This window comes from Camelus bactrianus, unplaced genomic scaffold (genome assembly GCF_048773025.1).
Source record: "Camelus bactrianus isolate YW-2024 breed Bactrian camel unplaced genomic scaffold, ASM4877302v1 HiC_scaffold_39, whole genome shotgun sequence".
Lineage (NCBI taxonomy): Eukaryota > Metazoa > Chordata > Mammalia > Artiodactyla > Camelidae > Camelus > Camelus bactrianus.
In genome coordinates this window covers 618,028-690,116 of record NW_027413954.1, presented here as the reverse complement: position 1 = coordinate 690,116, position 72,089 = coordinate 618,028, and positions in this window count along the sequence as shown.

The following is a 72,089-nucleotide window of genomic DNA, read 5'->3' as shown; positions in this document are numbered from 1 at the left end:
GAGCCTTTTTACTCACATTGGTCCACCACAGCCACAATTGCTGTTCCTTGCATGGTGGGCTGCCACGCTGCGATGTCCTGGGCTTTTTCTGGCACCATGCATCTATACTGGGTAGTCAAGTTTCCACGTACCCACTCTGATTTCCAATAAACTGTTCTCCAGAGCCAACAGAGGGGCCACTGGAAAGAGGCCACAAATAAGGTGGTGAACCTAAACTGAATACCTGTTGAAGGAATGGACACACATCATGGAGTGGTGGATGGATGGAAGGACAACATCAATTCCTTTACTCCTGTAAAGAGAGAGGGGCAAATGGTGAACTAATCCCAAAGAGAAAAGACATTCATGGTAATAATAATGTTCAACAGTGAAAGAATCCAAACAAAAGGCAAATATAAAATCTCTGGGAAGAAGACTAATTACAACCTGTTTCTTTCACATATATAACCTTAGTAGGAATAACATACTTAAAAATCTTTAACCAACCATAGTTATTTGCTGGTAATAAACTTGGGAATCTTGAAGCATATTATTCACTCTCAGTGTTGCAATAATACAATCTTGGAAGATGATTTGTAATTGAGGATTAAAAAAAGAATATTGTGGATGTATCTAACAAGTTAATAGAAATAAGAAATGTACCTTTGGGAAAGCTATGCATAGAGAACGTTGGAGGAAATACACTGAAAATAGGCAAGTGAGCAAGCTCCCTTGAGTCTGGGAAGTTGAGTGCAGCACATTCAGAGAGTCTATGAAGTTACTACAAGCCACAGAAAGTTATGCAATTAAAGTGTCTTCATAAGCAAAATATCCTTCAGGAATTTTTACCTTGATATTTCTATGGTCTGTGTGGTCACAGGAAGTCAAAATTATGGTGGTGGCTTAGAAGTTTTTTTCTCTCTGTCTGTAATTTACAGGGCATTGCTACAGATGGGGCAGCAGAGATTTGTGGTAAGCGGTCCCATGGGGTGGGGGAACGGTTAGAAATGATAAGGCCAGAGATCTAAAAGACTTTTAGACCCTCCCCTCCTAACTGGCAGACCTTTAAATTAAACTAGCACAGGTATGTAACTAAGACAGTGGATGAGAGGCAAATTTATAGTCCCTTTAGTGTTACTGCTCAGTCAAGGGTTAGGGACCACTCTGGCCAGGAACGGCAAGACTGTGGATGGGGTAGATGGGTAGGAGGAGCTGACATTTGCTTCTGACCTGAGAGGCAGGGGTGTGTTGCAGAAAAGCCGACAGTGCTAGAAAGATGCAGCAGGTCCACAGCCCATAAGGAGCTGTCATATTCAGGGAGGTCAGACAGCAAGAACCAGAGTTAGTGACACCACAGGTTCAGCAGCGTGGCAGCAGTGATGTCAGTATCTGTGTCCATAACCCACCTAACCCTACATGAACCCACCTGCCTACAAGGGGCAGGTAAGAAGCAGAAATGTGTGGAGTGTGTGAAGCCACTGGCAAATTGGCAACTGGAAATCCTAATGAAATGCACTGCTCACAGTCACCATATTGGAAATAGGGCCTCACACTGTCAGATCTCCTTCTTATTCAAGAGAAGCCAGAAATTAAGACTTTATTAGCAATCAACTCAGTTCAAAACCCAGAAAATTTATCATTTTTAAGGACAACAAAGTCCCAGATTATTCAGAAATAAATTAATGAAAAATGTTAAGATGATTCTGATAAATGACTTAAAAAAAGAAAGAAAAATGATGATTGAATGAACAGTACAATGCACCATCCTCTTCAGTAGGCAGACTCAAGTTTGGGGGACATAGACCTTTTTTTCTCCAAAATAAATTTAGAATCTGAATGCAAATTTAGTTAATAATCCCAAATGGATTTAAGAAAAAAATCTGAAAGGTGATCCTAAAGTTCTTCCAGAAATATACACAAATATACAAATAAAATAATGAGGAGGGATGTTTGAATTTGTAGTATTAGGGACATTCTGGAAAAGGATAAATTATGACCAACTCTAGGAGGTATTAATCTATGGTCATGGAAACGGTATAGAAATAGTGCACTGGGAGTATGAATGAAATAGTATACATTTCAAGAATAGACGTGGATATTTATGAGATTTTAGTAATATTGTAAAACTGACACTTCAAATCAGTGGATTCAAGTACTGGAGTAATTAGCTAAATCATTGGAAGACCTGGTACAGTGTCCTCACTTTTGACATTAAAATAAATTCCAGATACTTTTTTAATTAAAAAATAAAACACCAGAAATAACCCAACATGATTTAATCTGTTCAGATATTCAAGCAAGAAGAACTTTCTAAAAAGCTTTTGGAACAAAGACCAACAACAGCAAAGGCCTAGGAACTCAGCAAGGCCAGAAACGCCCACTGTAAATCAAAACTAACCCTCGCCCAACCCTCTCTCACAGCCCTGTATTGCTCTCTGATACTTTCTACACTTTCTTCTTCCCTTTAAAGTCCAGTTTCTTGGAGAAGTACCTGTGCTGAAGACTCCTCCAGGGCTCAGAGCCCTGCATCCCCCAAGGCCCTCACTGCGGCACTGAGACAGGAGTTGCACTGCCGGTGGCTGCGTGTTTCAAACCAGTCGGCATTTTCAGCTCCTGTTTATTTGATTACCAGGTAGCTTTTGCCGTGGACAAATATGTTCCTCTCAGTGGAATGATTTCCCCCCTTAATTTTTGTTTTACTTAAATAAATTTAAAAAGCCCAGGCAGAAAATCTGTGTGCACATATGCACACACAGATACACACATATCTGTTTTTTAAAATCTACCTAAGTATAGCCCTCCTCCTTCTTTTCCCCAGGCTTGGCAATTGAAGGTGGGCTTTAGCTCTTGCTTTTTTGCCCCACACACCCCCCATTCTCACTATGCTCCTTTTAGTGAGTGCTCAAATCCCTCTTAAGCCAGGTTACAGCCTTCTCTGTGTTGCCTCAACTAGTTTCTCCCAACTGCTCTGCTACTCTTCTTTCTCTTGGTGGATTTCTCTTCTCCCATTTGCCATGTACATGGCCCTTTTCCCCAGGGCCTCGTCTTCAATCCTCCGCTTGGCAGGACTGAATCACCCCCATGGCCTCACCCACAGCTCCTCTGAACTCCTGACTGGTGAATCCAGCTTAACAATGGACATCACCCCTCAGATGTCCCATAGACACTTCGCACTCAAAATGCCACACACAGAACCATCTGCTCCAAACCAGCTCCTCCCCTTACACTCCCCCAGCAGATCCGCTCTCCGGATGGGTCACTGGAAAGTCACCTCAGCCGCTCTGCGGCCCGCCGCCCCGGCCCTGCAGCCCCCTCTGCAGCAGTCACCTCTTCTGCCACCCGTGTCTCTCTCCCTCTGCCCAGGGCCTCTCTGCAGGCGTGGGCCATTTGTTGTCTGGGTTACCTGGGGTGGTCCCTGAAATATCCTTTCCCCCCAAAATATGGGCCTCCCCACAAAAATAGTATCTTCCATTCTGCTGCCAGAATAACCAGAATTTCTTCAACATAAACATTATGCAATTCTCTTGCTTACAAATATTCCAATATATCCCTGTTTCTTTAAGGATACATTCAAGTCTAAGCACACAAGGCCCATGGTGACAAAGCCCTTGTGCACCTGATATTCCCACCTATGGATCCTTTGTTCTAGCCCTACTTGTTCTTCAGTCTGGCCAAGCTGCTGCATGCCATGTGCTCTTATATGTCTCTACCTCTCTGCATGAAGTTTCCACTCCCTCTACCACACATTAGAGAGCTAACTTCCTTTCTCCTTTCAAGATTCAGTTCAAATATTTCCAGCTCTAGGAAGTCTAATATGTGTTCACCTGCTTAGCAATCCATCAACTACTCGCCATGCCTTGCCTGGCCTGGGGAGTGCGGACACCAAGTCTTACCTGTCTTGGTCTCCCCAGCACTTGATACAGTGTTTGGCATAGCAGGTGCTCAGTGTTTGTTGGATGGATAAACGAATGAATCAGTAAAGAGATAAAAGGTCTACAATCCCCCCCAGTTACTCAGCTGCCATTTTGGGAAGTTCATTCTGCGGAGTTAAGGAAATGTGCAGGTGGTGGGCAGACGGAGCAGAGGTGAGGGCGTAGGGCAGACAGGCCTGGTCCTGGAGAGCGCAGGAGCGGCATGGGTGGGAGAGCACTGGAGAGAGAGGGAATGGAGGGGGCGGGTGCTAGATGTTGAAGAACAACTGATATTAAATGCAGTAAATTAAATGGAGAACATAATAAATGAAGGTAAGATCAAGTTAACACAGCAAGGGTGGAAAAGGCAGTACCAGAGACAAAGAGCTCTCACTTCATCACTCACTGCATTTCACTCACGGCACCCGCCCTCTGGGAAGGCAGCGCCAAATTCTTGAGAGACTGGTGTTCATACTGTGGGTGCTCTAAGTACAAAACACTATCTTATGGCTTCCAGATTTTAAGACTGATAGATCATTTCTCTTATGTCCCATGTCTGAGTTCTCAGACAGCAGGATCACTCGCTGGTGGGGGGAGAGCTATTGTGGTTAACCACTCAGGGTTACTCTAATAATCTCAAAGGACAGTGGGGAATTCACTAAAACAAATAAAAGAGAAACTTCACTCAGAAAAAAACATAGGACATATAGAACCTTGTGGCGTCCTTGGGGGCAATGTTACTGCCAACTCATCTAACAGTTGTATGTGAGTGTGTTGAAACTCCAAGCTCAAGTCACTTAAACACGTATGAGAACCAGGGTCCAGGCTGTTGTGCTCCAGACATGGACGGGAAGGTGAAAAGCCTGACTACTGCCTCCGACAGGATCAGTCCAGCTGGGGAGCACAATGGACACGGACACGATCACGCACCATCAAGACAAGAATCAACTGCAATTCATGCCTAGAGAGGAGAGCAGAAAATCTCTAAAAATTGGAGGGGTTCCTGCCAAGGCTTGGCAAGAGTCCTTCCAGGCAGAAAAGCAGAGAAAGTTACTTCAGGAGGAGACTAGGGTTGGTGGCTGGGCACGAGGCCTAACGAAGCACTGGTGGAGGGCTCCAGGGTCATCTGTCAGAAGCTGTTCCCCTTCAGCAGCTAAGAGGCATAACTAAAAAGGCAGGTGGGGTGTCATTAATGATCATAGGGAAAACTAGGAGGAGGAAACTGAGGTCAGGGGATCACCACCAAAGGCACTTTATTTTAGAGGAACAAAAAGAATTCAAAAAGCACTTGGAAATTCTATCTCCCATGAACGAAAAAACACAAAATAATGTTCACTCCAGCATTGAATACAGAATAACAGACTGCCTACTCAGAAATGGATTGAATTTTCTAATTCGTTAGGGATTATTTAGATAACAGGAAAATGAATAAATCTGAAAAATCTCTGTAGAATAGCTGTTATTCCATCCTGTTTTGCAGGGTAGGGGGAGGCTGAATTATTTAATTGGTACTTTAATGAGACTATAAAGTTCTAAAAGTCCTATCAATTTCTCCCAAAATTGTACAACTTTTCCTTTCAATGACCTTTATTTGACTTAACTAGAACAGTAACTTTTTTCCAAGGTTTTTTCCATGTGTGTTAAAATACCAAATGATATGCTGCACCCAGAATGTTGTTGTTATTATTAATGTTGATAATAGCCCCAATAAGACATATTTGCAATTATGACTCATTTTGGAATAGTAGGTCATTAGCTTATAGTCCTTTTGAAAATAAGCAGAATAAACGAACATAACTTCTACACCAGGGACTGCAGCTGCACCCGTTAAGGAAACCGGTCATGAAACACAACAAAAGCAAAGATGAAACTCAAATCAGACACCAAGCCTCAAAGCATAGCTGACTGAAGATGCCACAAGATGACCTTTCACTCACCGAGGGAACCAGATGCGTTTCCATGTATAATGTATATTCTTAAAAGCAATTATTTTATATATAGAATGTAATTTAGGAAAAAAAAAAACCTCCCTCTATCTGTAGACTTATAAACAGGAAGCACAAAGGGGTGCCTTTGCAGACATGAACTCACATGCGTAAATGCAAAGCCTATTGACCAAAATCTTTTCCTGTCTCCTAAGCTTAAAAAAAAAAAAAATTAATTCAAGGCAGTGGTGAGCTGAAAGGGCTCAGATACAAAACTTGCACGTTATCAGCCTTCTAGTAGATAAAAGTGCACCATGCACAATAGAAAAGATGACGTTTCCTATGGAAATCTATTTTGAGATGCAACCATTTAAAGGCAACCGAGAGCTCAAAAACAAGTTCAACCAAAGAGAAACAGAGCCCAAGCAAATGTACAAAAATGGACAAAGATATTGGAGAAGGAGGGGTCCTGTGCTCAACCAATACCCCAGATTAACAAATTCATCCTGGATTCAAGCCAGTGATGTGCCATGAGGTCACTCAAGGAACCAGGCAGAAACCATCGGCCAGAAAAAGTAGGAACAATGTCAAAGGCAGGTGTGAGATGTGGAAGGGGTGACCCTGTGACCCTTGCTGCCATGAGGCAGGATGCTCTTGCGGGTTTCTGCACAGGCTGGCGGGCACATATGACTCTGTTTAGAAGGATATCAGCCAACATCTGTGCCACACGGGCTACAGCCCGAGCTGAGTCACATCTAGTAACGGTTCTGAGTTCATCCTTAGACGACACGACCAGAAGGATCTGAGAATCAATGGTGGAGACGTACCTGAATGAGTATTCCATTTCATTCCTTGGCAGTAAATCTTCAGCTTTGTACAACATAAAGAGTGACAAAGATACACACAGGCACCCTATTTGAAAGACTGACTGCATAATTGCTTCTAATTGAGAAAAGCGGGCTCCGTTTCGGTATGCTAGGTCTTTGTTTGGCTCGGTAACTGATGCTTCTGAGACCCAAAGCATATTCTAGTATAACCGACAGCACAGAAATCTCCACTGATGACTTACTCATTACAAGGTATTCATAAAATCATCCCAGTTTGCCCATGGGATACAGATGGTTGTCCCGTTCCCATCGTGGGGTGCTCTGTCCTGCTCCCTAAACTGTGGCACCATTAGATTCATGACCCAGCTGCCAAACAGATCAAATTATAAGGCAGGATATTATCAGACCAAGGTCATAAAAGTATTACTGACATTTCAAGCTGAACACATCATCTTCCCAAGAATTTAATTTCTTGTTTTCAGGATAAATTTCCTTTTATTGCTGCCTCCCTACCCCCAAATATTGTGAAAACTAGTCCTGACTACGTACCTTGGGTTTACCAAAATTGTAATGACTACTACTACTTTATCTCCAAACCTCCTTTTCAGGTGGGCATTTTAGCTTTTAGAAGATAACTTCCCTCATTTGTTTTTTCCCCCTATTTCTCTGCTATTATCCACCATGGCCTTTCCAGTCTGTAAATTGTCAGAGAAAATAAGTAAAAGAAAGAAATACAGGGTCTATGAGCTGGTGATAAGTGCTGCAGAGGAAAATAAAGGAGGGCGAGTAATGTGTGGTATGGAGGAGTGTGGATGGGGCAGTGACCTTTGAATAAGGCAAAGATGGAGGCAAAGGGGTGGGCAGAGGAGGGGCAGAGGGAACGGTGATCACAGGCCTGGAGGTCCCTCACGCTGGACAGACAGCATGGAGGCTGGTGTGGGCCAGAGTTAATAGGAAATAAGTGGTGGTTTTGGGGGTGGAGCCTTAGAGGCTGCCGTGAGGATGTGGGCATTTTTCCCTCTGAAGGAATTGCAGAGCCATGGAGGGTCACTGAGCAGAAAAGTGATACTCTAACGTTGGATCGAACAGGTCCAAGACCCTAATTTAAGCTGAACAAATCAAGGGCCAAAGAAGTGACTTGCCACCTCAAATTCAGTGCAGAGCTTGAAAGAAACACAGCCTCGACTCGCAGCCCAGTGCTCTGCCCCCTCCTGGATGCTGTCCCACAGAGCTGTCTCTAAGGTTATGTTTTCTCCTCACTCAGAGGCTTGTGGACAACTGAATGCTTCCCCTTTTTTCAATTGGCAATTTGTCCTGAAAGGAATTCGGAGTTGGCAGTGAAACAAGGCATGGACCTGTAGCCTACAGGGCTGTTGTCCCTGAAAGCAACAGCTGGCGCGTGGTTTACTCGTGGAGTCCAGCAGAATAGAGAGAGCAACAACAGACAACTTAGCATCTGGCGGAGCTTCAGCTGACTGCACTGCACGTTTGGATGGATTTCAAATTTGGACAGTGAGGCGGCTTCACACGAAAGGCAGGTGTATACATCATACATGCCCACACGTCTGTATGCACACACACGTGGACACACACAGAGTATATGATGTGACTTGTAAAGAGCTGCCCCTGCGAGGTTTCCCACTGCCTCTGATCTCAGCGTTAACCTTTCCCTGGCCACGCTCCCAGGTTTGCTACGAGATTTCTTCGCAATGGAACATGGCCTTCGCTTCACAAACTTTCCCCACTTCTTTCAATGACATTAAGGGAAGAGTAGGGAGCTCCGCGAAGGGGTGGGGATATGGACTCGAGATACCCCTGAATCTGAATCCACACTTCATGGCTTATTTGTTATTTAACTTTATTTACATTCAAAATGCAATTGTTGCAGATCTCAGAAGTTGATTTACACTCACTGCTGTGGCAGAACGTTGCGGTTAGTAGACCCACCACTGGGTCCTCTTATTCAACATGTTCTTCCAATAATTCAGATATTACTGTATCACAAATGCCCATTTCTATATTTTGATATCTGGTTTTCAGTATAATTATCTTCCTTCTTTATTCTCTAAATCTTATGATTTTTAAACATTTTTCTGAGAAGTGTTCCACAGGCATTTTACATATGATAAGTTGATAAAGAGATCTTGGAAATCAAAACCACATTTATATCCTGAGATAAACTCAACTGTGCCATATACATGGCTAGGTTTAGTCTGCTTCCTTTGTTACTTTGTTTAGTAATTTTTGCATCAAACAACAAGGTCCTACTGTATAGCACCGGGAACTACATTCAATAACTTTTAATAGCCTATAGTGAAAAAGAATATGAAAAGGAATATATATATATATGTATAAGTGAATCACTATGCTGTATACCAAGAATTAACACAATATTGTACACCAACTATACTTTCAACAAAAAAAGTTGAAATAAAATTGGGAGATGAAACTTCCACTGCCCAGGCTGCTGTCAGGATGAAACGATTCAAAGCAGGCCAGGTATTAGCAACCCCCCTAACACATCAAAACCCCATATGGGATCTTCTTTTAGAGCAGCACAGGCTAACCAGCTGTGGTCACCTGTAAATAAGGTTGAAGTCACTTAGACCCTTGGCTTGGGAAATCTGTGGCCACAGGGGTGGGTCACTGCAGCACTTAAGAGAATGATGGGGACAGCCTGCTCCTGACACCGCTCCCCAGGCTGCAGCCCAGAGCTCTGCAGTCAGGTCTGAGGTCCGGCCGGGAGCGTGCAGCTCCACAGCCCCTCGGAGCCCTGCGGTGCGGGTGGAGCTGGGACCGCGCTCGTCCATCACCCTTCCTGGCACCCAGATTCGGAATTCTCCTGGGGGAATTTTTCTCTGCCTCATAATTCCTTTCTCAGCCTCTTGTGGAATCCAGTCCATGCCGCACGGAAGCAGGGCTTTAACCCTCCGGGACCCAAATCCATTACGGTTTGGATCCAGGATGTAACTTCCATGTTAACTCACCTGGTACTCCCTTCTTGTGCTGAACTGCCCTCCCCCGTCAATGACATTAGGTCGTATTAGAAGTCCCGACTGGCTTGTCCTTAGCTAAGGCTCTGAGCCTCTTGCTCAGTCTTCCTGAGTGGAACCACTCTTCTGTGGCAGAAAAGCTTGGGCTGTCGTCTACCCATCATTGTCCTCGGTCTTTTGGGTTTTCTGTTGGTTTATGGTTCTTGTGCAGGGATACCAATTTGCACATGAGAAGCACCTGTAGACATTTTAAAAAATACAGACACTGGATCCTCCCCACTCTCCAGCCAAGGCTGGAAGATTTCTCCCTCTAGCAGGGGTTACACAATCATTTGCTTGGGAATTGACCACACATATTGGCATAATCATAGTAAATTGCCCTTTACTCAGTGCTTGCCACGTGGCATTTTCTACTTCATGTTGTCTTTGTACGTTCATTATCACATTTAATCCCTGAATTATAGATAATCACCATTTCTGTTGAGGACACTCCTACTTGCTAATCTTGAATACAAGTATCTTTGATTCTCTTAATCTATTTCATTCCTGAGTTTCCTGTTCCTGGATTTAAAGAGTGAATTATGGACACACGTATTTAAGATTCTCTTATTATATTATCTGACTCATCCTCTAACCAAATCATATCTGGAGAAGAGAGATTTTCTCTTTTAAACATTTGTTTTTTCTTATTATATAGAAGTGCATACACACGGTGGAAAATGTAGAAAGCATATAAAGTAAGAAAATTACAGCCATACATTATCTAAACACCAAAGGACAATACTATGTCATGTTGGGCATTTAACCATTTTTCTTAATATTTTATCATAAAATTTCCCTAGAGCAAGTTACTTAACTCTGGAATTGTACTAGGCTTTTGTCAAGTACAGAATAACATTCCCAGAAATGACCCCAACATCAAAATATTATGTGAGGCTGGGAAGGCCATAGGGCACTCAGCTTAAACTCTGAGTCCTACAAAGTATCCTGTTAATTCACTGATGTTATGCATTCGATGCCTGTGAGTCACTCACTCACTCAGCTGGCTCGGACTGAAACCTACTTTATACCAGGTACCGATCCAAGTGCTGGGGAGACCCCAGAGGGAGCCTGGATCATGGCATCACTGTCCTTCTTCATTTGCTCCCAGAATCCTACTCAAGAAACCCACATGGGATTGGGGGGTGGAGGCAGGTGAGATATGGTAAAATTTATTTCATTATGTTCCTTTAGACATATTTAAATAGCATGAAAATAGTCACTAACTTTGATAAGTTTTCTTTTCCTTTCCTATGTATTTTTGAGGATGGGTATAGTTTTGGTGCAGCAAGAGTAATTGATAGATCTTTGGTATGTTAGGGTTTTATATGAAAAATTAAGAAGGAAACTGGCACCTTATACAAAGAGAAGAGGCAGTGAGGAAAACACAAGCCACCCTCGAACTTGGCTACCATTCAGAATTTCTGGTATTCAAAAAAGTGAAACATAATTCAAAATATATTCCCTAAATATTTTAGCCCAGAGTAGAAATACATGTAGGCAAAGTTCAGCTCACTGGAACCTACAACAATGTGCTTACTTAAGCAAAGGTATAAACAGACCACAGATACTATAATGCATCCTTTACTTTAAACTAGTTCATGTGAGCAAGTTTCATTTCACATGAATTGCTCAGTACCAATTTAGGAAATATATCCTTCTTGATTGGTAAAAATAGCTCACTGATAACCAGATTCAACAAAATTTATTGTTAATTAATTTACCTATTTCCTTCAGGAAATGCTTTTGAGTAATCTGAGTTAAGTATTTCCTCTATCTGATCTATTTCTTTTCACAGAGAAAAGTAGTATTATTTGCACATGAGCTACTTTTACTCCTCTGGAAAAATCTGACTGTGAGCTCAGGGTAAGTATTGTCTACTGCACAGTAGGGAAAAAAAGATTCATTTCACAGAGAAGATCAGAATCTTTTTTTTGAGGGGCGTGGTGAGCTGGGGGACAAGGGAAATGCCTTTGTTTAGAGTCAGACCACAGTAATCCATCCTGAAACTGAAAGATGAAGACCTTGTGAAGAAATGTGGAAGGACACACTGACACCCAAATGTGTTCACTCTGCAAAAACAGAAAGAAGGAAAGAAAAAATAATTTAACTGCCCTATAAAGAGAATGGACAGAAACTTGGTAATAAGGGAGAGTGAAAGAAGTTTAGGGAAGGGAGGAGAAACAATGAAAGGGAACTTGGATGCGGTGGGCAGAATAGCAGATTTCTGGAGCCTACAATGAAGGATGATAAGAAAAAAGAGTAAAGTTTAAAAAAGTTACAAAGTTTAAAATAGTTTAAAAGTTAAAAAATGAAGTTAAAAAAATAATTTTTTTTTTATAGTGGCATGGAAGATTTTAAAATGATGGAGGTTTTTTTATTTCAAAATTCAAGTTGTTTGAGTTTCTCCTCCATGCTCCAAACAACAGTAAGAGCTGCTTGTGTAATTGGTTTTGGGGGACACCACAGCGAGGGGTGAGCAATGCAGTTAGGTTGGCCAGGAGCAGAATGCTTTTGTGGAAGGCAAGTCAGAAGAGAGATCAACAGTTTCATGAAGACAGAAACTCAAAGCCAGAAATTATCTTAAAAAGCTTAGTGTGGTGGGCAGAAAAATGTTCCCCCCAATATGTCTATGTCCTTACCCCCAGAAAATAGGAAGAGGTCAGAATCCCTGGCAAAGGGGGCCTATGGTTGCAGATGCGGTTAACATTGCTAACCAGCCTACTCTAAGAGAGACGAGCTGGATTATAGAGGTGGGCCCATTGTAATCACCAGGGTCATTAAAGGAGGAAGAGGGAGACAGAAGAGGGGAGAGAGGAGAGGAGATTTGACCACAGGATCAGAGTCAGAGGCACACAACCATGCTGACCTTGAGAGAAGGAAAAGAGGTCACAGGCCAAAAGACGTAGGTGGCCTCTGGAAGCCAGAAAAGTCAAAGATACAGTTTCCCAGAGGCCTTCAGAAACAGCCGTGCCAATATTTTGACTTCAGCAGGCTCCTGCGTTCAAGAACCGTACAAGGTTAAATTTGTGTTGTTTAGCGGAGACTATTTCTTTTTTCTTCCTACAACCATGTCATTTGGGGATACTTGTTACAACAGCAACAGAAAGCGAATAAACTAAGCTCCTTGAAATGTTCAGAAATTGCAGATAACACTGGACTGTCCACTTTGATATGGGATTGGGCTTATGTGAAAATCCAAAGGACAGTGTGACCTTTGCTAACATCTGCTTTTCTCATTTTTAGGAAGATAAAAGTAAGTCAAAACCTCTGTAGTTATTATTTTAGACAAGTGTCTCTTAAAACATTATGTAACCCTGTGCCTTAGGACCCCAAGAGGGTCTCTGTTCTTAGAAGAACATGGATTCCGTGAGATAGGGTCTTACATCTGAGTCCCACAGTGGTCTCTTATTGGCAATGAGAACTTGGGCAAATCATTTACCCACTTTAAGCCACAGGATCTTCATTTGAAAAAGAAGATAAGAATAAGGATTGTTTGGGTGATTAAATTGTACACACACACACACGCACACACACATATATGTACAACATTTAATACAGTGACTAACACATACTAGGCACTCAACAAATTCCTGTTATGGATTTTTAAATGCATGTATAAAAGGAGGAGAAAGTTGCGGGAAGTTGTGGGAAAACTTAGTTCACGGGCCCAAAAAGGGCCATCTCTCAAAGGGCTCTGATCAGTCAGTCCCCAGTGATGGGCTAATAAGCAGAAACTATAGCACTTGAGGATTTAATTTAAACATAAAAAGGAAGGTATTTAAACATAATTATTAAACAGGAGGTATGTTTACACTGTTGGCTGGATCATCTTATCTGGAGAGCTTTAATAAGCAGAGAGTCTCCCCTGTTTTAGAGATGAGCATGCAGGAAAATGACTTGAATTGGTGGGCCGTTCTCACCCCAAGATCACATGACTTAGTACTCACGGAAGTAACACCTCTTGTATGTTATTCCAGATGGACTGTCCTCCCATGATTATTGTCAGCTGCGTCATCAGTTCAAGGAGACAGCCACCTGGGTCACACTGGAATATTAGAAAGAAAATCTCATTTAAATTTTAGATAGCTCTAACATGAAATAAAGTCATTATTTTATGCCTAAAAATAATCTAAGGAACAGAGAGTAAAGACACTCTTCATTGGGCAACTAAGAGAAAACCTGAAACAGGTTAGACTGTCAGAACACAAAGCTGTATTCACACGTCTTCATTTCTGTATTTTCACAGCCAATATACCAGATCTCCAGGATAATTCACAAATCTGCCCTTAAAGAATGTGATGTAGAAACACGAGGAGTAGTAGTTGACAACCTGGAAGAAGAACACCTTCATGGCTAGGTTGTTCCCACAGTCAGTCTGGTCCTTGGGATCTCTGCAGCTAGAATAAAGAAAAGTTAAGTCTGTAAATCTGTGAACGTCTTTGAGACCCTAATCAAAGCCACGGACACATGAGTTAACACGCTAAATATGTATATATATATATATATACACAATTTACACTTTTTTCATATAAGCTGTCTTGAATTCCTTAACATAGCTACTATGTTAATTCCAACTGTACACACTGTTGTAAGAGTTTCTCCCACTATGAATGCAATATCACACAAGGCAAAAAAAAAAAAAAGTCACCCGTTCCTTAAAATTTATAAGCACAACAGTATCCAATGGGCAAGAACTGTCCTCTGTCAGGTCTAAGTTGAAAGAAAGCTACTTCTAAACATCCTGCTAAATGAAATTCTCTTGTCTCCCTGAACGGCAGGAAGGTAGGACTATTGAAGAAAACAAACAAAACACGGGGCAACTTGCTAGAAGCATTTGGGGAACATAAAACATCCTCCTAGTTCAGAATTTGAATTGGTCTTTGTGTTTTCAGAAGATGACCACTGAGCAGACAACTGGGAGAATGACCCAGCCACATGCAGCGTGTGGGAAGAACTTAACTTGGGCCGCTAAGCCGCTGGCTGGGATACAAGCCAGAGAGAAGAAACATTTGTTATAGAAGCCACAGCTGATGAGAATGGAGCTACACTAACTGGAACAGCATGGGGGGAGGACACATAACAGTGTGATTACTTGTCCTCTCAGTAACACACAAGCAAATCTGCCACTGGAACCACGACCCTCTTCCACTTATTTGCAATAGAGAGACTATTTACTTTCAACAATAGGGTACATGATCTAATGTAATTGAAATTATTATTAAGCACTGACATATTTACACAGAACTTGGACATTCTAAAGCTTTCTTTGTCCCTTTTACTAATGCAAAGCTGCAGCTAATTCACTTCTCATATAGGATAGAGAAAATACGTTTACACTTGAAGTTTTCTAAAGACTGTAATGTACTGGAATTGAAGTGCCTAAAAGATACAGTCTCTGTTTTGACCTGGTTCTAAAACTGGTGTAGAAACTACCTCAGCTGCAGAAGGAGCTTAACAGACTCAGTCATCTGGATTGCCACTTTCTCATATATGGCGTTCAGGGTCACGATGATGATAAAACTGATGAGGGAAGCAGTGATGGGCGTGGCCCACCTGCACAGTCAGGTACTTCTGGATTGGGTCTCTTCCATTCAGGTTCTTGGGAAGTTCTGCTGATAATACAATGAACACTGAAAGTCCATAGACAATGATCCCAATAACTGAAGCAATGGTCAACAGGACCTGACAACCCAAAAACCCAGGAGCATAAGGCTCACTAATGATCGTATTTTTACACAGAAAACTTGCCCCCAATCCACGCTTAAACAGACAACATGCACGTGCTGTAAACCTCACATAAACGTGAGAAGTGATGTAAATAGCATGTAAATGCCACAAGAGACGTGAATATCAGGCATGTTAAATTTTAGGGGAGGAGGAATGAAGGATGTCAAAAAGAATGAGTGCATCCACTAATGTAACATGCTGACAGCAGGAGCAGCTGTGTGCAGGGCATAGGGAATATATGGGAACTCCACTTTCTGTGAATTTTTCTGTAAACCTAAAACTGCACTAAAGAAGGAAGCCTGTTAAGTATATCTTTAAATGGCTGAAAATGGAGTAACTGGTGGCATGTTCTTTTGGAGACAAGTCTGTGATAGCAGAACCAATGAAAGTATCCCTTCTACATCTATAGAATTACTTAGGTTATGAACTAGTTGTAACCCATGAAGGGGATATGCTTCCTTTCAAGGGAGAACCTATCACTGATTCAGAGGTCAGCAGGTGCTAGCTGTCATCTTCATTCTGAATAGGACCAGTGAAGATGTGGACATGCCCTGAGGGAAATAGTGGAAGTGACAGCAGGTCCCTGCTGATGAAAGCTTCACATGCTTTTCATACTCCTTGAGATTTTAAAGTGGCAGGTATTCCTACTCCCTGCATTTGCACAAGATTCATGTCCCTGATCCATTGTAGTTCTGACTGTGTGGACCCAAGGGCAACGGGAGTGTCTGAAGCATAATTTGCACGTGGCTGGTAGGGCTTCAGTTCCTCACTAGGCAGGTATTTTTCTACCCACTGAAGAATGCACATTAAAGGTCCCATTTTTAAACTGTTTTCCTTCCATCTACCTTCTTGGTCATAGACCAGAAGCATGTACTCAGCGTCCCTGGCCGCTCTTGATGGCTGCCCCAGAGAGAAAGCTACAAAGAATGTGAATTTCAAGACTAAGTGAACCACATCATGTTATTTACAGTAACAGCGGGAGGCTGGCTTGCACCTGCAGGGGAGAGCAGAGGGAGTGTTTACAAGCCCCTCCTGGAGCCACACTCCTGCATCTGTATCCCAGCTCCGATGCTAGCTGTGGGGCCTTGTGCAAATTTCTTAACTTCTAAGGGCTTCAATCTCCTCACCCATATAATGGGGGGATAATAATAGCAATTTATAGGACTATTGTGATGAGTCAATTATTTACTAATTGTGAAAACAATTAGAACATTAACCACAGGCATGTGAAAAACTCTACCTAAGTATTAGCTATGAATATGGTGACCAAAGTGTTAAAAAGGTGTTTTTCTTAGTTTTTAAGCCATCAGTTTGTAGAGAAAGCATTTTATTTCCTCCTCTACTCTCTTTCATCATCCTTTTCTTCACAGTAAGTCTTCATGATTGTGAAAGGAATAACTTTTTGGTGTGTGTGTGATTAAATGTGAAAATTACTTAAGGCTGAGAAAAATGTATTATAGAAGTTATATTAAGCCTTCCTCTCTTGTACAGCACATATAGGCCATTTAAATACTATGCATTTTTAAAAAGTCTGCATAATAATTTTTAATTATTTATTAAGTAATCAAAATAGTTAAGATTCTTTAAATGCTTACTATTGCTTCAGCACACATCTATTTTTTTAAATCCTCACAATCACCCTGTTGGGAAGGTAATATTATATCTCTGTTACAGATGAGGAAATAGAGCCACATGGAGATGATGCAATTTGCCCCAAATGAAGCAACTATTAAGTGAAAGAACTGAAATACTCAAAGAGCCCAAAGACACACTAACTGTAGAGCACTGTCTCCTACATGGTCTGTGAAATCAATTGTAATTCATTTCAGAACTTTTACAAACTTGACACATTTCCATTTTTCTTCCAAGCACTTAATGGGTTCAATATTTCTTATGAAACAGGAAAGCTTTCCATTCTCCTTCCTCAAGTTTCTTCTTATTTATCATCTTTTCTGATCATAACTTTAACATTTGCTCATTAAAGAAAATTTGAAAGTACTCAGTAGTGGACAGAACTGTTGTCCTGGATCTGTCCCCAGTCTTAGAAGAGTACCCAGAATTTGCTTTAGGATAAATAACCTCACTTTTCTTTTTAGTCCTGTGATTTAAGCTCGATTAACCCACTCTTTCTGAAGCACCAGAGGTAGATCTCAGTTGGTTTAAGACAAATAATACCCCTCATTGTATTGGCCTCGCACATGATTGGAGAATTGGCAAATAACCCAGTAAGAGCCACTATTATGTGAGGAGATATGTGCTTGTGCCCATGTGAATGATAAGCTTCCTCTATCAAGAGAGGAAGCTGCCAAAAGAGACCTCTCTTGGTTTGGATGGATGATCTGGGATGCTGAGTGCCTAGAAGTAGCATGCTGAGACATCATTGGACACAGAATGAAGACAGGACAAGACCAGCCCTTGACATCATCTGGGCTACAGTATCTCTCCTTGACTGTAGCCAGACCTCAGATCTGAGGTTTTCATTTACAGAAACCAATAAATCCGATGCATCCCCATTTTTGGGGTGTTGTTTAAACACATTGGAAATTGATTTTGTCACCTACAATGAAAAGACTCCAACTCTGAAAATGAATAAAAAATAAAATAAGAAAAATGCTTCTACCTATAGACATAATTCCTTCAGAAGGGTACATTGTTTGTATATTACAAATCATTTTACATATTAATTTTATTCTCAAGCCTATTGTAAGCATAACACTCTGACATGTCATAAAATATTTTCATGGGCACACTTTTTCATGGCTGAGTACTATTCTACTTTGTGAAGGGTTGGAAGAATATTTTGGCTGAGATTTTATATATATATATATACATATAAAAGTATGTCTGTGACTTTCATCCATACTGAATTTTCCCTGCCATTTTGAAATACTTCCTGATTAAAAGTTTTTCAAAGCTGAATTAGTGGATTAAAGCATATGAATATTTTTGACTCTTGATATCAACTGCCAGACTGCTTTCTAAGAAGGCTTGAGGAGTACACCAGAAATTAACACAGCATTGTAAATCAACCATACTTCACAAAAAATATCCAGTAACCTAGGCATGGGATTGGTGATCACTGGCATTTCATCCTCATAAACAGAGCTGTGTCACTTGAGAGGTGGAAAACTACTTCATTTTGATGTGCACTGAGTGAATTACCATTGGAGTGTGACATCTATTTTTCCTTTGTGAATGTGTGTTCATTTTCTCTGCCTTCTACGCTCCTGAGATTTTTTGATGTTACCTTTGAAGTGATCTGAACTCTCTATGTATTGAAGGAATTAGCCCCTTGTCAGATTTATAAACAAATAACATCCTCTGGTGTTTTGTTTAAAATTAGGATGCTTCTGATGCATGGAAATCTTTGTATACTTTCCTCAGAAACTTACTGTTCATCTAGAGGTTGTGTAAACATCCATATTTATTTCTAGTTTTTTTCTAATTGTCTTACTTTTTAAATGTTTCTGGAATTTATCACAATATATGGTTCACTGTATGATTTCAATCTTTTCTTTTCCCCCCAAGTAGCTAACAAGTGTTCCATTCACTGAATAACCTTTATTTATCTCCCTGATTTGTAATGCATTCCATCTCTTATATTAAATTATTATTGATATCAGAGCCCATATCTGGACTTCCTGTCCTATTTTCTAATCTGGCTATTCTTGAACTAGTAAAAGTCTCATTATCTTATTAATTATTATATTACTAATATGATTATATTCACAATAAACCCCAAATCAATTTTATAACTTCTGATATTTTGGAGATATGATCTTTTAATCTAGAATCATGTGATTAAAGCATCTTTTATATCTTTCAGTAGTTTTTACTTTTATTTTTTGATAGTTCCTACTATCCTTTTCTTAGGTTATTCTTAGACATTTTAACTTGGTTGTTACTCTTGGAAAATTTTAGAAATCTTAGTGCCTCCATCTGGTCTCTTAATCAGACCCTGGAGAATCCTAAACCACTGATCTGATTTGAACAAATGAGGTGAAAAGAATTGGGGGAGGCACTGTGAGCAGAAGAGACTGTGGAACCTCCAGAGTGGTGCCCTGCATTGGCTCAGGTGTTCTCTGGAAAAAGTTTTCTCTATGAGACTTCATAGTTCCCAGCTTGACTTTCAGTTTTCTCAGGATTTCACATTAGATTTTAAAAAGTCTGTGGCAGTTTCTTACCCAGAAAAAGAGCACTTGCACAAAGGGTTATATTTATACACTTTCCCCAGTTGGTAAATGGAAAACGCTCTTCTTCCTAATTAAAAAAACAAGTTAAGTCAATCAAGGGATTACACCAATGAAATGACTTTTCTCTTAACTGGTCAATAAATCCTAAACATAATTTAAAAAAAATAATTTTCAGACATAGCCTCATTATTTGTAATTGCATGGGTTTTTTTCCTGTTTTCTTTTTCTTTTCTTTTCTGTTAATGATGTCAAACAAACAACAAAATACGTAGTGTTTATTTTAATACTATTTTTTGAAAATGCACATGTGAACAGTAAACTGTTTCCCTGCCATTGTCTGAGCTTGGGGGTCTTGGTACCTGACGAGGCCAAGCTGTAAAGCTCTATTCCTGAGCTTGCCTTAGATTTCAGAAGGGACGGTAATGACAGCTTAGAGTCTGTGCAGGACAGAAATTATCAGAGGTGTCTGCAGCTAACTGGTCTCCACTGTGTGTTTCTTGTTTGAGCTTTATGTGTTAATTAGCTACAACTATGAGGTTTTAGAGTTTCCATTTTAGAGGTCATATTTAGATATTTTTTACAGATGAAAGCAGTAAGACTCAAGATTTACCTGGATTATAAAAGCAGATATAGTATAATAATAGCTGTCACTAAGTACATGGCCCTTCCTCTGTGCCAGGAAGTCTTCCAAGTAGATTCTGTACATTAATTCAACCTGTCCTTACCACAGTCATGAGGAAGCAACTCTTTTATTCTTGTTTTATAGGAAACTATGGCACAGAGAAGTTAAGTTGTCCAAGATCACTCAGGAAGCAAGCTGCTGTGTTCAAATATGTATTTAGGCAACTTCATTCCCAGGCTCTCACTACCACAACGCTGACCTCTCTAAACAATGGAGCACGTTTCGCAAGTAAAGTAAAACGCTTCAATTAAATAACTAAAAAAAAAATTAAACATTTTTTTTAAATAAGGAAGAGTGATAAAGTGAAATGAGTCTTCATCTTCGATTTTTCAACAAGCATGTTCCATTGAAAATTTAAACTTATTAGTTGGCAAATTTAAATTTAAAATTGGCACTTTAAATGACCAAAAATCTTTTCTTCAGTATTTTTTGTATGTATGCCAAGTTTTTGTTTTTCAGGACTCAAAAGCATTATGAACATCTAATTTTGTCTAAGTTTCAGCTTTCATCTCTGAATGTACAGTCTTTCACCAACATATGCTTTTACCCCCATCTTCAGTTGTAAACAATGAGAACTATTCATAATGGGGATTATTAGAAGCTTATTACATTGTAAAAGACAAATGTCACTTTCTATTTGTAGCTGAACCTCATTTTTTTCCATTTATAAAAAGAGGAGTTTTACCTGCTCCCTCCAGAACTTTTCAGTGCCAACATTCTGTAGATCTGTGATTCAATTTATTAAATCTATAGTTGGAGACATTTTCAGATGCTCCTAGTAAAAGCGTTTTCTTTCCAAGTGTTATTTATGCTCACAATCTTCTGTCCTGCTGCTTCTGACTGCAAGTACCATCAGCTCTAAATTATCTCAGCTGATGGAAAGAAGCAATAATACAGATGACTCAAAAAATCATCTTTTCATAGCTCTGGAATGTTGATACAAAGATATATAGTTTTATTTTTTTTTAATTTTGCAACAGGAGTGGCAGCAATAACTTTACATTTCCAATGATATAAAATGCCTAGATCAAACACTGCTCAAACACTGATGCCACCTCAACAAAAGTTTCCCTGCTTCTTCTACCCTTTCTCTGACTTTAGGATGAGAGCCACGCTGCTTTGTGCACATCCCAAAAGGAAGGGGGACCAGTGACCAGGACTTAGTTCAAGACAAAGGGGCACCTAGACTATGATGAAAAGGAGACTGCAATAATGAAGGTACATGTGAAAAAATGGGAGTCAACTATAAAAACCAATGTGTCTTTCCTTCTACATCCAAGTCATAGTGGCTAATTTTTATTTTGCATTTTTTTATTGGTGTTTTGTAAGGATAAAAATCAATGCCTCTTTTCTTATACATTTATACCAGTCTTTTTCATTTCCCCCTTTTTACTGTTATTATGAATGAAGGACCACACTTCTCTTCTTTGTCCACCATTCCAGGCAGTGCTCCTTCACCTTGGCTGCACATTAGAATAACCAGAGGAGCTTTAAAAACTTCCCTATGCCAGAATGCACCCCAGGACACTAAGTACCATCAGAGTTTGCAGTGATAGAATCCAGGCACCAACATTTTTTGAGGTCCCCTGGTGATTCCAACATGCAGCCAAGGCTGAGAAGTCCAGAAGTAAACAGACTAAAGTGCATCTAAACAGGGCCCGCTTTTCCTGGGTAATCTCATCTGTCTCCACGTGGGGACACTGTGCCTCCTATTCTGGCTGGACTTGTTCTTCCTGCTCAACCGTGTCCCATTCTTACCCAAGTTCTTCCTGGCGCCGCTTCCTGAACTCCAGAAGTAAGGTGACTAACAGAGAGAGAGAACAGCAGAATGTGGATCTTCACTGATGACTGATGCTTCAGAAATCTGTACTTAATATTTATTACCCTTAACACTTTGGTAAATGGTTCATAAAATCACATTTTATTTATAGGCGATACTAAAGAGAAACATGAGTTAATGCCTTTTTTTAAGAAAAAAGAAAATGTAGATAATTTATTGAACTTGGGAAAACAGACTAACTAGCTCTCTAGCTCAGGGGAAAGGTATTAACGTGATGGTCAGAGGCAGGTTACTGTGTCTGATGCTAAAGTACCTGCTACCAGCACATTATGCCTACTAAAAACACAAATATCTGGGGGAAGGGTGGGTATAGTTCAGTGGTAGAGCACGTGTTTAGCATATACAAGGTCCTGGGTTCAAGCCCCAGTACCTCCATTAAAAAAGAAAGTTAAAAAAGCACAAGTAACTGTCATAATTTAAAAGAAGTGCACGGTCCACCCTCCAAGCCTTCTCCTCACATCCCTGTCTCTTCTGTCAGAAGGACTTGAGTGTGGGGAACGGGATGAGAATGCTTTAGTAGCCCCTGCATTTCTATTTTCCACCACCCGAGTCACACAAAATTAAAATATTCTTAAATATGGAAAACTGCCATTTTCCTCAGTCTTCAGTAAACTAACTTTTAGAAATCGTCATTCTGTTTTAAGACTCTGAACCTCAAATAGTAGACATAAAAACATGAAATGTTAATTTAAAATGTGGCTTCAGGGTAAATCCCCTAAGCCTTTCTTCCAAACAGGCTGTTAACCCTAGGCCCCAACTCTAGAGAAATTCCAGAATAACCACTGTTCCCTCCACCATTATACCTGAGTCTCTACCATACTCTGAGAATAAAGAGAAAAAAGACACAGTCCCTGCTTCCGGGAGCTCCTAGGTGCACAGGACTCATCATGAAATGATGGCTGAGGAGGCGTGTTAATAGGGCTTGGATAACAGTCAGCAGATGGTGCTCGGGGCAGAGAGCCAGAACTGTAGCCAAGGCTCTCCCTGAGGAGGGAACCACTGTGGTGAGTTCTGAGATGCCCTAGAAGTGATCAGGTGAAGGTATAATTTTAAGGCCATTTCTCCCTGGGGAGCTGCACATGCAAAGGAGGGAGGCCAAATAGAGCCAGGTCCCTTCCAGGAACTGCAAATAGTCTAGAAGTGAGCACAGTGTGTGGGAGGCAGGTGAGGCAACCAGGTGGAGAGATCACTGGTGCACATCACAAAGGACTCTGTGTGCCTCCAAGGTAGAGGAGACATGCAAAGTGATCTAGAAGGAGACAAGCTAGAGGCAGGGAGACCTATTGGCCGGTTCATGTGAAGGCCTGCTGAGGCCCCGCCATGAGGAGAGAGAAGAAAACATTTCAGTAGGTGGACGGATTGGCCACATGTGTGATGGAAGGGCAGGAAGAGGTCAAAGATGTGGGCCAGCTTTCTGGCTTTGGCAGGGTCCTAAATTATAGTGCCATTCCCTGAAATAAGAAGGGCAGGAAGAGGAGCAAGTCGTGAAAGGAGACAACTGATTCAGTTCTGGCTGGGTGACTGTGGGCTCCAGGAGAGATATCCAGTAGGCAAATAAAAGTCTAGAAATCAGGAGAAAGTTCTAGGCTGAGCGAAGTAGTTTTCCTGCTTCAAGAGGCTAATGGGTGTGAGTGGACAAGCTCACGAGAAGAGTTGTAGAGTGGTAGCTTTCACCCTCCTGCACATAGGAAGCATCTGGGAGCATTTAAGACATAGTGCACCCCAGCCTGGAGTGGGGCCTTTGTACTGTTTATTGTTTTTTAAATACTTCTTTCCTTTTTTGGGGGGGTAGTTAGCTTTATTTATTTTAATGGAGGTACTGGGAATTGAATCCAGGACCTCTTGCATGCTAAGCACGTGCTCTACCACTGAGCCGTACCCTCCCCACCTTTTTTTGTTTTTAGACATTAGCTCTACTGAGCAGTCAGGTTTGAGAATCAACCTGTAGAGAGCAGAGAGCCTTGGGGTAGAGATCAAGGAGAAGCTGCCCAGAGTGCTGCAGACCCCACCAGGGGCAGCCAGAGACGCAGGGAGCCTCGGACGGGCTGTGAGGAACGTGAACTCAACACTCCCCAATGACAAACATGTTTCAAGCACCCACTTCCCAGCAGTGTTTCTTCTGAGTTTACGAGTTTTCCTGTAATACTGGGTTAGAATAGAAATAATCTGGACACAGGAATCAAATTCAAATGCTGGTTCTGACCATTCTTAGCTACGTGATTACTGATTAAGAGGTTACCCGTCTGCCACGTGTAAACTGGGGGACCTAGAACCGTGCTCATTGGCTGCTGTGAGCTAATGAAATGACATCTATAAAGGCCCTCCTGACTCTCAGAGGTAATTGCTACTATTTTCCCCATTTGGGACACCAAGAAACAGAGGCACAGAAAGCTTCAAACATTTGCCCAAAATGAGGGTTGGGGTCAGGAATCAAGCCAATGACTTCTTGGATCCAGAGCCCAGGATCTTCTTACGAACAACACGGCACTGACCAAGCTCCCTGCTCCAAAACCCACCTCCATTTGGCTGGGTTCCATGACGTCTGCTCTGCACAGATGTCATCACTGCCTGGCTGCCCGCCCGGTGTCTGACCACAGCACTCCTCCCTTCGTCCCACACATCACTTCCTTGGGCACACCAACCCTCACGAGGCCATTGCTGTGGCTACTCGGATGTTTACACAGAAACGCAGGTGGCAGCCCAGCTTTTTGCTATAGATGCTGCTGTCAATGGAGGCAAAGAGCTCACAGCTGGCAGGGTAGGCCACTTCTGGTCTCCTCCTTGGCTGGAGAGCTGGATGGAATCCAGTTTCCCTCTGCAACTTAGACATCCAGCATGAGAGATATGTAATGCCATCTGGCCTCTCAACATAGAAATGAAGCCCCCGCAGTCGTACTTAACATTGTAATCTCCTGGCTCCACCAGGGAGCAGAGGCCGTGGCCTGTTGTCCACCAAGTTTTATTTCCTTGCACGACAGCTACAATGGGGTGAGTTAACACCAGACCAGAAAATCTACAAAGCCCTCATGTACTATTTCCTGAAACTTACAGGTCACCCAAATACCCCAGATCCTCCAAGTAAACAACTAGTAAGAGGAACTGAGCTGGCTCATCATTCAGGCCCCTGATGGCAGGACTGATTTGGCCTCTCCTGCTCTCGGGATGATCCGTTCCCCTTCTGTGTGCCCTTCCCCGAGTGAGAGAGACGGTTCTTTGTTTATGGGCTAGGGAGTATTTGTGGCTGTCTGACCAGAACCTTCAAAAGTAGAGCTCTTGGTGAGAATGGAAGCATGGCACCCATGTCTCATGAGCTCAGCTACCCAACAGCCTCATCCAGCCAAGACTGTGGCCAAAACCAGGGGTCCATGCTGTTAAGTGTTGGTCTGGAGAACAATGCCTCCACCACTGAGAAGCTGCCCCACCACTTGTGCCCTTGTCCCCATCCAGGGGGAGGTGACGCATCCATGGGATGAAAGCCTTGAGGGCACTAGGTGACTGTGGACCAAGCTGTGACTGGCTGTTCCTGCCCCCCATGTGACCCATGTTAGCCTCACATGCAGAGAATCCCCAAAGAGACCCCTGCTTGAGTGAATGGGTCACCTATAAGCCAACTGTCCTCGGGACACCTAAGAAGCAACACAGTATACATAGTGAGCCACCCACTCACTGAAGTACCCAAGGCTCACAGCTCCCTAATGTGACACCATGTACCCCCATCAAAAAGAAGACCCTTACTTTGTAATTGACTTGAGAATTCTACTGCCAACACTGCCTTCCACCTTCCACTTATGAATTTCTTTCCACTCTGTCCCCTGCTCTGCAATTGTGCAATCAGTCCAGAGCTCCTTCATGAGACAGGAAGGAAGGGGGTCAGGCACAGCCATTAAAAGAATGGCACAGCCATTAGCACCAAGACGGTGGAGAAGTCAACTCCCAGTAGATCTTGAGCTTCAATACACACTCACCAAAATACAGCAGGATGCTAAATGGCACTCCCACAGGTGCCAGGACAGGTTCAAGGCTGACCATAAAAGGTCAAAGGGTGAATGGTTGCCCAATTTCTGGGAACCCCAACACCTTCTGCAAAGCAGTTGGAATATTCCTCCCACTTATTAGCATATGAAGATACTGAGTGCATAAAAACTAACAACCCCACACCTCGTGACTGCTCTCTCTGCTGAGGGAGACAGCCCACACTCTGTCTGTGGAGTGTGTATCTACTTTTACTTTAAACTGGAGCACCCAACCCCCACACCTCATGGCCTTTCTCTTGCCTTCTGAAACAGCCCACTCTGTCTATGGAGTATATATCTCTCTGAATAAATCTACCTTTACTGAAATGTGGCTCTCTCTTGAATTCGTTCCTGTGCAAACCAAGGACCCACACTTGGCGAGGTGCATCTCAGGGACCCAAATAAGACATGGGATACGGCCATCCTCTCCCCCACATTTTCCTGTATCATACATTCCTTCCCAAAGGATCTCACCTTGTGCACTCCAAAGTAGACAGCACTCATGTGTCCTGACCTGGATCTGCTTCTGCGTGTATCATTTCTCATGTCCACTAGAATGTCACCTTCATGAGGACAGGGACTTGGTTCTGTTCACAATGGAAGCACCAGCACATCACAGGGGCTGGAGAAGTATTAGCTGAATGAATGAGCTGTGGGAAGTCCTGGGAATTCCACCTGCAACTCCTAGCCACTTGGGCCCAGGCTGACTCCAGGTGCTCCCTGCTATTCATGGCTGACCTCTTGCCACCACTCTCTGCTCTGCCATCACCTGAGCTGGGATGAGCTGAGAAGAGCACACACCTCAGAGAGCATGGCGGCTGGTTCGTGAGGTTGCAATTCCCTTGCCCCTTGACTGCCGGGGATTACTCAGGACAGACAGACTGAAGGCAGCACCATGTGGACCGCCCTACCCCACAACTCACTTGAAGCACCAGGACTGCACACAGGGGAAATGCTGGCCCATTCCAACCTAAGGAGAGGGACTATGGGTGAGAACAGGGTCTCTGTCAACTAACAGTCTCTTTACAAGCCCAGTCTTAGAAAAGCTCTTTAAAGACACTTCAGGTATCTTCCTTGTGTTTCTGTAATCCCTCTAAAATTTGTCATTTTAATCTATGCATCAGAAATACAGATGATCTTGAAATCTCTATTGATTTTCAATGAAGAAAATCCTCAATTTCCTTCTCTGCTAAGAAAACTGCTGCACTTTATATAAAAAAAGCAGCTTCCTTTCATGAGTTTCTATCTTCAAACACCTAATTTCACAAGAATCAGTGAAGCAGGATATGAAAATCATGCTGTGCTTTATCACCTACAGGTGGGCAGGGACGAAATGAATGAGTACTGATCTCATGAGATGGGAAGCCTGGGGCTAATTCCTACTACAGATGGAAGGGTCCATATCTGTGAGGGTGAGGAAGGGCCAAGGATGAGAAACCAACATTTTCTAACCCACTTCTCTTTTTCAGAGTCCCAGACAAAACAGTGTGATCGTATCAACAAAAACAAGAATATCTGCACCCTTCTAAAAGCACGCTACAACTTTACTACTACACACAGCACTCTATCGGTGACCTAAAGGCTGATGACAGCCAAGAAATTTGCAGGGATCTTATTCTGTGCTCATCCCTTTTTGTCTTTGGAACCTCAGGAAATTTGCCTACTCTCCCTGAGTGTCATTTTCCTCATCCTTCAAATGGGAGTGTTACAGTCATTCATTTGCTCAGTGTCTATTCAACAACAGGAGAGACTTATGAAAACAACAACAACAAAAAAAAGCAAAACAGCAATTCTGATCTGTGCTGTCTTCCTCCTCCTCCCTGAATATGAACTTACAGGATAAAATGGCATCTTTCACTAAATCCTGAACTTAAGGAGCAGTTCTGATAAGGAAGTCACAGGACTGCCATGTAACCGAGAAATGACCTGGTGAAAAAGAATGAGTTGCCTGCAAATCCTCAAAACCCGTAAGGGTACAAAACCTGGGAGCTACAGGCATGGGTGTAAGTTCCTTAGTTCCCCATTTCACAAAGCCGAGAACTTTGCAGGGTCCATGAAAGACACAGATAGCTCAGGACAACCACACCATGTTTTGGAGTACACCGGGGCCACATCGCTGCTGACCTGTACTTCTTTGTGTCCCAGAGCAAGAGCCCTGGGCGGGGGTGACTGTGTTTGAGGCTGGACAAGAACTTCCTGTTCTGTCTCTTTTGCTCTCTCTCTTCCTGCAATAAAACAACTGGTAGGACTCTGGTGGGGAGCACTGCACCCACATTCTCTGGCAAACCACACACCAGGCAGCTCTAGCTGATCTGAGAGAGGACTCTTCAATGAACGTATATACACCAAAGTCAGGCAGAAGCCTGCCTGCGACCTTGGCAATTCAAACCAGCTTGTCCTCTTAATCAGGATATTCGACATCTAAAGAAAGTGTGCACCAGATGAAGACGATGCCTTTGACAGCGTTGGTGGTTCTGTCCAGCAGTGTCTAAGGACAAGTCATGCTCTGGTAAATGGGAGCATTTTGGTTGCTTTCAGAGTTTGCTACTGAAGGGCTGGGACATTTCATTGGGCCTTGAATCTCCAGACCTCTTTACTCACAAAGGCAGACAAGTTAGGTGAGCCAGCTCAGCCTTCATTCCAACTTCCTAATCAAAAGGCTATGAAGTTGAAAATATATTTCTCAGACTCTTCTGCAGCAAGGGTTCCAGATGTGGCTTTAAAAATGCCCATCAGAGATTGAGATTTGTAAATATTAACTACTATATATAAAAATAGCTAAAAAAATTAAATTTCTTCTGTATAGCACAGGGAACTATATTTAATATCTTGTAATAACCTTTAATGAAAATGAATATGAAAAGGAATTCATACATATATATGTGTATATGAATGACTGGAACATTGTGCTGTACATTAGAAATTGACACATTGTAACTGACTATACTTTAATTAAAAATATATATATATATATAATGACCATCAGCAGCATCAGAGTGTCACTGAAAGCAGAAACCCAGATGAATGGAGGCAGAGGTGGGTGGAGGAGCTACGTTATTTTGCTGGGGTGGATGCAGCCGGCATGGCAGAGATCTAGAAGGAATGCTCACAACAGCCACTCACTGATCTGCAAATAAGTTAGGGTAACAGCTTCCTGAAATCATTCCACCCCTCCTGATGAGCCAGGTGCCTGGCGTTTCTCTGGAAATCCCTAGGAGCAGCCTGGAACTCAAAGGTAAAAATTAAAAACTGCAGTCAGGCAGGGAAGAGGCAGGCAGGACACGTTGGACAAAAGTAGGTCAGAATCAAAAAGGAATGGGGAGGGGATAGAACGTGTGCTGAGTACCCTGACTACAGTGGTGGATTGTCTGTGTTGAGGACTCTGAGTCAGTATGAGTAGATGGATTGGTGTGGAATAAAATGGTGGCCATTGTTCAGATAAGTGTGTGATTTCAACTATATTTCCTAAAGGAGGGTTGTTTCTTTCCCCTTCAACATTGATCATTTCTAGGGAGCAGAAAAATACTCTGCCACAGAACATCTAAGTGCAAAAGAGATGCTACGGGATGATGGTGGTATGAAAAATTTCAGTTCTGCAGTTCCAAGGTTTCCTTAATGAGATTCACAGCAGTAGGTACTTAAAGTAAAATAAGGTACTTATAATAAAGACATCATCATTTGTACATATCCTGACAGATACACCTATGGTGCTATAAGTGGGCCTGAAATGTGTTCTGCATTCTAGAATCCAATGAAATAAAATCAGTAGCTCAATATGCCTGTCAGCTCTATAAACATGATGTAGCTAATGATCACACAAAGCAAGATCAGCTAGGAAATTTGAGATTTGTCTTTTCCAGTGTCAAAGTTATTATTTTTTGCTTTACTTAAAAAGCATTTTTTTAATTAGGGCTGTCAGCATCCATTGGTATACGGGGTTCAGTAGATGTGTTCAGATGTTCTAGACAGTGAATCAGAGCAAAGACTGAGGTTTAGACAGTAGTTAAATGCCTCGCCCGTGTGATCAGCATCCACATATTGCTATACTGAAAATCCTTAAAAGTGAGAACTTCATTAAAGCAACGAAAAGAGAGGGGAAAAAAAAGCCACAGACTAGTGGAAGTTTTGTAACGTGTAAAAATGACAAAGGGCTACTCATGAGCATATTTTTAAAAACCCCTACACTTTAATAAGAAAAACAACAAACTGACAACAGGTTGCACACTACTCCCTGTAGCAGAAGCCATGCAGATGGACTCTTATTTGAATGGGGCTGGAGCTGTAGAATTAGTTAGTCTTGCAAGTAACTCAGTTAAAACAAATGCAAATGGGATACACTTCTACAATATCTAAGTAAAAATCTTGGAAAACTTACGGCTCTATGAAGCAATAACGATGGCAAAATTTGTCAAAATTAACCTCTGCAGAACTCTGGAAATAAAACCAAGGCTTCCAGCAATCCAGGGAGTGTTTATTTGAGAAAAAAACAGCTAAATCTCCATAATTATAGTGAGTTTTGTGGCATTGTAACTTGATCTAACCCCATCCCCGTATCCTCACCTAAATGGTGGCCTTTAAAAGCAACAGTCTCACAATCAAGGTAGGGGCAGAAGTGATTTGAAGTTACCCAAAAAATCCGCCCCCAGAGAGCTGTCACTGTTTGACTTATCTCAAACTCATCCTGTGCAAACAGTCTGTCCCCAGAGTGTTTGTGGAAAACAATCAGCAGTGAGTATTTAACATTACAACTGCCTGAGGCAGTGGTACAAGTAGACGCTAACTAGATGCTGACTAGGAAACTTAGAAGGCAAAATTGAGTAATGAGACGTTCTGGGGTGAAGGTAGGGTTAAAAAGCTCTAAAAAATTCTGAGAATTGTAGAAGGCCATACACATGTGTGGCACATGGCAAGGAAAGATCTGAGAAAATCTTAAGCCTTCAACTCTGGCTGAACTTGAGGTTCTGCATAAGCAAGAACTAAAGGCTACGGAAGAGCTGCAGACTGCCTGCCGGTGCTGAGGGCATCCCTCAGCATGCACACACATAGCCACCTGGTAACGGCTCAAACGATTAACTCCAGGCATTGAAAGAAATCACTGTCCAATCAATATTACAGTGATGGCAACTAGGCTTTCTGCACACACACTGATCTCATGGCCATGCATGATAAAGAATACAGACTTTACAGAATTTGTTCAGGAAAGTAACTAAATTAATAGCTGCAGCAGCAATGACAATGGAAGCAACAATAAACCCTGGAGATGAGGAAAATCTGGCTTTCAGATCTGCCACATTTTAATATTTTATATGTCCAGTTTTCAACAGAAAATTACAAGATGTACAAAGAAACAGAAAAGTTTGGCCATAACAGAGGGGAAAATGTAGTCAATAGAAACTCCCTGAGGAAGCCCAGATACTGAACTTACTAGACAAAGACATAAATAAGCAATTACACATATGTTCAAAAAGCTAACAGAAACCATGCCTAAAGAATTAAATTATGTAAACATCTCATTGTACAGAGAATATCAATAGATAAAATTTATATTAAAAACCAACTAGAAATTCTAGAGATAAATATAATGACTAAAATGAAAACTTCAATAAGAGGTTTCTCTGTAGATATGAACATGTTCAAGAAAAAGTCAGTTAACTTAAAACTAATGAGATTATCCAGTCTGTGGGACAGAAAGAAAAAGGCATAAAAAAAAAATGAACACTGTGTCAGAGATAGGTGGGACACCATCAACAATACCAATACACACATAATGTGAGCGCCAGAAGGAAGGAGAGAAAAAAAGGGGTAGAAAGAATATATAAAGAAATAATGGCTGAAAAGTTCCCAAATTTTATGAAAACATTAATTTGTACATCCCAGCAGCTCAACAAACTCCACGTGGTATAAACTTAGAGACATCTAAAATAGGCACATCAGAGTCAGTGTGTCAAAAGACAAGAACAAAGAATCTTGACAGCAGAAAGAGAAAAGTGGCTCAACATATACAAAGGCTCCTCATTAAGACAGTTGATTTCTCATCAAAAACCATGGAGACCAGAAGGCATTGGGATGGTATCGTCAAAGTGATAAAAGGAAAAATCTGTCACCAAGTATTTTATAGCCAGCAAAATGATTCTTTAAAAAAATTAAAGGAGAAATTAAGACACTCCTACAAAAAAAAATCTAAAAGAATCCATTGCTAGCAGGCCTGCCCTACAATAAATACTAAGGATAGTCCAGCAGGTGTAAATGAAAGGACACTCACCTGAAAAAAAAAGAGCACTACTACATGAGTAAAAAAATAAAACATTATAAATAGAGTATTACATGTAAATGATTTGTTCTATTTGATGTAAAGGACAACTGCATAAAACAACACTTATGAAACTGTGTAGATGCACTTATAAATGCATAAAGGTGTAATTTGTATTACAGTGACAGCATGAGGAGGGGAAGGGAAAAGATTGATGCCAAAGCAAAGTTTTGTGTACTATTGAAATTAAGTTGGTATTCATGTGAAAAAGATTGCTTTAAAACAAGTTCTAAATTATAATCTCCAGGGCAATGGAGGGGAAGGAGGAGGAGGAAGAGGAGGAGGAGGAGGAGAAAAAAGATAAAATAAACAACAAATTAAAATGGCACACTTGAAAATGCCTACTTTGTACAAAAATGTGAAGTAATAGAGGAATGGGGAAAAAAAGACATATAGAAAGCAGATAGCAGATGTAAATTCAACCTGATAAGAAATTACATTAATGTAAATGAATTAAACATTCTAATCAAAATACTAAAGGCAGAAATAAATGGAATAGAGAATAGATGAACAACAGAGAAAAATCAACAAAAAGAAAAGTTGGTTCTTTGAAAAGATCAACAAAATTGACAAATTTTTGGCTAGTACTGAAAAAAAAAGAGAGAAAATTCAAATTACTAAAATGAGAAATGAAAGGAAGGATGTCACTACTGCCCTTACAAAAATAACAAGGAATATAAGGGAATACCATGAACACTTATATATCCAATAAATGAGATAATCTAGATGAAATGGATAAATCCCTAGAAGGACATAAATGACTGAAGCTAATTCAAGGAGAGATAGAAAACTCAAATAATCCTACAATAAGTAGTGACGGAAATAGTAATCCAAAACATTCCCACAAGGAAATGCTAGGCCTGTATGGTTTTGCTGGTGAATTCCATCAACTACTTAAAGAAAAAACCAAAACCAAAACAAACAAACAAAAAAAAAACAATGCTTCACAACTCTAAATATAAAGAGGTGGGCACACTTCCCAATTCATTCAATGAGACTAGTATCACACTGATACCAAAACCAGACAAAGGCATCACAAGAAAACTAAAGACTATCTCTTATGAATATAAATGCAAAAATCCTCAACAGAATACAAGCAAATCCAATCCAGTAACATATAAAATAGACCACAATTGAGATGTATCCAGGTATGCAAAGGCAGTTCAACATACAAAAGTCAATTCATGTAATATGCCATATTAATAGAAAAATGGATAAAAACTAGGAATAGAAGAGAACTTCCTCAACTTGACAGACAACATCTATGAAAAACCTGGAACAAAGATCATACATAATGGTGAAAGACTGAATTTTATCCTCCCCAAATCAACATTGTACTACAGATTCTAGTCAAAGCAACCAGACAAAGAAAATAAAGCCTCTAGATTACAAAGAAAAAATAAACTCTTTCCATTCCAGATGACATGATATTATATTTTGAAATCACAAGGAATCCACAAAGAAAATAGAGAGAGAGAAAGGAAAAAATAAAACCTATTAGAATTAATAACCCAGTCTGACCAAAATTATAAGACACAAATCAATATATAAAAATGTAATTTCTATACAACAGCAGTGAATAATCTAAAAATAAAATGAAGGAAACATTTTCATTTACAATAGCATCAAAAAGAATAAAATACTTAGGAATATTAACAAAAATATGTGGAATACTGAGAAAAATGTCTGAAACTTGTATATTGAAAACTAAAATACCACTGATAGAAGTTGAAAATGACCTAAAATAAATGGAAAGCTCTTCTGGGTTCATGGATCTGAAGCCTTATTATTGTTAGGATGGCAATTGTCCTCAAAATGACCTATAGATTCAATGCAACTCTGCCTTTTTGGCAGAAATGAACAAGCTGATCCTAAAACTAATATGGAAATGCAAGATACCCAGAATAGTCAAAACAACCTTGAAAAAGAACAAAGTTTTGAAGTTTCCAAATTCAAAACTCACTAACAAAACTGTAATCCATACAGTGTTGTACTTGCATAAAGGACAGACAAATAGATTGAGAGAAAAGAACTGAGAGTCCATAAACAAACTCATACACGTAGCCAGTTAATTTTTGACAAAGGTGCCATGACAACCCAATGGGAAATAAATAATCTTTACAAAAATGATGCTGGGACACCTGCACATACACCTGGAAAGAAAGAAAACTGAACTTTTATCTTTAGACCATTTATGAAAATTAACTCAAAATAAATCACAGACCTGAAAGCATAAAACTTTTAGAAAATGAACAATGAGAAAATCTTCAGGACTTTGGATTACAAATACTTCTAAGATATGACACCAAGAGCACAAACAGTAAAAGAAAAAAAAAAATCAAGTAAACTGGACTTCAGTAAAATTAAATACTTCTGTGCTTCAAAGGACTTCATCAAGAAAGTAAAAAGACACTCCACAGGATGGGTGAAAATATTTCCAATATTTTCCCTGATAAGGGACTTTTATCCAGTATAGACAAAGAAGACTTAAAACATGAAAATACAAAGACAAATACAATTAAAATGGGCAAAGAATTTGAATAGATGTTTCTCCAGAGAAGACATATGAATGGGAACTAAGCACATAAAAAGATGTTCAACATCAGTAGGCATTAGGGAAACAGAAATCAAAAGCACAATGACATGCCACTTCATACCAACTAGGATGACAAATATATATGATATATGATATATAAATATGTATCTATAAACCCGGTAATAAAAAGTGTTGATGAGGATGTGGAGAAACTGGACTCCTCATATATTACTACTGGAAATATAAAATGGTGCAGTCACTTTAAAAGCTACATTAGCAATTCCTCAAAATGTTAAAAGTAGAATAAATCCCAGCAATTCCATTTTTTTATATAACCTCAAGACAACTGAAAATATGTGTTCACACAAAAACTTGTCCATGAGCATTTACAGAAGAATTATTCATCATCAACCGATGGATGATGGATAAGCAATGTGGTGTATTAATAACAATGGCATATTATTTAAACACAAAAAGGAATTTGGGTACTGATATATTTTACACGATGGATGAGCCTTGACAACGTCACACTAAATGAAAGACGACAATTAAGGCAGCATGCTGTATGGTTCTACTTATATGAAATGCCCAGAACAGGCAAACCCGTAGAGGCAGAAAGTAGAGTGGTGGCTGCTGAGGGCTAAGGGAAAGGAAGGATAGGGAGTGACTTCCTAAAGGGTACTGGTTCCTATTGGTGGTGATGGCTACACAACACTGAAATGTACATAAAACCCTAATGCACACTTTCAAAGGCTGCATTTTATGGTATGTGAGTTATATCTCCATAAACCTGTTATTCTTGAAGCTGAGCCCACCTATGGAGCAACTGGCACAACACTGACTGTGGCATCCGGAAGGGGAGTGACCCACCCACCCACCGCAAAGTAGAGCAGCACCTGACCCAGTGTTGGAGGGGCGTAATATTCTTGCCGACGGACACTGTGAGCAGCACAGACGAGGCGGCCAACAGAGCAAGCTGAGTTTGTGAAACAGGGCGAAGACACAAAGACCTCTCAATAAAACCATTAAGAGCATTCAGTCTCTAGGAGAACACATCTTTGTTTTTTAAATCTTTTTATACCTGTTTTATTTTCTAATACCTTTTTAATCTTTACTTTTTAAACAGTTCTATACGTTTACAGTTCTCATTTCATTTTTAATTCTCTTGGTTTTGATCTGTTATTGATTATTCACAGGTTTATATATTGTGTTTTGATATTTTCTTCTTTTTATTAAGGTTTTAAAAAGAAATCTCAATTCGATTCCTATTCTGCTTCAACTTGCTCTTCTATTATTGATTAGACACTGTTTTCAAACCTTCTTTTCCTCCATTCTTTTAAAATTCTCTCTCTCTCTCTCGTTTTTAAGTTTTATTCCAGCATAGGCTTTACATAGATAAATAAATAAACTCCTTTAAGGACCACAATAGATAACTGATACTCCTTAAGCCACAGTGCCAGAGAGATATGAGCATTTGAAGAAGCAGAGGCAGTACTCACAATTAAAAGAGAAAGAGAAAACCCCTGAATGAATGATCAATGAAATAGATATTAATGGCCTACTAGATCAAGATTTTAAAAAAGAAGTGATCAAATTACTGAAGGAACTAAGAGATAGTGTTTAGAGACATAAAATATATCAAAAACAAAATAGAAGCTATAAAGAAGAGCCAAGTAGAATTGGTAAATTCATTGACTGAAATGAGATCTGACCTAAAGGCTGTACAAAGCAGGCTAGATAATGCTGAGGAATGAATAAGTGACCTAGAAGACAGGACAACAGAAAGCACACATCAGAACAGCTGAGAGAAAAACAAATAAAAAACAATGAAAACAATATAAGGAACCTATGGGATAATATAAAACATGCCAATCTATGCATAATAAGGGATCCAGAAGGGGAAGAAAGAACAAAGGGGATGGAAAAGGTATTTAAAGAAATAATGACTGAAAACTTCCCAAACCTAAAGAAGGAATCAGACACCCAAGTAAAGTAGGCTCAGAGGTTCCCAAACAGGAAAAGCCTAAAGAGACTCACACCAAGACATATCATAATCAAGATGGCCAGACTGAAGGATAAAGAAATGATCCTAAAGGCAGCAAGAGAAAAACAAAGAGTGAGTTACAAGAGAAGGCTCTCAGCTGATTTCTCTACAGAAAAACTGTAGGCCAGAAGGGAGTGGCAAGATTCAAAGTCCTGAATGAAAAAACAGATGCAGCCTAGGATACTTTCTGCAGCAAGGCTATCCTTTAGAATAGAAAGAGAGGTAAAGGTATTCCCAGAGAAGCAAAAACTAAAAGACTTCAGCAACACTAAACCCATGCTAAAAGAAATATTGAAAGGTCTACTCTAAATAGAATAGAAGCAGGATGCTACAGAAATGAGAACTCATAACTGGAAAGGTGATAACTACCATGAATTACAAATAGAATAAACATGAAATTGCAAAAGAAGAAATCCAAATCATTGAGTGGGAGAGGAAAGCAAGAAAATATAGAGTATTTTTTTCTTTCTTCTGTTTTTTAAAATTTTTTGTTCTCGGTAGGATGGGTTTGAGATTACATTAGTATCTGTTTAGTACACACAGTTACAGTAATTGGCTAACAGGCTTACAAAAAAGTGTAACCACAAGCCAAAAACTTACAAGTGAGTCACAAAAACTAAATACAATCCAAGATAATACAAAGGAAAATTACCATACCACAAAAGGAAGAAGAAAGGAACAAAGAAGAAATAGCAAATCAACTACAAAAATAAGTTCAAAATAGCAATAAACACTCATCTATCATTAATTACTCTAAATGACAATGGACTAAATGCTCCTGTCAAAAGACAGAGTGGCAGACTGGATAATAAAGCAAGAACCTTCAATAAACTGCATACAATATACACACTTTAGGGAGAAGGACACATATAGATTGAGAGTGAATGGACAGAAAAGGATATTCCATGCAAATGGAAATGCCAAAAAAACAGGTGTAGCAGTTCTGATTTCAGACAAAATAGACTTTAAAACAAGGGCCATAAAGAAAGATAAATAAAGACATTTTATAATGATTAAAGGAGCAATACAAGATGAGGATATTACAATCATTATTATATATGCATCCAACATGAGCACCTAAGTACATAAAACAACTACTAACAGAGGTAAAGGGGGAAATTGATGGGAATACAATCATTGTCAGAAATTTTAACACCATATTAACATCACTACACAGATCTTCCACACAGAAAATAAATAAGGCAACAGAGAAATTAAATGATACAATAGAAAAATTAGATTTAGTGGATATTTTCAGAGCATTACAATCCCCCAAAATAGGATATACATTCTTTTCAAGCGCACGTGGAACATTTTCTGGGATTGATCATGTACTTGGTCACAAAAGAAGCCTCACCAATTTTAAGAAGATAGAAATTATCTCAAGCATCTTTACTGACAACAAGGCCATTGAAACGAGAAATCAACTACAGAGAAACCAATGAGAAAAAAAGAAAGCATAGAGATTAAACAACATGCTAGTACAAAAACAATGGGTCAATGATGAAATCAAAGTTGAAATTAAGGAATACCTTGAGACAAATGAAAATGAAAACAACCACATAAAACTTATGGGATGCAGCAAAAGCAGTGCTAAGAGGAAAGTTTAGGGCGATAGAGGCCTTCCTCAAAAAAGAAGAACAATATCAAATAAACAATCTAACCCACCAGTTATAAGAACTAGAAACAGAAGAGCAAAAACACCCAAAAGTCAGCAGAAGGAAGGAAATAATAAAGATCAGGGAGGAAATAAATAAAATAGAGATTAAAAAAATAAAGAAAATAATCAATCAAACCAAAAGCAATTTTTTTTTTGAAAGACTAAATAAAATCTACAAACCTCTGGCCAAACTCACAAAGAAGAAAAAAGAGAGAGCACAAATTTGCAAAATAAGAAAGGAAAATGGAGAAATTACAACAAATAACATAGAAATACAGAATATCATATGAGAATATCATGAAAAACTACATGAAAAAAATGGATAACCTAGAAGAGATGGACAAGTTTCTGGAAACATAGAGTCCACTAAGACTGAATCAAGAAGAAAGTGACCACTTGAACAAACCTATCACTAGGAATGAAATCGAATTAACAATAAAAAAACCTCCCTACAAATGAAAGTCCAGGACAGGACAGCTTCACCAGGGAATTCTACCACACATACAAAGAAAAACTCATACCACTCCTTCTCAAACTCTTCCAGAAGATTGAAAAGAAGGAATATTCCCAAACTCATTCTATGAAGCCACCATCACCCTGATACCAAAACCAGGCAAAGACACCACCAAAATAGAGAATTACAGACCAATATCACTGATGAACACAGATGCAAAAATTCCTTACCAAAATACTAGCAAATAGTATCCTACAGCACATAAAAAAGATTATACATCATGCTCAAATGGGGTTCATCTCAGGGACACAAGTGTGGTTCAACATATGTAAATCAACCAATGTAATACTTCACATCAACAAGAGAAAGGACAAAAACCACATGATCATCTCAATAGATGCATAAAAGCTTTTGATAAAATTCAACACCCATTTATGAGAAAAATTCTCACCAAAGTGGGTATTGAGGGAACATATCTCAACATCATAAAAGCTATATATGACAAGCCTACAGCCAGCATAGCACTCAACGGTGAAAACCTCAAAAGCTTCCCAGTAAAATCTGGGACAAGACAAGGATGAAACTATCACCACTCCTATTCAACATAGCCTTGGAAGTCCTGGCCACAGCAATCAGGCAACTAAGAGAAGTAAAAGGGGTCTAAATTGGAAAAGAAGAGGTAAAAGTGTCACTATATTCAGATGACAAGACACTATATATAGAAAACCCTTAAATGTCCACACAAAAACTACTAGAGCTGATTGAAGAATTTAGCAAGGTAGCAGGTTACAAGATTAATGTTCAAAAATCAGTTGCATTTCTTTACACTAATGATGAATCAACAGAAAAAGAAAGTAAAGAAACAACCCCCTTTAAAATAGCACCCAAAGTAATAAAATATCTAGGAATAAATCTAACCACAGAGGTGAGAGAATTATACACAGAAAACTATAAACCATTGGTGAAGGAAATTAATGAAGACTTTAAAAAATGGAAAGGTATCCCATGCTCTTGGATTGCAAGAATACATATTGTTAAAATGGTCACAATGCCCAAGGCAATCTACAGATTTAATGCAATCCCTATCAAATTACCCCAGACATATTTCATAGTACTAGAACAAATCACAATAAAATTTATATGGAACCATCAAAGACATAGAATTTCCAGGGCATTACTGAAGAAAAAAAGAAAGAGGCTGGAGGAATAACTCTCCCAGACTTGAGACAATAGTATAGAGCTACAGTCGTCAAGACTGCATGGTATTGGTACAAAAACAGACATATAGACCAATGGAACAGAATAGAGAGCCCAGAAATGAACCCAAAGACTTTTGGTCAACTAATCTTCAACAAAGGAGGCAAGAATATACAATGGAATAAAGACAGTCTCTTCAGCAAGATAAACATAAGACAAGATACTGTAAACCACCTAGGAGAAAATACAGGCAAAATATCTGACATACATCTCAGAAATGTTCCCCTAGGGCAGTCTACCCAAGCAATAGAAATAAAAACGAGAATAAACAAATAGGACCTAATGAAGCTTACAAGCTTCTGCACAGCAATGGACACCATAAGTAAAACAAAAAGACAACCTACAGAATGGGAGAACATTTTTGCAAATGAAACTGACAAAGGCTTGATCTTCAGAATATATAAGCAGCTCATATGACTTATAAGAAACAACCAAATAACCCAATCCAAAAATGGGCAGAAGACCTAAACAAGCAATTCTACAAGGAAGACATACAAATGATCAATGGGCACATGAAAAAATGCTCAATATCACTAATTATCAGAGAAATGCAAATCAAAACTACAATGAGGTATCACCTCAAACCAGTCAGAATGGCCATCATTCAAAAATCCACAAATGAAATATGCTAGAGAGGCTGTGGAGAAAGGGCAACCTCTTACACTTCTGGTGGGAATGCAGTTTGGTGCAGCCACTGTGGAAAACAGTATTGAGTTTCCTCAAAAGACTAGGAATAGAATTGCCATATGACACAGTAATCCCGCTCCTGGGCATATATCCTGAAGGAACCCTAGTTCAGGATGACACCTGCACCCCAATGTTCTTAGCAGCACTATTTACAATAGCCAAGACATGGAGACAGCCTAAATGTCCATCAATGGATGACTGGCTAAAGAAGTGGTATATTTATACAATGGAATACTACTACTCGGCCATAAAAACTGACAATATAGGGCCATTTGCAGCAAAGTGGATGCTCCTGGAGAATGTCATTCTAAGTTAAGTAAGCACGGTAACAAGGAATAAAAAGAAGTTACCTCCAGGTACATTTATTTTGATTAAAATATACATACAGAAAGCAAGTCACCCCCACGACTGCTGCCAGGAGGAGCATCTGAGTGTAATAGCCCAGCCAAGCAAAGTAGATTCCCACCTTATCTCCGTAGAATTTCCTGCAGAAAGACAGAATGTAGTTTCAGAAGACACACATAATCACTCTGTAGCTTCATCCTCATGTTAATTTCTGTTTTCTTTGTTTTTTGGTGGGGCATAATTAGGTTTATTTATTTGTTTTTTAAATGGAGGCATTGGGGATTGAACCCAGGACTTCATGCATGCTAGGCATGCGCTCTACCACTGAGTTATACCCTCCTTCCATCATACTAATTTCTGATTCTAAATCAAGGGGGCTTTAAGTTTAAACCTCTGACTCAATTCACACTTAAAACATATGCGTTTTCACAGCAGCCCACAAACTCTACCGTGAAATAAGAAGTACTTTACGTATCATAGAAATACAGATCACTGGTTCACCTGCTGAAGAGAGATAAAACAGAACAGAGCAAAGGAGGGGACGAGGCTGACTCCGGAGCAGATGCAGGGGATCATCACCACTCACTGGACAGTCTGGCACATTCAACAAATCCCACCAAAGATCATTCTTAACAGGCTTGACACAAATGGACTTCAACAACTGGCTCAGTCATCTGCTCCTGCCTTATCTCGGGAATTTCCCTGAAGCAAATGCATCATAAACCACAAATAAGGAAATGGCTGATAATGATAACAACTGGGAGTGCAATGTCTCTCTGACAAAATATTTATAAAACTCATTGTGGGAATGGGAGAGGGTAGGAGGGATGTGACTGAGGGAGGTACTGCCCTGTATTCTTTGTATCTAGCACGTCTGCTGTTCCTAGGTTTCAAAAACCCTTCAATGTTACTCAGTTAATCTGGAGTAGACGGAACAGGCCAGGGAGGCAAGATTAGAAGAAAGGAAGCAGGGCACGAAGCTGTGCCAGGCTGGTCCTGAAAGGGAGACAGACACAGATAGGCAGACACAGAGGGCTTAAGGATGAGGCAGAACAATGGGACGGCTGATCAGGTGTGTCTTGCTGTTGCTGATACTTCCCTCAACTGGCTCACTGCGGACTCGGCAGTGCTGGGTAAAATCTGTGGCTTTCCTCAGCTCTGAGTTCTCTCGGAGGCTTCCGGCTCAGTCTGGAGCTGAAATGAGCTCCGAGGGCTTAGCCTAGGGGGGACTCAGCTCTGAGAACAGCCTGGAGTCCTGGGAAACTTCACGCAGGAACCCCCTTGGGCTGGACCAGTGCTCACAGGGCTGCTGTGAGACCAGCTCCATTGTCAGAGACCTGGGCATGGACCATTCCATGGGGAAAAGGGCTGAGCCTGATGCCAAATCAGATAGGAGGGACAAAGTGTGTTCATTCTCATGTGACTGGGCTTTGTGGCCTGGCTCACAGATGGCAGGATCAGGGCAGGCTCAGGATGGTGTCTGGCAGAGAAAACCCTGGCAATGGGTTTGAGATGTCTTGGACTCTTTCATGTTAAGCTTTTTGTAATACAATCTTATCAACTATCTGTCCTGAAAATGCCACATTCAAAACTGAAAGAATGTTAGAAGTTGCCTGCTCCAACTGGCCAATGGTAAACACACCCTGCTACACTTAGAGAGCTGGGCAGGAAGCCTCTGCCTGCATATTTACAGTGACGGGGAGTTCATTACTTCCAAAGGTTACATGTCGGCAATAAGGTCAGAAAGAATTTTTGAACCTTAAACAGATGTCTGCCCCCTAGTCCTTGCTGAAAGGATAGGAATAATGAGGATCATTTCAAATGTAGTTTTGTCTGATTGTTATCTCTCTCTGTCAAAAACACCCCAATTCTTAACATCAATTTTTGAAAATTCAGCTTTGATTTCTTTTTATCAAACTTATACCATACATTCATTTAATAGTCAAACAGTTCTCGAACACCGATTGTAAAAAGGAGCAGTTCCCAAAAACCGCCCCATTTCCTGGCCAGAAGCAACCATGTTCAGCCCCTACTGCTGAATCTTGGAATAATAACTCCCTGTCTCTGACTAATATCCTTGTAACACAGCCTACTGACTTTTTCAGCTTTATGTATCACCTATTTAAGTTTCTATTTTGGAAAATGAAGACTAAGTTCTCTTTCAAACCACATCTCATCTACACACCCAAACCTTCATTCTTCTAACCTTTTGATACAATTACATTATAATTTTGATCAGCTCAGTATCCTTGCTTTACATTATTAGGACTCTGTACAGACTGTTCACAGCTGTAGCAAGTTATCTGCTAGGCTTACTTTTTTCTTCCCTACATTGTTTTTCCTGGAGTTAATAATTGTCTTGGTGGTTCATAGCTTCGATTTATGTGCACTTAACAATTCAACCCCAGACCTTCTCCTAATGAATAACTTTCTCAATACTTTCCAATACATTGTCTACAAATTTCATCTCCTTGAATAAATCTCTTCAGATCTCCTTCAACCTAGATTAACGACATGTTAGGCTTGTCACAGAGCTCAAGGGACCACTAGTGAGAAGCAACAAAGGGAACACATGGACCAGGAGCAGGGAACAGATCAACATAATTTCCTTAGCAAAACATACTTAAAATAGTGGGAAAATTGTTTTCTTTACAAACACAAACATACACACCAACCCCAAAAGCCCATAAAGAATGATTAAATAGCCATCAAACCCATTGCCCTGGCATCAAATTCTGTATAACATAAAACAAAAATATCAGAAGGAATATATCATATAAATATGAATCTCAAGGGGGATGGGGTGCACTCAGTGGCAGAGTGTGTGCTCAGCATGCATGAGGTCCTAGATTCAATCTTCAGTACCTCCACTAGAAAAAAAATTAGAAACAATAGAAAAATGTATCAACTTTAAATATTTACATATGTATAAACATCCTCTTTTAAAACTATTTTCTACAGGATAACCCGGGTTAATGAGAAAGTGCCTCTTCATGACTGTGATCTTGCTGATAATTGAGGGAGGAAATTAGAGTATGACCACATGAAGTAAAATCCCTTATGAAATAATGATCCCGGGTGACAATCATTATTGGCTGCTGTCATCACAAAACAGAGAGTCAACTGGACATTATGTACCTTATGACAGGAGTACAAAACTTCATATAACAAGTATTCTTGCACAAAGTTGAACCTCAGTAAGATCAAGCTTTTAGGGGAGGATCAAATCACTTAGCTAAAGCAAATACGTAGGATGGAGAAACAAGTCTAACCACAGGGGAGAATGAAATCAGCCAAACAGGAAATAGAGAAACCCCTCAGCAATTTCAAGGAAAATGAGAAACAGGTAAATTATAGATTAGAACCCACTTGAGAGATATGCTAGCTGCAATGTTTGAACTTAGTCTGGATCCTGATTTCAACCCCAAAACTACTTAAAAGTGTATTTTTGTGACAATAAGGGAATTATTTTGTAACCCTAAAAAAAAAAGGAATATTCCAATTTTATTTGAAAGAGAACTTGTCATTTCACTAATGAAAGGTTAAGCTATGTAGGATTGTCTTCAAAATGATCCTGTAGTGGGGGAGGGGAGGAGGTGGAGATGAAAGATGCAACAACAGTGACTCTGAGTTTATAATTCTGGAGCTGGGTGACTGATACAGGCAGGCTGGCTGTGCTGTTCTCTCAACTTCTGTACATGTTTGAATCTTTCCATAAAATGTGAAAAAAACAAAAAGACTTCAGTGTTTTAAAACCCTCACTTTGAAGGTTAAGAGGTTTGCCCAAGTAGGTGGGCACCTGCATGGGGCACTGAGATTAGGAAGATCAGGCACCTGGCTCCAGGCCGACCTGGGGCTACCTTGACCCTCCTCTTCTCCTCACCATCCACAGCCAGCCCATAACTCCATCCTGTCAGCTACACTCCCCAAACGCATTCTCCCTGGATCCCACCATCTCTCATCTGGCCCACTCCAAGAGCCTCCGACCAGGCCTCCCTCCTTCCTGGGCCCCTGCCATTCATTCTCTTATCTTTGCAAAATGTGAGTGAGAGAAAATTACTTTAGTGCTTAAACTATCATGACTGCTTCTCACTGCACTTAGAGTCTACACTCCTTTCTGTGCTCCTGATTCCCTTCTAAACCTCGCGTCTCATCACTCTCACCAGCGCTGGCTCCAGTATCTCCTCAAACCTGCTGAGCACATTTGTGCCTCGGGGCCAATGGACAAGCTGCCTCTATTCCTGGGGTGACTTAACCCAGATACTCAAAGTCCAGCCTCCTTATCACCATCTCAGCTCACATGTAACCTACTCAAATATAGCTTTATTGACTCACTTCCCCCAAGTCTCCCATCTCAATACTGTATTATTTCCTTCATTTCAATCTGAAATTTTTCCTTATTCGCCTGATTATTTTTGTTTGCTCAGTTGTCCTTGGCCTCCCTCCCCCCAGCAGCCTTGCCCAAACAGCATAAGCTCCCGGGGAGCAGCCGGCACTGGTGCTTTGAGAAGACACATGCTGAGCATGACATTACAGTTACGTGGTGTAGTGAAACGGTGTCGAACAGCAGATACAGCGAAGCAGTGAGAATTCCTCTCTTATTTTATAATTTAAGTGAAACCTAACATTTACTCCTGTTTAATGAAGAATTTGGTAGGTCTTTGTTCCCAGTTCCTGGATGGGAACCCGTAAAGCCTTGAAATTTCCCAAGATAGGAGTGTCTTTGCTATTCATGGTGGACCCTTGGATGGCTTGTGTTCATGAGATGACTCAGGATGGGGACTGGCCAGCCAGAGACACCAACCATGTGATTAGAGGAGTGGTGCTTTGAGCTTTGTGACAAGTGAGTGACCACCAGGAGAGGAAGGGGCTTATATGTTAGGTCTAAGGAAAGATTTGACTTACAGTTAGGGTTTGGGTTAGCCATGTAGTTAGTGACCTAGTAAATCATGTCTTTGTTATAAAGCCTCCAGTAAAAACTTGGGGCAACAAAGCTCAGAGCTCCTGTAAGCTTCCTGGTTGGTAACACTCTTGGAGGACTGTCACACTCAGATGCCATGAGGGCAACCCTGAGCCCTTCCCACTGGAGTGCTCTCCACAACAGCTCACCTGATGAGATCTAAGGGCTGCTTCTTGTCTATGCTTCAAGGATGAGCCCATTCCCTGTACAAAAGGCCCTGTTCGCTGGGGCAGCTGAGGTCCTCTGACGGAGGCTGAAGTTGCACTGGGAAGCAGAAGCAAACAGGTGAGCGTCACTGTCACCACGTGTTCACATGTTCTGCTAATAAAATATGGTGCTAACACTTCGTGGTCATTTGTAAATAAGGGGCCCTCCCTTGCCAGAAGGGATGGAGGTACCATATAATTTTTCATAATTCTCACTCAGGATTAATACTAACCCCTTGAGGGTTATTTGCAAACGTGGGTGGAATGGAACACTTGGATGTTACAGTCCTGGGACCACTGTGGGTAACTGGTGAGAGCCTTGCAGATGCTTAATATCCTACAACAGGGCCAGTCTTCCACAGCAAAAAAGCTAGGCCAGCCAAGTGCCCAAACAGCTGCAGTGGAGGCAGCAGCCCCCTCCTTGGACACCCAGAGGAACCTGGATTCTGGCTGGTTAGGGGCAGGGTCAATTCTATAACCCAGGCTTTTTTGTCCCCACAATTCAGTAGTTATTCGGTGACAGCACATGGAATATAAACAATAAAGAAACTTGGCATGATGTTATATATTTAGCTTACTCAAGAAACAAAATTTAAACCCAGTCATTCTCCTTCCCACCTGACCTACTTTCCTTTCTCCTGTACTAGAACCAGATTATTACCCACCCAGCCTTAGCATGGGTCCTGACTCCACTTACCTCCCTCCCAAACACCACATGAGATAATTCCTCAGCCTGGATATGGGACCAGCAATTACAACAGGCTTTAGTGGAAAAGAACTGATTGTGTGCAGATGCCAACTAAACACTGTAGAATACTGGTGTCCCACATTAGTAATCATGACAGCTGTTTGCAAGTGTCCCCAAAGTTCATTTAAGACTCTCACTGCTAGTTTTGCTGGGACATAAATATAAAACATGTGGACTGCTGGGCTGGACTGCTATGCTGGGTCTCTGATCCAGGAAGTTCAGTGTCTGCTCCCTGCACCCAGCTCCCTGTTCTCTTCATGCATGTGCTTCAAGCAGCTGTTTAGTGTCCATTTTAATAGCTTAGACAGTGCATTTCAGTATTGTCTTCATCCACAAATACGTGTACCTCACAGTAGTAATGATCAATTTCAGTCTTTTCTTTCTTTGGTCTTAGAGAGTCAGATAAAAGGATAGCAAAGATAACAAAGTCATAGAGTGCTATAAAATAGTATTTCCTTTATTTCAATGACAGGATTTATTTAAAGAGCTTAGATATAACATCCTTGCATTTATGGCATCATTAAGCATCTGAAGCTGTTACATTTTACAATCTTCATTTCATGTGAGATGTTATCAGTTAGAGAAGTGCTCCTGAATTTGAGGGGTTGCTGTCATCTCAGACGGAGTCCCTAAAAAATGTCAACACTCTGCAGTATTGTCATCATGACAAGAACTCAGACAGATGAAATTTGGAAACCCCTGTGACTTACTAGTGCACAGACAGAAAATGGTATTTCAGAGGAAAAAAGCCTGAATTACAGAAAATGATAAATGAAATGGTCTAACATGCATTTCCCTTACAAAGAACTGATACTTCTTTGGTTGATAATAACATCTGTCAGTAATTATGAAAAGAGATGACAGATGCATAGTACTTACTATTAGCCAGTGCTGTTCTAACATTGACACAGATTCATTAATCCCCATAGCAACACTACGAGGTGGGTACTATTATTATCCCCATTTTATTGATGAGGAACTTGATAAACACAGAGGCTAAATGACTTTTACAAGGTAGACAGCGAGAAACCAGCACATGTGTTCCAGCCTGAGTCTACGCTCTTGGCCACTTCTCTCTTTTTTTTTTTTTTTTTTGTTTTTTGGTGGCGGGGCGATAATAAGGTAATTCTGGTGGGGGATGGGGAGGTAATTAGGGTTATTTTTCTATTTTAGAGGAGGTGTTGGGGGCTGAACCCAGGACTTTGTGCGTGCTAAGCATGCGCCCCATCACTTGAGCTGTACCATCCCCTCTCAAGTCTATGCTCTTAGCTGCTAATCCACACTGCCCCACATGGTACTCTGAGGGAACTACAGTTCATTCATTCACTCACTCGTTAAACTCAGCCTTCCCGGTGCCTGGGATTCAACAGTGAACAAGACAACATGTTTCTTGCCCTAAATGAGCTTTTCGCCTCCTGACATTATCTTCATTTAACCCAGGAAGAAACAAGGTCAAGAAGATTAGCCTTTTCCTGTTAACACTGGAGGATACATGAGGTGCTTTATTTCATTTCTGCCATTTGACTACACCATGGGGAGGGAAAGCTGTCTTGCAGATCCCGGAGCTCACAAGCCTGTTAATCCTGAATTTTTTTTAACACTGTCCCTTACTTGATACTTGATCTGAGAAAGGATGAAGTAAACCTAAAAAGATTCTAAGAGAGCGTGTGGTTTATACAGGGTAACTAACCAGCCACTGTTTACTATCCTAACAGGAATCTGTAAGCATATTTCTTTTCTTTCTCTTTTTTCCTTTTTATGGGCAGCTTTTAAAAACCAAACCAAACCAACCAAACCAAATCACTTATAATTCAACAGCAGGTTCTAAATCACACCCAAGACAGCAGCTAAACTCGGTTTAGGCTTACAGTGCGGCTCCTGGTGGTTGGATTGATGAATGTATCTCTATCCTGAATATAAAAGTTATTCACGCAGCTCTTCTCAAATAGGGCAATGAAAAACTCTTGTTCCGGTTGTTGATACTTTCATCAACTTGGAGGACTTTCATAAAACAGCTGAAGTTATCAAAGGCTGAGGACCGGGTTTTCAGATGATTTGGATTCAGAGGCAATTTTATGTGCAGTATCTCAGCTTATGTACAGAGCACCTCCCACGGGGTGTGTACTTTTTCAAATACAAGCTTGTCATCCAAAACCTATATTTGGAGAATGAAAACACAAACCAGGAAACTATTTTCACATTTTTAGTACACAGATTTTTCTTACATTGCTGGTAGTTAAAGCACTTGTGCAAACACACACAGATATGACAGTGTTAAAAGTGAAGATATAATAAAAATAGATTTGCAAACCATCATAGATTTTTGCCTTAAAGATTATTTCTTTGTTGAAATTACTGAAAAGTTATTTGAAATCCTTACAATTCATGAATAAAATAACCAATGTTTTAGATGAAGAAAAGCAAACTTGTTAATTTTTAGTCCAAATTAGTAACTAAAAATAGAAACACGAAAATATCCTTTGCAGGGGTATTGTAATGACAATTTTTTAAATATCTTAAACCTAGGACTATTTACATATCTGTTCAATATAAAGCTAACAGCCATTAAAAGGGATTTAAGAGAATTATATTTATTGATATGGAATATATAATAAAAGGAAAAAGCCAAAAAATGTGAAATAATAATTTTCATTTTTGGAAGGGAAAAATATCTACATTTGAAGGAAAAAAATGTTTAGAAGGATTTTAATATTCTTTATGTATAACTAAGGTACAGATGATTTTTAATTCCACTGTTTTTAATTCCATTGGATTTTAATTCCAGTGTTCTTTCATTTTCAAATTTGGGGGGTAAATTTTTATAATAAAAACATCTTTAAAATGATTCTTGCATAAATACATTAATAGATATATTCATGACTACATTCTCTGGCCATTAAAAAAGATCTCCTAGCTTTGGATCTGAAACATACATTCCATAATGCAGATTCTGACTGACTCGCCTCCCAGCCCACAGCAAAGGCATGGCTAAGGTGACATGTTTCAAATATCATTCCAGGTAACATGCAGGCTCCCAGCGAATGGCTGCAAAGGGACTGACACTGATCTGGTTGCTCCCAGCAGCAGACCATCACAGATGAGTTTAGATTCATAGGCTCATGTTTTCTCTGTCAAAATAAATCAGAAAATGTTAGGCTTTTACTTTCACCAAGGGAACAAGAAGTTGTTTGATTTTCTTTTATGCAAAAAAATAACAACAAACCAATTTGAACCTGATGAAAAGACATTTGCTCAAAACAGCACAGTAGCAATGAAGGTGCTCTGGCTGGCAGGGACTTGTTGGATTACTGTGAGTGCTGGACTCCCACATGGAATTCCCTTGGCACTCCAGAAGGCCTGTGGTTGTCCCCATGGGTTTGTGGCTATATGTGGTGCACAAAAGTCTCTGGCTTTGCCACAATTTCAAAGCCTTTTTTGGCTTATGAAAGGTTTTGCACTCAAATGGAGTTTTCTTGAGTCCACTCACTGTGGACCAGATCTGACATTCTAGACTCTTAAAATCTTGCAGACATTCAAATGGTTCAGGTTTGGATGTGTATTCACCTCTGCAGGCCTGGACCAAATTCGATAAAGCCACCCGGACAAGTTCAGCAAAATGCAGACATTTTTCTCTCTGCAAGACTGAAATGTCTGTGAAGCTATAAAAACTTCTGCATCTACAAAAATAGGGAACCAACTCATCAATAACATATCTATCCATAATGCATGGACATTTAAAAAAATACTGTATTTACTCCTATTAAATTCTATCTGGCTTTTGCCAAATTGTGTCCTAAACTGTAAGGAAAGTATATAAATGTAGAGAATTTTTGACCTTTTAAGAGAAAAAGGAACCCTCCTACTCGGTTGGTGGTAATGTAAATGGTGCAGCCACTATGGAGGACAGTATAGAGTTTCTTTAAAAAACTGAAAATATACTTCTGTGTGATCCATCAATCCCATTCAAGGGTATATGTCTGTAGAAAAATATAATTCAAAAAGACACATGCACCCCAATGTTCACAGCAGCACTATTTACAATAGCCAAGACACTGAAACTACCCAAATGTTCACTGACAGATGACAGGATAAAGAAGGTGTGGTATATTACATATATATGTATATTTACATATATACACACACATATATACACATGAACACACACACACAATGGAATACTGCTCAGCCATTAAAAAATAAAATAATGCCATTTGCAATAACATGGATGGACCTACAGAATATTATGCTAAGTGAAATAAGTTAGAGAAATAAAAACAAATATTCTACATATTAACTTATATGTATATCTAAAAAATAAAACAAATTAATTACTATAATAAAACAGAAATAGACTCACAGGTACACAGAACAGACTGGTGGTTACCAATGGGGAGAAGGAGGAGAGGGAGGCAGGAAGAGGGTAGGGGATTGAGAGGTAAAAATACTATGTATAAAATGGATAGCTTACGAGGCTGTGTCATAAAGCACAGGGAAATATAGGCATTATTTTATGGTGACATTAAATGGAATATAATCTATAAAGATGTTGAGCCTCTGTGTTGTTCACCTGAAACTAATATGATGTAAATCAACTACTCAATAACAAAATATTTAATCAAAGTTTTTTTCATATTATTTGCAATAATTTAGAAGACAGCAGTGTCAATAGAAACATAGTGCAAGTCACAATTTTCCAGTAATCCCATTTAGAAAATAAAAAGGAACAAGTGAAATTAATTCCAGTAATAATTATATTTATCCCAAAATATCCAATATACTATTATTTCAAAAGTGTGATTAACACTTTTAAAACTTATTAATAAATATTTTACATTATTTTTGTTGTACGAAGTCTTGAAAATCTATTATGTATTTTCCACTTATAGAACATCTCAATTCACAACAGCTACATGTGGCTGGTGGCTACCCTACTAGACAGAGCAGGTTACAACATTCATACTTCTGATAAATTACCTGCTCTTAATTATTTAAAAAACTTGCAGAAAAGGCTTTAAGTATTCCCTATATCTAACAAAGCAACCTTGACGGGTGGGGAGTATCTTCATTATAAAGTGAAAAATAAAGGTAAGAGAGCCATGGTTACATGTAAGTTAATGTAACAATACCTTCTTAATTCATTCAGGACTTTACAATCTTTCTTCATATGCCAAGGATTCACTGTCACTGTGCAATGTTTTTCAATATTATCATCTTTGGAATTGAGAGGCTTCTGATGACCCTGCTTTGTGCATCTGTACATAAAAGAAAATAACAAAACAGAAAAAGACCTTATTAAAGATAATTTAGGGGGGCAGGTATAGCTCAAGTGAAAGATCATATTCTTAGCATGCACAAGAGCCTGGGTTCAACCCCCAGTACTTCTTATAAAAATAAAATAAATAAAAACCTAATTACCACCCCCTGCAAAAAATTAATTAATTACTTTAATTAAAATTTAAAAAAAGATAATTTAGTGAAGACTTATCAGGCTACAAGAGCTACAATGAATGCCCCTGCCCTCATTAATTTAGAAGAAGTCTCAAAATATTTCCCAACATAAAGGCTAAAATATAATTCAGAACACTTTCTGATGGTCAGCATGATTGTAACAAAAAAGTAGATTATTACCTCCCTGGTATCAAAGCTCTGTCAGAGATGGGAACAGAAAATTTAGTAAAAATGATTTTGCAACTATCTTTGAAAGAAATGCTGAGAAATGATCTTTTCTGTTGGAAATTAGCCTGCTTTTACATTCTGCAGTAGGCATACGTGTTTACAAACCAGGCAGGAACTGGACCATATTTTACACATACTTTAGAAACTGATTTGAATTTTGCTCTCTACCTTCAAGGCTATTTTTTAGGTAATAACATAAGCTGGCCACTATAGTAAATTTTGTTTCCCTGTTTGCTTAATCCTCACAACAACTCTCTTAACTGCTATTATTACCCCCATATAACAGATATAGAGCTTGAGATAGAAAATAATTTGGGTAAATTGGTAAATAGTGGAGCTGGGTAAGACTGCAGTCAGTCTGACACTCAAGTCCATTCTACTCACCAATGTCTGATACTGCTACCTACATTCAGCAATGACTGCTGATTTCATATTTAAGAGTGTCATTTCTAAAAGTGCAAAGCTATATTAGTACTGCTGTGTAAATTATACTTTTGAGATGTGATTGCCAAAAAAACAAAAACAAATAAAATCAGGGTGCCACTGAGGGGAGGGCGAACTGCATATGGACAGACACAAGGGGACTTTCTGAGGACACAGTTGCACAACTCTAGAAATAGCTAAAATGGCTGACTTGTACAATTATAATGTGTGAGTTTTATGGCCTGTAAATTGCACCTAAATACAGCTATTAAATTAAGAAACTGGGATACCAAATTAAGACTAAAACACGTATATATATCATACAAAGAACAACAGGCAAATATCATTATTTACTGCACCATTTTCCTTCATGCAGCTTCCTTTCCTCACCCATTCCTGAAAGGATGATTCATTTTTAAAATAGCCTTTTAATTTATTCAGCAAATAATTTTTGACTGCCTACTATGTACCCAGGACTAGTCTAGGCAGTTGGAATAGATCAATAAACAAAACAAAATTCCTGTCCTCACGGAGCTTGGTTGGAGTCTAGCTGGGGTAGGGGGTGGAGATGACAATTCACACAACACAGCAGCAGAGGAGGTGGCATGTTATGAAAGAGGAACCATGGAAAAATGAAAAAAGGGCAAGGTAAAAGAGATGAGGTTATGGGATGAGGGTGATGTTGTATTAAATACCAGAGCAGGCCACACTGAGGACTGAGGTTAGAACTAGGACTAGGAGGTGAGAAGTCCCAGGTGGGCGGAATAACCATCACCAAGGCCAGCGTGCACCTCGCATGTTCCAGGATGGGGGCACGGCTGGAGCTGCAGAGAAGGGTGAGTGCAGATCCTGTACGGCCTTGGAGGACGTTGTAAGGACTGTGGCTTTTACCCGGAGTGAAATGGGGAGGCACTGCAGAAGGACGACACAATCTAACTTAGGTTTTCAAAGCTCACTTGACTGCTGGGTGAGAATAGTCCAAACGGGTAAGAGATGAAAGGAGGGAAGCTTCTGAGAAGGGCTGTGCAGGAGGAGAGGACAGTGGCTTAGGGCAGGGAAGCAGCAGTGGAGGCAGGAGCCATGGTGAGTAGTGGCTGGGTTCTGGATATGCTTTAAAGGCAATGTTAAACCAGATCTATTGACAGAATTCATGTGGTATGTCAGTGCAAGTCAGAATAACTCCAAGTTTTATGACCAAAGCAGCTGGAAGGATTAAGTTTCCACTTACTGAATGGGGGAGGCTGCAGAAAGAAACACTTTGGGGGGTAGGAGGACCAAGAGATCAGTTTTTACACATGTTGGTTTTAAGATATCACAGTTTCAAGTGAAGATGTCAAATCAGTAGAAGATTGTAAGAGTCCAGAGTTGGAGAGAAAAAGTCTAGCAGGAGACAGAAATGTGAGAATCATGGGTCACACAGGTGGTAGAGGAAGAAATGAAACCCAGGTATTCAAACATTAAGATAGCCTGGCATTAACCATAGAATTTGTCCTTGAGGGCCTGCCTACTAGGTGTGGATATCAGTCCTATTTCCCGATCACTCGAGTTTTAAAAAGGAACTTACAAATCAATTTGTGCAAGACACTGCCTCCAGTGGGTAGGTCCAGAGCTGGAGTGGGAGAATGGGATGGTGCACGCTACTCCCTACGGCAGAATGTGTGTGTGTGTGTGTGTGTACACGCATGTGTGTGTGCGCAGGGGGATGAGATACACCTGGCTTAAGATAAAGAGCTAGTAAGTCTAGAAGCTGAAAGATGAAAGAACATCCAGATCTGGTAGAGGGAACAGGGGAAACACTGTGTACTGTAAGACATATCCCCATAATGCCATTTCCCACCATCATTTCATCAGGAACACAGTTGGAAAGGGGGGAATTATGTAGATACGTGTGATGTACACAAACTTTCTGACTATGTAACACTGAATATCTACATATGTTACAAGTTAATGATATTCATATTTGCTTCAAGTTTAATAACAAGTTCACAACAGAGGGAAAATAAAATATTGAGGACTGGTAGAAGTATCGTAGAAGGCCTTTCAATGCTCAGAATGGAAGCAAAAGCAGCTTCACCCCACAAAGAATGTCATAAGGGTCAATAATGTTTATATTTGCTTAAGAAATTGAGAGATACAAGTTCCTGCTTTAAAGAATTATCTTTAATACAGATACCATACTATAAGCAACTCTATACTGGTGCTTTCTTAAAGCTATTATTAGTTCCTGCTTGTTCTGATGTACTCCAGAAACTCTGCAAAGAAAACCTTCTATTCAAAGTCTTAAAGGAATAAAAAAAGAAATAACACTGCATTCTTTTATGTGTTCTCTGTACTGAAAGTCACTTGCAAATGCAGCACCCTGCCACAGGTCTACATTTTTAACAATAAAGTCCTTAGCGCAATTTTTCAATCGCTATGAGACTGTGTGTCAGTCTCTCACTCAGAAGCAGAATGGAGTACCAGAAAATGACACGTCATGTCTAAAACTAAAGATGTGGGAGATGAACGTACACCAGGAAACAGCTAAGTGGGAGGGTGAGGTTTACCTTCTAAGTTACCGTAAGTGCAGTTACACCTGCTCCCTGCTTCAACTGTGAAGTGAATAACTAGTCTTTTCCAGAAAAGCTCTCATTCTGAGTACTGTCTTCTTTAAAATATTTGGAGATTCTTTTTTAAGGTTCTTTCACTTTTAAGTCTTTCCCCAACTCTACATCCCATAACAAGTGTTAAAATTATCCAATAGCCTATTGTTACAGAACATACTCTACAACAGCTGAGGTTTCCCAGGGTTTGGATCCCAGAACTCTGCTACCAGGTAATCCTAAAGCCTTCCTTCCATAACTGACTCTTCTGCCAATTCCCAGCTGCTGGCAAATTCGGCTTCTCAGACCAGGTAACATTCTAACTCTGCCTACGAACACTCTACTGCCAGTAAAGGAACTGTCAGACAGGAAGCACACAAAGCCCCTAGTGAGGATTGCCTCCTTCAAACAATCAAGATGCCATCACCAAGCAAATATTTAAACCTACTGCAAAACTTCTGAAGACATCTCACAAACAATATAGTTTGTATAGATGCATACTATTTGCTCTGGAATAGTGATTTCCACTGGAGGGAACAAAGAAACACATGATCCAAGCAATTTTTTAAAACTGCACAAACCATCCCTCTTCACGTGAGGATTCAGGCAAGCCCGTCTTACAGGTCTAGGTGTAACAGAATGACAGCACCTCTAGGAGTAGGGTGAAAAGCAGCGAGGTAGACTTTTAGTGAAATGGGGTGATGTAATAGACCCCATCACCCACTTACCTCCCTCCAAAGGACAATCATCTCAGATCGAGAACAAACACTTTAGGAAACAGAGGTTGTTTATGTTTTTATGGTTTTCTGGTGGAAATAATGCTCCGAGTCATGTGAAGTTGTGGCTACAAAATTGAACAGGGGACTGGACATTTTCACATTCAGGACACAAATAGCCCCCAGATAGCCACCATATCTGCTCTCCCCTTTGCCTGTTCACCCCAAAATCTGCAGGACTCTCCTGCTTGCAATGACACCCACCACTTCTCACAAATTCTTGCCAAGTTCACTTCAGCAGCTGGTGGTGTCAAAGTCACCATTTGTACTGCTATGAAGTCCCTCCATTACTTTATATCCCTTCTATTTTCTCTCTTGTCTTCCTAGCTACACTTGCATTCAGAAGCTGGTTACCGCACTAACATTGCCTCTGTAATCAGTCCAAGATATAAGAAGTAGAGATTCAACCGTAACCAGTCCCAGAATACTTGCCATGCCACTCTAGTGTCCCAACAAAATACTCTGGCATCCCTCATCTCACCCAAAGAACCACCACATTACTTAGAGGTTGCAAAATTAGAGGACTTTCTCTACTGGGAAACACTGTGGCTTGTGGTAGAGTTGTGATTTCAGTTTTTGCAACTAGTTACAGGCAAAAAGATATGCTCCACAAATTTTCTTCAAGCGTTTGGAGTTGAAACTTTTATTACATACAGAGCCGGTGGACTAACCGTAATCTTTGAACATATGGTCATATTATCAAATAATGTTCATGTCTGCCTTACAGACATGTAAGAACTTGAATTACACCTGCAGCCTGTAGGCCTTTAGAATTGGATGTGAAGCATCCTGTGAGATAAAAAACCTTCTATCCAGTCACAGAACACCTTACAGACAACATCACACTAATGCCAATGAATACATTAGTATAGTTCATGTATGGTTAAATTACGTCTCCAATTTCTCAGAGCTGGAACGGAGATGTCTAGAAAATCTGGAAAAGCCCAATTACCAAAACGGCTCAAAAGTTAAAGCAGACTCCTGCACATCCCAGAGCGTAGGGCGGAGGGGGCATTGCCCACCACCCTGTCCTCCCCCAGGACGTGGCATGTGGGGAAGCAGGCAGGAGTGGGTGGCTGGGACTCGGAGTTGGAGAGGTGATGAAAACAAGAGTGGAACTGCTCTGGTCCTAGAACAACAGAGCTGTAAAAAGCTCAGCTTCAGTTCAACCCGCTCCCTCTCCCACTTTCCCTCCCATCTACGTGACAAACAGAGCACAGTCAGGCACTTTCTGCCCATGACGGTGACTACTAGCAGGAAAGGGACCAGGATAAAAGCATGTCCTATAAAAGATCAGTGTAATGTTAAAGACTATGTTATAAACAATGAACAGCACTGTCAGAGTGGGACACTTGTGAGATGCTCAAATAGGGAGGAGGAGGTTGAGGATCCATTTGCTGCACTGCCATGTCTTTTATCACTCCTATTTCTGACCTTTCCTTTGCCACTTTTTGCAGCACTGCCATCACTGGCAGGTAAAGGGGCAGCAATGTGACTTGGCCGTTTGGCTGATGGGGCTACATTTCCCAGCACTGGAATGAAAAGGCACTGGAAGAGGAGAAGCTGGAAGATGTGAACCGCGGTCCTGGCCTGTGCCAAACACTAACCTGATGACCCTGGGTTAGGCTCTTAGTCTCTCTGGGCTTCCGGCTGTTTACTTATAAAAGAAGGTTTTGTCATTCCACAAATATATCCAATATGAAATGTAACGTGAAAGTCAAGCATAATGACATCTCACCTGCTTGCCTCAGGGAACTGTACAAGTGCTGAACAGTATGTGAATGTAAACACAGAGTTAAGAAAACTATTGAGGTAAAGCACTAAACTGAACATGGGGATACATTTTTATGGATTTTCTTGGCTTTCTTTTTTAATTGCAATGCTGAATTAAGAGTTATTAGGTATAATCCACACCACCACCCCTGTGAATAAGTAGGTAAGCACTGCCTGGATGCCTGCTATTGCCCGATGCTAAGCAGGGTGAGGGGTGCAAAGGACGCTGAACAAGGGAGTCTTCTCCAGTTACCAGCTAAGTGAGGAGACACAATGGAAACCACCCGGGAATGGTACCAAGTCAGTACTCAAGGCCAAGATTACAGGCTACCGATCATAAACAGTGCAGGAATACAAAGAGGAGCTAGAAGTATTTGGAGTAAATAGGGAAGAGTGTATGAAGGGGATGGGGCTCCAACTAGTTCTCAGGGCAATTCTAAGCTGTTTTAACTGAGGACTGGATAGGAAAAGGCTGGTGACTCCTGGTTTTTAATAAGGCACAGGTTACCCTAGGAGGCTAAGTCACATAATGATTGGAACAAACAAAGTAAGTCCAAAATGATGGAGGGTCGAGACTACCTGGCTGAGATCTGGTTGTGGTAAGTCTTTGACTTGACTCTAGATGTTGGAGTGTCAAAACTGTAGGTTGACTGAAAGGGGGGGGAGAATATCCAAGAATTCATCAGAAGGAAAAATTCATGTATCAGGGATGAAAGCTCTTCATCAGAGTATCAGCAATCAGAATAGACACTTGAAACCAAAAGCATACAGTTCCAGAAGCCGACAATATGTGGAGGGTGGTGGGAGAAATATAAATCAAAGATCACTCCAAGCCATTGGGTATTCAAGACCGGAAGAATGATTATCCCACTGAATAAGTGGAGACGCTGCAAGAAAAAAGATTATGAAATCAGCTTTAGACATGTTGAATCTGACATATGAGCTAAGAGTAGGTGTTCTCTAAGAAGCTCAAAATTCAAAACTGAAGCACAGATCTAGAGTACAGGCTTAAGATGCAGATGGACAAGACAATGATAAATCTCCTAAAAGAAAACATAGGCAAAACATTATCTGACATAAATCTTAGCAACGTTCTCCTAGGGCAATCTACCCAGGCAATGTAAGTAAGAGAAAAAATAAACAAAAGGGACGTAATTAAACTCATAAATTTCTTCACAGCAAAGGCAACCATAAGTAAAACAAAAGGAAACAACAACCTACGAATGGGAGAAAATATTTGCAAATGATACGACTAGCAAAGCCTTAATTTTCAGAATATATAAACAGCTCATACAACTTAATAACAAAAAAGAAAAAAACAACTCAATCCAAAAATAGGCAGAAGACCTAAACAAGCATTTCTCCAATGAAGACACAAATGGCCAATAGGCACATGAAAAAATGCTCGATATCACTAATAAACAGAGAAATTCAAATCAAAACTACAATGAAGTATCAGCTCACACCAGTCAGAATGGCCATCGCTCAGAAGTTCATGAATGATAAATGCTAGAGAGGCTGTAGACGGAAGGGAACCCTCTTACACTGCTAGTGGGAATCCAATTTGGTGTAGTCATTATGGAAAGCATGGAAATCCCTCAGAAAGCTAAAAGTAGACTTACCCTATGACCCAGCAATACCACATCTGGGTAAATAACTGGAAAGAACTGCAATGTGAAAAGATACCTGCACCCCAGTATTCATAGCACCACTGTATACAATAGCCGAGACATGGAGGCAAGCTTAATGTAGCAACAGATGACTGGAAAAAGAAGTTGTGGCATATTTATACACTGGAATACTACTCTACCATGAATAGGACAAAATAAAACCATCTGCAGCAACATGGATGGAGCTAGAGATCGTCATTCTAAGTGAAAGCAGCCAGAAACAGCAAAATACCAAATGATACCACTCATATGTGCAATCTAAAAAAAGAGAGAAAAAGACACTGAACTCATCTACAAAACAGAAACAGACTTGCAGTCTTAGTAAACAATCTTAAAGTTTCCAGGGAAAGGGGATGGGAAGGGATAAATTTGGGAGTTTGAGATTTACAAATTTTAGCCACTATATATAAAAATAGATTTTAAACAAAGTTTCTTCTGTATAGCACAGAAACCTATGTTCATTATCCAGCAAAAACCTACAATGACAAAGCCGATACACCCACCAACTGAGGAAGCAAGAGAAGAAAGGAGAGTTAGTTATGCTGGGCTAGAGCCCACTTCTAAAATCCTTCTCAGCCACTGAGGCTGCCCCGAGTACATAGAGCCTTCCTCCCAGGGACAGGCTGACATGACAGGCATCCTGCAAACCTGGGGCAGCGGATGCCGTCCCCAGGTCTGGCCCTGGGGGAGATGGGAGCAAGTCCACCTGCTCCCCTTGGGGCAGCACCCCTCCCCGCAGCCCCCGCCAACTGACTGCATCGCTCCTGCCTCTCAGGAACCCACTGACGTGAAAATAAGTGATCCACGAACCTGGGGCAGCCGCAGGGAGATGGGCAGCGACCTGGCAAGCTGGTCGACTTGCCCCCATCTCCCCCACGTCCTGTCCAGGGCTCGGCCTCTGCTACTCCAAGCACGGTCCGCAGGTCAGCCTGCTTCTGGTAGGAGGGCGCGGTGTGGTCGAAGGCAGTGGCATGTTATGGGGTCTGCCCATGGGAGCCCGTGGATTTGCTTCAAACTCCTCAGCGCATGGCCTGAGCTTGGCCTCTGCTACCCCAGTTTCCTGGAACTCAGGTTACAGGTCAGCCTGCTCCTGGAAGGCGGGTGCTGTGCTGTCAGGGAAAGGCGGCGGCTGCGATGGCGGGATTGGGGCTGCCCTGTTGGAGCTCGGGGGTTGCGACCATTTCCCGCTGCTGCTGCAGCCATCCCAGCACACTGATCGCACCTAGCCCACCTTCCAGGAGCAGACTGACCAGTAACATGAGTCCCACGAACCTGGGGATTTAGAGGCCGCCCCCAAGGTCAGGCCGCGGGGAAGATGGGAGCAAATCCAGGGGCTATCATGGGGCAGCCTCCATTCCATCCGAGGCCCGGCGACCGCACCGCACCCGCCTCCTGGGAGCAGGCCGTGATCTGAGGGCCAGTCAGAGATGCTCCGGAGCCGTCCGGCGACCTCCCACCTCCCGGGGCTGTACCTGCTCTCCTAAACCCGGGTGTAAGAGGCGGCAAAAACGCGGGGTTCAGGAACTACTAATAGCGGGGTTACCACGAACCACAGAGGCGGCTGGGACCCGCCTCAGGGTCCTAACGGGACGCGCGGCCGGGACCTCACCTCCGCACCCCTCCCTGGGCGCCTCCTCCGCTGCACTGCCCAGGCGTCACCCGCTGGCTTTGAGCAGCGAGCCCCCTTGACTGCCCGGCAGCGGCAGCCGAACTGAGGGCAAGCGGCGGCCCAGACTCCAGGCCGTGTTCCTCTTCCAGGAGCTGGTCCAGGAGCAACCGGCTCCCGCCAGGTTCCACGCGTTCTAGGCGGCTTCTGGCGTCCGCGAGCCTACCCGTCTGCGCGTGCGCGCCCCTCCTCCTCCCGCCCGCAGCGCAAACTGCCCGGGTGGGTCTCCTGCTTTACCGGCCCTGGTCACTGGGGCCGGGAGGAGCCAGGTGGGGCCCCTCCTGCTCGTCACGCAGGGTCTCCATCCCCAAAGCCTTCACCCCGCCACCGACTGGGTCCTGGCACTGAACTAGAATCGCGACTGTCCTGGGCCAGGCCACACCCCGCCAGCCCCAATTCCCCTGCTCAACTTCCCCTCCCTGTTACTACCCTCCCACCCCTGGCCAGGCCCATTCTCCCACCAGACCTTGAAGACAGGGCTTCTTCTCCTCACACCAAGGTCCGTACCCTGACACTCCGTCCTGCTAGGTCCTAACCTATGGCCCCTACACCCTCATGCCTCACCACAGGACCCCCAACATCCTGAAACTATCTCCCTTGCCTCTCAGCCAGGTCAGTTCCACTCTGAGCGGGCCCCACACTCCTCAACCTATACCCCCTCACCATGGGATCCCCTTCACTCTGAGTGCACCCCTACCCTGAGCTGACTCCCTCACCCCTCACCCGGTGGTTGGGGTGGGGAAATCTGGGCTCCAGTAATGATGACTAGTGCCACCAGTGGGGGATCCAGCCTAGTACGCACCTTCATAGTTAATGTCTGAGGCTACAAGGCAAGGCAGGCTGGGCGGAAGGTGGTTCCAATTCCCGCCCTGGCACCCTGATTCCCGCACCCTCTGCCTCAACTGACCCGATGGGTCAGGGTGATCCCAGACTGCCAGCCACTGGCTTGTGGGCCTTGGGTGGTTGATGTTCCTGATGGTGATCTGGACCCCTAGGGCGGAGGCACTGGGCACGTGGAACTTTGGGGTGGGGGAGTTCAGAGGGTCCACTTGAGCCCAGGGTTAGACAGCAGATGGTGGGCTGTGTGCATGGGGCTGTGTGCGTGGCCTGGGCTCAGCCCAGGTGGGTGCAGGGATCTTGTTCATTCACACCAGGCCAGAGGGAAGAGGGACGGGAGCTTTCAAAGCATCAAAGTTAGGAAGCCAAGGCTGGAGAGCAAAGTAGGAAGTGCACTCTCCAGGCCACCATGGATCCCACAGCGACGCTGGTCCCTTGCATCAGGGGACACTGGCAGTTGACTGGTGAATGAGACATCCCCTGTTGTGGTATAGTTTACAGGCAATTGAAGGGATTTTGACAGGTAATTTTAATCCAATAATTGTCACTTTCTCTGCGGGAGATCAGGTCCAAAGTCATGGGGAATCTGGCAGTGATCCTGCCTGAACTCCAGCCTGGGACAGTGGAGGATCCACCCAGGAATCATCATCTTAGCTCTCACCAAAAGTCACTGTAATAGAGAAGAACAAATCTGACTCCATATTGGATCTGTTCATTTTCCTTTAACCCTCTGCTGTGTTTTCTAGGCTTAGTCTAGCTAGCTCTGCTCCTTTTGTAAAACAATGTTGCCTTTAGCCTGAAATAAATAGGAGAGCCTATTCTCAAAACTCTGACCTTTAAGGATATTAACACTTTTGCTCTCCTATAAAGGTAACAAGTTGCAGAATAGAAAAAGTTTGTTTTATTGCAGGTTTTACAGGAACACCATGATCTGACACACGTGGACAACTACAAAGGATTCCAAGAATAAAGTAATCCTACACCAACAAGTTTGCAACAACCAACCACAGCCCCTCCCCTTTTTAGTAGAAAAGGAGCCTGAAGTCTGACTTGCGGAATATGGTTCTCCAAGTCTGCCATTATCTTGGTCTGCAGCTGTCTACGTAGACCAGGTCATAGTGCCTCTGTAAAACCTCTAACAAAACAAAATTTATTTTCTATACTGCAACTCGTTCTCTTTATATAAGTGCAAAAGTGTTAATATCCTTAAAGATCATAGCCTTGAAAATAGGCTTTCCTGTATATTTCAGGCTAAAGGCAACATTGTTTTACAAAATGTGCCGAGCTAGTAAGATTAAGACTAGAAAAGAGGGCACAAGGTTAAAGCCAAAAGGAGAGTTCTTCTATGGAGTCAGATATTTTCTTTCTATTATAGTATATTCTAATTTTGTATTGTTTATAAGAATGAAGTTTAGCCTTTTCTCATTTTAAATTGTGCAATTTTCATGAGCATTAAGTGCATTTACAATGCTGTGAGACCAACACCACTGGTTTCAGACTATTTCCTTCCTCAAAGTAAAAGCTTGTATACAAAGCGAATCCCACATCCTACCTCCCCCAGCCCATGACAAGCCCTAATCCCCTTACTCTCTCTAAGTCTTTACCTTTCCTGGAGGTTCCCTATCAATGAAATCATATAAAAGGTGGCTTTTATTTATTTTTTTTGTCTGCCCACATATCTTAAGTAGGGACAGGTGAATTTTTGTTTGTTTGTTTTCACGTGAATTACCATTTTTGTATTTTGAGAGGAAAATCCAGATGGATTAAAGATGAGACGTACCAAATGAATCCCTTTTAGTAACTCTGGCATAATCTCTGGGTAGGCACTGCTGTTCTAATTGTGAAACCAGAGCCAGAAGGGAGATGCTTAGCTCTTCTTTTCACAAAATAAAAGGAGACAAAAACAGAAAACAAAGACCAAGAAAGACAGATGGAAAGACAAACCACAGCCTGGAAAAACCTTTCCTCATGACCCAAGGTCAGAGAAAACCTTCACATCCCTGTGGTCCAAAAACCTCTTGAAGCCCAGTGTTCTGAAAAGAAACAAAACACACACAGGCAGTTCCAACGAGAGGCAGTGCAGCTGGCCAGTGTCTGCTAGAGATGTTCGACCTCTCAGGTGAGGACACAGGCAGACGGACTGACTGCAGAGACAGCATTGGCCACCATCACACTGACAGGTCTTTAGCCCGGTGACAACCAGCCCTGGTGACAACGTGAGCAGGGAGAGGCCCCAGGAGGTCCCCTAGAGGGAAGAGCAAATGGACGCTCCTCTCCGGCAGAACAAGGGGCAGGACAAATCAAAGTGCCACAGGGGCATCCCTTCCCTAGCAGTGCTGGTCCTTAGAGCAGATCCCACCAAAGTTCTTGCACAATTTTCAAAGATAATTTTTCTTCAGTAACATGAATCCAAAATAATCAATATGCCATCAAGGGATTTTCAGAAGTGACCTGCCCTGGGCCCGAAAATTACACACACATAAGTACACACATATACACATAAATATATACACACATACATACAGGAAAAGAGACAGACAGACTGGAACACAGAGAAGCAGGGGGAGACAGAGAAACAGAGAGAGAGACAAGTCAGAGAGAGAGGCACTGAGAGACAGAGACAGAGAGAAGGAACACTGGAGCTGGTAATGAGTGGAACTCACGCACATTTCACAAGTCAGTCTACATGTCAGAACCTGGTCCCAAAGTCCATCCACCCTCCAGGGGAGGGTGTGGGGATCACACAATGGCGTGCGAACAGAAGGCAAAAAATAGGAAGCCATTGTGGGGCAGCCCACCACAGAGGCCGAGACGAGACACCGGACCTGTATGTCAACATGACAGAATGAACTAGGATGTTGTATGCCAGAGCGGACGATGTGAGAGTTGTATTTAATTTCAGTCTCATGACTGGGAGCTGGGAAGCAAGCAGCAAGGAAAGTGACTTTCTCCAGACCCCAGGGCAGACCCCGGCCTGTGTGGCATGTGCTCTGTTCTCTGCCAGCCCTCTGTGGGGTCCTTCCTTTGCTGAGTCTGTGCACGAGCTCCCTGTGATGCCAGCCCATGGGGGTGACAGATGCAGTAGGTGTTTCTAGGTCTAGAGACAGGATGGCTTCTCTAGGAAGCAGGGGCCAGAATGACACCCACTGTGCCGATGGGGGATTGGGGAGACCCTGAGAGGCACGTGGCTTGTCCAGGGTGATAGCACTGCTGAGTGGGGAGAGCCAGGTCTGAACCCAGCTGTGTCCTCAGAGCTGCGGCACTGGATGCATCCAGGCCTACCCAGGGCTATGGGGGATTGTGAGTTGGTGTCACTGTGTGTGAACATGCCAAGAAGTGAGAAATGAGAGATCGGCAGCCCAGAAAGGCCCTTGGGGAGCTTTGTGTCAAGAGGAAGCTTGGATAAGTGGACCCCAGGAAGTGACCTAACTTCCCTGGCAATAGAGCCCAACAGAACTTGGAACTGCAGTCACCAGGCACCCACTCTGTAGAGGTCCCTACTCAGCTCACCTGGTTGGAGAGAGAGGCATATTCTGCTGCATCACAATATCCCGAGGCCGCAGCCCCTGGAAAGACAGCAGCGACGGGCTGTACCAACGCTGCCTTCGCTGAGTCAGGTCTCACCCAAGGCGCCTCTGGCCTTTTGGCCAGAGAGACCCAAAGGTAACACAGGGAAGCCCAGGGCAGGCCCGCCCAGGCCAGGCCACCACTGAGATCCCACACAGGTAGAACCATGGCCCCTTCCTGGCTGGTGGAGGTGGAGCAGTCATATTGGGGATGGGTTTCTGCCTCAAGCAAGAGCAGGTCAGAGGCCTGGGGACCAGGTCACACCCACAGCCCAGGTCAAAGCTGGCTGGCTGGGATGTGGAGAGCCGGTGAAGGGTCCTGCTGCCCGAGGTGGAGCCCATGCTCTCTGGGTATGTCTTTTCCCTCCCGGGTGTCTGAGCTGAACAAGGTCCCAGTCTGATCTGGCAGCAGAGGGTCGAGTGGACAGAATCAGGAGTGTTCCTGGCCGGGCAGGGCTCTGAGACTTCCAGGCCGGGTCAGCTGCTGGTCACTGTCATTGCAGAGCCAGATACCACATACTGAACAGAAGCTGATGAATAAGAACACCAACGCTCCCTCCCCAAGTGAAGGGCTGATGTGCCACACTTCTGAGGGCCAGAGCAGGCTCCAGGTGGGTCTGGATAATGAGGGGTCACCACCACCATGGCCCAGAAATCAGTGGGGCAAGCCACCGACCCAGACATCACCCAGGGTTCTCCCCAGGGACCTGCCCAGGGCTGACGGGCAGCTCAGCACACCCAGCTCTGACCTGGAGCACCGTGCCCAACTCGCTGCAATTCAGGTGGAGGACCAGGAGCCCCCGAAGCAGAGCCCGAAGGTCAGAAATGCAGGGCTGGTGCATGTGTGCAGGTGAGGGAGGGGCGAGGGCTGGGCCACACAGGGAGGTGTCCCCATAGGCTACTGTTGGGACCAGAGCAAAGAATGGCCTCAGACCACCTGTCTGGAAAAATTCAGTCACAGAACATATCCTGTGGGCACTTTCTGGGTGGGAACTGTCTGGAAAGCTCTGGGAAGATTTCTGTCTTTCAAGATGCACATGGAAAAAGAGGCAGGTGGGTAAAATTTTCTTCTCCCACAGCATAATCTCTTCCACAAGACTTAAAACTCTCTCCACATCTAATAGTTACAGAGGAGGCAGGGGCAGGGGAAGATGTCAGAGACCAAAAAAAAGGACGATCTGGATCCAGCAGGAGACCCTGAGCTCCCTCCTGCCACTCCTGCAGCTCCTCCTGAACCTGCATCTGCACCTGGACTGCTGGGCAACGGAGAACCAGTTCAGGCATCACCGCCCCCTGGGGAAGAGCCCTCTCTGCACCCACCCACACCTTCTTCTCCAAAATGTACCCCAAAATCCCAACGTCAGTCCCCTCCCCCCCAAACTTGACGTCCCTTCCGCTGGAGATGTTTTTGTATAGTTTTCTTTAGTTTCCTTTGTTTGTTTCACATCATTTATGGCATCCTTTATTTTTCTTTTTAGAGTTTCATGTAATAAAATATTGACTTTTCCCGTTTTAAATTGTGCAATTCAGGAGCATTAGGGGCATTCACAACGTTGTGCGACCATCACTACCATCTAGTTTCACACTATTTCTTTCCTCAAAGTGAAACCATGGATCCAGAGAGCGCACTCCCCTCCCTCCTCACCCAGCCCCTGACAACCCCAAGTCTTCTTTCTCTCTGCGTGTCTTTACCTCTCCTGGGTGTTCCATTTCAATGAAACTTTAAGAAAGTGTGCTTTTTGTGCCTGCCTACTTGTTTTCAGCTGGGGCTGGTGATTTTTTTGTTTTCACTTGAAACAGCATTTTTATTATTTTAAGGGGATATCCAGGGGGATTAAAGATGTGATGTACAAAATGAAGCCCTTTTAGTAACTCTGTGCATAATCTCAGGGTAGATACTTCTATTCCCCCTGTGACACCAGAGCCAGAAGACAGAAGGGAGATGCTTAGCTCTTCCTGTGGCAAAAACAAAACCAAGCAAATCAAAAAACTTAGCAAAAGCCCAGAAAAACTGCTTGAAAGACAAACCACATCCTGGAAAAAGCATTCCTCATAACCCAAAGTTGGAGAAAGTTTTCCCATCCCTGTAGTCCAAAAATCTTTCAAAACCCAGTGTTCTAAACAGAAACAGAACAGACATGGTCAGTTCCAATGAGAGGCAATGCAGGTGGCCAGTGTGTGTTAGAGATGCTTGACCTCTCAGGTGAGAACACAGGCAGAGGGAAACACTGCAGAGACAGCACCCGTCACCATAAAATTGCCGGGTCTTTAGTCAGGTGACAACCAGCCCTGGTGACAATGTAAGCAGGAAGAGGCTCCAGCAGATCCCCTGGAGGAAAGAGTGAAGGGACGCTCCTCTTCAGGAGAATAGGGTGCAGGACCCATCAAAGGGCCACAGATGTATCTCTTCCCCAGAAGTTCCTTACAGTTCATCCCACTAAAATCCTTACACACCTATTCAAAGATGCCTTTTCAAGGATGTTCATCACAGCACTGGTTGAAATAGTCTGAATTAAAGCAACACTAATGTTGATGGAGAGGGGATGGGGTCCACTCATTCTGGTTCATGTGGATGAATGAATGCTGTGCAGTTGGAAAAGTGGGTGCCTGGTCTCTACCCAATGTCAAGGGAGGCCTCAGGGTGGAAGTATGTAGACCCACTGTCTGCATCCAGCATCCCATCTGCACTACCACATGTGTGTGAAATCAATATAGCCATAAAATTGATCTATCTGTGAGTGTGTGAGAGACAGAGATGGAGAGAGACATACTGAGAGACACAGAGACTGAGACATAAGCACCAAATCATTCATGGCAGTCACCTCTGTGGGTGGGAATTACAAATCTCATCTCTTTTAGGCAATATTTCAATTTTTTGTACTGTGTCTGTATTACTCTACTAATTCTAAAAGGATTAAAATCCTATGTTAATGTGACACATTCATTGCTCATCTGTGGAGTAATTAAAGTACACTAATCCTGTTTTTAAAAGAATTTAAAGCCTTCTCAGGACTCAGTTCCATGTCAGCTCTGTGGCAGCAGAGGTTCTCCAGGAGGTCATGTCTCTTCTGAATCAGCATCCAATAGAGGTGAGGAAGAAGTACCAGACTTGGACACTGAAGACTACAATAGATGAGAGATTCTGTCAAGAGAAATTAAGACCTACATTCACAGAGAATAATCCTATATTCATGGAGCAGAAGGCTTCATTCTACTAAGATGACAGTATTCCAAGAAGAGATCTAAGGATTTAAATTATGCCTACCCAAATCCCAGGTGGTGTTTTGCAGGAGTTGACAATCAATCTAAAATTCACGTGGAAAATCCAGGGACTCAGAATACATGAGTGAATCTTGAAAAAGAATAACAAAGTTCGAGGAATGGAAAGTCAGATGGAACCCACGGTTAATACAAAAGCACTTTAGCTGAAGATACCTGAGATTCAAAAGATGTAGAAGAAAACCTGTCATGGAAGCCAATTCTCTCCTCTCCCTTTGCCCTATTAAGTTAGGTTGATAACAAAGCCTTTAACGTTCACCATTTAACGTGGTAGTTACTTTTCTGGTTGGCTCCTGTGTGTGTATAAATAAACCGTTTCTATCGTTCATCTCCTCTTTACTTCTGTGGGCTCTTTGGGAGGGAATCTGGATGATGGGGACCTTCTCTTTTCTCACCTTCTTTAGTTATATCTTTTGTCCATGGTGAAGTGATTAAAATAAGAAAAGTCTCAATGGTTTTGGGTCAGAATTGGAACATGTATACCTTTGGAGACCCCCTGGAGGAACAAGGGGGTTCAATACTGCTGGGAGAATTTACTGGTTGTCTTGTCCAAATGCCTAACAAGACGCTATTTGCAAGGTTTTTTTTTTTTTTTAAAGATTCTTACTCTAAAACAAATACCCTTTCTAAACCTCTTGGATGATCAAATAGAAAGAAAAAAGGAGAATCATGTCTGGCCTAAGAACACTTCCTTAACAAAACGGAAGGACAGAATCAGATTCAGAGCCAAAGTTAAAATCCATTTATACCATCAACCCTCCCACTCTTTTGTACACTGTCCTCATGTAATCTGCCAGATGGCTCCCTGGAGAAGGCCCTTTGCCCGGAACTCGTGCTCATTTTCAGAGCTTGGCCAAGTGGGAGGTTGGTCCCCAGGGCCTGAGAGGGGCTATTTGTGAAATCTTCTCTGCTGAGACAAAGCGGACTGAAGGGAACTGTGTGCTCTGAGGGAGAGAGAGCACACCGAGCCTCTGTGGAGGCATCTCTGAGATCATCCCAAAGGCACACATCTCTAACTGTGGACACGGGAATTTTTGATTAGCATCTTAGTTGGAAATCTCCTCCTGGATTGAAAGAAGCAGATTCAAGCTGTTGCAATTGGATGGGCAGGTCGGCCTCTCGAATTTGTCGATGAGGAAGACACGCAATTCTCTGCAGAAGTAGGAACACCCATCCCTGCTCTGCTGACTTCATCTACAGAGAAACAGAGATGCGGATCTAGGGGGAATTCAACACCCACCAACCCTTCTTACCGACGTCAACGTCCCCAATTTTTTCTCCTGTCAGGTCTCTGTACAAAAACTGTGGCTCAGCCCCAAATATCACATAACCATCACCCTGAACCATTGTGTGTCTGTGTCCAACTCAAGCATTAAGGCCTGTGACCGTTACTTTCAAATCGTGTCCCCTTTCAGCCGTCTCCCGCCATCATCCCAGCCCAAACTCGGTGTCTCTCTCCAGGTCAGCAGCACTCTTCCCAGTGCCTTCCCATCAGCTTACCTTGCCCTGCTTCCATTGCTTATTCCCCATATGTTACCCGCAACGGTCTTATTAAAGTATGAATCAGATCAAGTTGTTCCAATTTGCAAAATACTCTCGTGATTTTCCATTGTATTCAGAAGGATATCCAGAGTCCCTACCAAGTCTCTGTGTGATCCGGTCCCTCACCCGTCTCTGCAGCCCCAGTTCTCACCGTTCTGCTCCAGCCCATCTTCACCGCCCAGATGGTCCCCGCCAGGACAGCTGTGTTTGTAACTCCAAGTCTCGTACTTACACTTCTCCCTGCCTGAGAGGCTTTTCTTGTCTGTTACCTATGTGGCTTATTCTTTTGCTTCATTCAGGACTTTGTTCAAATTATTTTACCCTCAGAGAGGACTTATCAGACAACATTATTTAAAATAGCACGCACATATTTCCTATTCAATCATTTTCTCTCCTAATATGTTTTATGTCTCTTTGTGGCAATTATTAGTACTTGGCAGTATATAATATATTTATTTGCTTACTGGTTTATTGTCTATCTTTCTTACTAGACCTATATTCATGGAATCACAAATAAATGTTCTAAGCAGTAACTTTCATAACACCTTTAAATGAATTCTTTTATAAGGTGAGAATTTCAGAGGTTTCCAAAGGTTGCTTAGGGGAAAAAAGAGAAATGATTCGGGTTGAACCAAGTTATTAAGGACCTGGGAGTTGGTTATTTATTTTATTCATAGTAGTGTGTATCTGTTACTCCCAAACTCCTAATCTAGCAAAAGACTGTGTTGATAACTATGTATAAAATGTTTTTTTTCCTTTTAAAGTTGGATTGTTTGAGATCTCTTTTCTTCTTTGTTCTTTTTGTTTTTCTAAAAAAGAATTTTTCTTTTCTTTTCTTTTTTTTTTTTACATTGTGGTACTGGGAATTGAACCCGGCACGTACTCTACCCCTTGAACATTACCCTCCCCTCCAAAGACAATTATTTTTATACTTTGACAATATCATACTGAATTAATAAT